This window comes from Zingiber officinale, chromosome 4B, assembly GCF_018446385.1.
Source record: "Zingiber officinale cultivar Zhangliang chromosome 4B, Zo_v1.1, whole genome shotgun sequence".
NCBI classification, from domain to species: Eukaryota; Viridiplantae; Streptophyta; class Magnoliopsida; order Zingiberales; family Zingiberaceae; genus Zingiber; species Zingiber officinale.
Window position 1 is genome coordinate 37,234,357 of NC_055993.1, and position 72,089 is coordinate 37,306,445.

General features: G+C 37.7%; 2 protein-coding genes across 4 annotated transcripts; one reads left to right on the forward strand and one right to left on the reverse strand.

Annotated features, from left to right (window-relative positions):
- Positions 1 to 15,395: 15,395 nt before the first annotated feature.
- On the forward strand, positions 15,396 to 16,073 carry LOC121977497. The gene is made up of 2 exons (XM_042530040.1): positions 15,396 to 15,593; positions 15,747 to 16,073. Exons 1-2 carry the CDS (start codon positions 15,434 to 15,436, stop codon positions 15,959 to 15,961), a joined length of 375 nt encoding a protein of 124 aa, XP_042385974.1. The 5' UTR covers positions 15,396 to 15,433; the 3' UTR covers positions 15,962 to 16,073.
- A 4,897-nt stretch (positions 16,074 to 20,970) lies between these two features.
- Positions 20,971 to 26,729, reverse strand: LOC121974966. 3 transcript variants are annotated; one of them, XM_042526270.1, is made up of 6 exons: positions 26,370 to 26,728; positions 25,524 to 25,808; positions 24,394 to 24,567; positions 24,203 to 24,318; positions 23,049 to 23,374; positions 20,971 to 22,068 (listed from the first exon to the last, which is right to left on the reverse strand). In XM_042526270.1, the coding sequence occupies exons 1-6, from the start codon at positions 26,517 to 26,519 to the stop codon at positions 21,209 to 21,211; spliced, it is 1,911 nt and encodes a 636-aa protein (XP_042382204.1). In that variant the 5' UTR covers positions 26,520 to 26,728; the 3' UTR covers positions 20,971 to 21,208. The 3 variants fall into 3 exon arrangements, with proteins under 3 accessions (XP_042382204.1, XP_042382205.1, XP_042382206.1); XM_042526271.1 differs by having other exon boundaries at positions 24,203 to 24,309; positions 26,370 to 26,727; XM_042526272.1 differs by lacking the exon at positions 25,524 to 25,808 and having other exon boundaries at positions 26,370 to 26,729.
- Between the last annotated feature and the right edge of the window lie 45,360 nt (positions 26,730 to 72,089).

The following is a 72,089-nucleotide window of genomic DNA, read 5'->3' on the forward strand; positions in this document are numbered from 1 at the left end:
ATAGAGCTGGGATAAGCGTTTGTCATTTATATGACCTAAGCGATAGTGCCAGAGATAGGTTTGGTTCATGTCATTTGACTTGAACCTCTTGGTACTTATGTTATATATAGGGTTCTCAAGGTCTAGAATATAGAGTCCATTCATCAGAGGTGCACTACAATAGAACATATCATTTAAATAAACTGAATAACATTTGTTCTTTATTATAAATGAGAAACCTTTCTTGCCCAAACAAGAAACTGAAATTATGTTCTCAGTCAAGGCAGGCACATAACAACATTCATCTAATTCTAGTACAAGCCCAGAGGGTAGAGATAGATAGTAAGTTCCTACAGCAACAGCAGCAACCCGTGCTCCATTGCCTACTCGTAGGTCTATCTCGCCCTTCGTCAATGCTCTGTTATTTCTCAGCGCTTGTACATTAGTACAAATGTGAGAAGAACATCCGGTATCTAATACCCACGATGAAGAAATAGAGAGGTTGGCTTCTATAACATATATACCTGAAGTAAAAATCTTATTTCTCTTCTTCATAAGATCTTCCAGGTATCCTGTGCAGTTCCTCTTCCAGTGCACTGCTTGTCCTTGATACAGTTGACGAAGATGTTCAACCATATTATAACCACCCATCAACTCGTGTTGCTTCTGAAGCTCAGAGTTCATGGTTGTGAGCATGAGACAAGACACATCTAATGCGTCATCTTGATGCTTCTTGTAAGCATCTCGGTCAGCTCGCGTGGCAGTGGTAGGAGGTGCCTCGGGAATGGGCTGTTCCAGAACGTACATTTTTCTTTCTTGAGTGAGAACTATTCTCAGATTTCTGTACCAGTCCAGGAAATTTGCTCCGTTGAGCTTGTCCTTCTCAAGGACGGAATGCAGGGAGAAAGAGTTCGTATTTGACGTCATGGTTATCTACAACAGAAAAATGCATAAAAATAAATAAATATCATATTCTATTAATCATTTAATTAGGCCTTTTAATTAAATGATGCTCCCACTAAATTCTATAATTCATGTAGGACAAGATCCACATCATACTACGCCTTGAGTTAGCTTTGGCTAAATCACCCAAGACTTAGTATGATCGGTAGGTAACTAATTACCAATTACATCTCTATACAACTCTTGTTTATAGGATCAAGATCTGCATTTATATTAAAACTTGAGTTAGTTTTGGCTAATACGCCCAAGAGTTAATATAAACGTGATTTTGACCTATCTACCAACCATTGGAAAATGCCTATAGTTAAACTCGATCCAATTGAGTTAACTAGTTACTCAATCTAATTGAGTTATACTCACCCATGCGTTGATAGGCGGGACCAAGATTGTCCCTCCGCACCTTACCAAGATAGTATGCGTTGCTCTGCTTTGGCAGATTCAACAACAACATGCGATCGAGGTAGTGATGGGTATCACAGCATGGTAGGCATTTCGAGTTGACGCGATTGAGATCTAATCTAATCGATGATGCGTATCATATACTCGATTTAGATCTAATCTAATCGTGAGGGCGCATCATGTACGCGATTTAGATCTAATCTAATCGTTAAGGCGCTAATTAATTATTATTCTAGCATGCATCACACATACACAAACAAGCAATTAATTAAATATTTTGTGATTAGTCATGGCCTTACTACGATCTTCTCAAGCCAATGAGAAGATCAGATGGTCAACCTAAGATCAACAACTTCTCAAGCTCCTTCCTTGACCACCTTGTGTTGCTCGCGCCCTCCTCGTAACTCTGTCTCGAGTGGATCTTCCACCGCTCCAATTTGTACATTACAAAGGTGAAACTCGAGTTACATTCGAGTCTAAACTATTTACAATAGAAATATAAAAATAGGAAAGGCACGACGCGGAGGTCGCGTATCATATACAACACGCACATCATAGAAAATGACACGCAGGCCATAATATGAATTACAACATAAATTTCCAATCTAATTGGGTCTTTTGGGACATGACCATCACAAAATAATACATAATTCTAAATTATGAAATTTTTATAAATTTCTGAAATTTTTCTTACAATTTTTACAATTTTATGAGTAAAAATTCCCGGCGGTCCCGTTTAGCGATTTTCGGGCGCAATCGTGGAACGAATCCCCTTGCGGGGTCAGGGGCAGCACCCCTACCCGCGATATAACCATCACGAGTGTTCCTAAGCGATCTTACAGTGCCATATTCCACTGTCCCAAAATGATTTGGGGCGAAACCTTGCGTTTCAGAAATATTTTCTCGGTAGTCGAAGCCTACAAGTGTCTAAACACTTGTGCTTCGCTTGTACGAGAAAAATACCCATAAAAATACCAAAAATCATAAATTCACAGAAAGTTACAGATCTATAATTTTCATAAAAATACAAATTAAAACTCATACTCGCTTGGCATGTGGCTCTGATACCACTGTTGGGTTTTTCGGACCACAAAACCGCTTTTTGTGTTGCAGAAACCCCGAATCCCATGCCACTGGATCTGTGCAAAGTTTAAAATTCATGTACGAGTTTCTCTACTTCTAGATCTACAATAGATCTACAAGATCAGAAGGTATACCTTTGAAGCGATGCACTTCACTTAATCCCGCTCGTCCAAATGATGCCGGATCTCGAGAATGTCAAAGTAGACACTCCTCTATGTGTATCCACATGAACAAGGAGATGGAGAAAAGACACTAGAGTGTGCTAGCACCCTTTGTGGCTCACGGCAATGGAGGAAGAGAGGGAGAGAAGAGAGCTTAAGGAAGAAGATGAGAGTTACACACAAAATGAAAAACTCCTCTCTTGAATGAATTGTGGTCGGCCACATTAAGAGGTTAATAACCTCCATGGAATACCAAGAGTCACAACTCTTGGTAACTCCCATGAGGTGGCATCCCACTTAAGCAACCATGATGATGTGGAGCATCATCATTGGTCCACTCTTTGCCAACTCACCAATGAGGTGGCAAATGGTCAAGTCAAACTTGCTCTTCATCTTCCTCTCAAGTCAAGTCAAACTTGACCACTTCTCTCCCATGGTTGATCAAATCTAACCATTGGTTCAAGTCAATTTTAATTTAATGAATCTCTATTCATTGAATTAAATTGACTCAATGAGTCTAAGTCTAAATTAGACTCATCTAACACATGAATCAAATTGGGTCCAACTCAATTAGCCTAATTTGGATTACTCTTAATCCAATTTGGTTCATCACATGGATCTAATCCTTTAGGTTCATCAAATGAACCTAATCTCCATCTAATTTCCCTTTGTGTGTGACCCTATAGGTTCTTATAACATTGGCAATGCTCCTAAACACATTTAGAAGCATAAGTAATGAGCGGTATCTAGCAACACATCATTACTACCCAAGTTATAAGAATGTTGAGATCCAACATCACCTTGTGACTACTAATTATGATTCTTCACAATATATGGCAAGTGTCCTTCTATCCTTGACATCTAGATAGATCAATGTGAGGCATAGACCGTGTCATCCTCTAATCAATCTAAATCTTGAATCCCAAGTAGACTCAATTAAATGAGCTCAACATCTCATATTGATTCATTTGGGCATGACCATGACTTAATGGTCTCACTCTATCAAGAATATCGATGTCTCTCCCGTCATATAGGAGGGATAGATCTCATCTACATCACTCACATCCCTCCGCATAATTTGTTACATACCCAGTAATCGCCTCTATAGTCCACCCAGTTACGGGTGACGTTTGACGAAGCCAAAGTATGTAACTCCTTATGTAGGGAACCATGGTGACTTCAGGTCCAAGAACTAATAGTCATACTAATAGCCACATGAGAAAGTATATGACACTCATATAACGATCCATGATACTTTCTCATGGCGGGTCATTCAGTATACATTCTCCAATGCATACCCATGTGTCAACTTGATATCTCTATATCCATGACTTGTGAGATCAAGTCATCGAGTTGACCTACATGCTAGTCTCGTCACATTAACATTGTCCCTGAATGCTAATACTTGACTAGGAATGATTAAGAGTAGTGTTCCCTATATCATCTCACTATCGATTCAACTAACCGATTGATATAGGTAAGAACCTTCTACTCAAGGACGCTATTATACTTAGTTATTTGGCACCAATACAAGTAAGCATAATAACCATAAACAAATGTCTTTATATATATAAGAATATGATACAACGAGTCCATACAACAATCATCAAATGATTGGCTCTAGGGCTCTAACTAACAGTTTAATATATATAACTGTGTGGTTGTATTTTTAGTGCAGTCGTGTGAGCTGTTTAATATATATAACTGCGTAGTTATGTATTTTCCAACCGTGTGAGCTGATGTATTTTGTTTGTGATGTATTCATATTTCAGATTGTCATCGATATAGTGGAGATGCTTTCGGATTTTCCTCTGGCAGGGACTCCTCTAGGGCGTGACAATACCTAAACAATATTAAAAATCAATGTGTAAGAAAATAAATAAATAATAAGAAGGGAAAAGATAAAAAGTTTAAAGGATAAAAAGAAAAAGAAAAACAAAAGAGAGCTAAAGAAAGATAAGAAAAAGATACATTTTGGATAGAAAAGAAGAGACTTTTACTTGAGGGTTTTCGTTGTCGTATGTAGTTTGGGAAGAACTTTGCGTCGTTGGCAATGCCAAATTGGTCCACTTCACTTCCCCTGCAGGTTTTGGACAATACAAGGACAATAAGCATTTGGAAAAGAACGCATCCAAATCGAAAAAGCTTAATTCGTAGTGTGAGGTAGACACAACTTTGTGAGGGATATCTATCCAGAGTATATCTAATTAGAAGTAAAAAAATGCTCACTAACATCCATTCAATCCATCAAAGAGGGAACAAAAGGAAGCCTTAATTAGAAATAAAGAAACACTCACTATAGTGATCAACTCTTGTTGCTCTCGAAACTAGCCATGAATAGCAAACGACTCTAGTTGCACTCATAACTAGTCATGAAAATTTTATGCTGCTACAATTCAAGTGTAGCACAAGGGATCCTGTTCATTTTTTTTTTTTTTTTTGCCAGGGAGGTTAATTCAATTAGGTCCTCCTTTATAATGACAAATGAGCATAAAATGACATCAAAATGGTAGATTGTGTTGGTGCAACCTTAGGTCAAGGTTGACCTGGGTGACCCGACTCGAGTTGACCTGACTCGAGGTATATTTTGATGTTTGACAAGAAAAGAGAAGTTGTATTTTGATGTTTGACAAGAATAGGAACTTGGGGGATTGTGGGTGCAACCTTTGGTCAAGGTTGATCTGGTTGACTCGACTTGAGTTGACCTGATTCGGGAAAAGTCCAAGTATGGAGACTTGGCACGGAAAAGTCCAAGCAGGGAGTTTGGCACGGGAAAAGTCCAAGCAGGGAGTTTGGCACGGGAAAAGTCCAAGTATGGAGACTTGGCACGGAAAAGTCCAAGCAGGGAGCTTGGCACGGGAAAAGTCCAAGCAGGGAGCTTGGCACGGGAAAAGTCCAAGTATGGAGACTTGGCACGGAAAAATCTAAGCAGGGAGCTTGGCACAGGAAAAGTCCAAGCAGGGAGCTTGGCACGGGGAAAAGTCCAAGTATGGAAGCTTGGCATGGGAGGTCGGAGAGGGCTCGGTAGCTCGTTCTCTGAACTGGATGGAGTCGGAGAGGGCTCGGTAGCTCGTTCTCCGGACTAGGTCAGAGAGGGCTCGATAACTCGTTCTCTGGACCGGACGAAGTTGGAGAGGGCTCGGTAGCTCGTTCTCCGGACTAGGTCAGAGAGGGCTCGGTAGCTCGTTCTCTGGACCGGACGAAGTTGGAGAGGGCTCGGTAGCTCGTTCTCTGAACTAGGTCAGAGAGGGCTCGGTAGCTCATTCTCTGGACCGGACGTGGAAGTGGAAGAGAGCTCGGTAACTCGTTCTCCGGACTAGGTCAGAGAGGGCTCGGTAGCTCGTTCTCTAGATCAAGAAGGCTTTAGGTTTAAGGCTGGGAAATTGGATCGGTCTGCTGACCGATCCAGTAACACTATGGGTATCTAGATCGGTCTGCTGACCGATCCAGTGAAACACTGGGTCATCTGATCGATCTGGTGACCGATCAATAACCACACAGAAACTTTCTGTGAGTTATCTGATCGGTCTGGTGACCGATCAGTAAGAAGGCTGATCGGTCCACAGACCGATCAGGGATCGCAACCAACTCTCTGTGAGAGTTGGGATCGGTCTGGGGACCGATCAGAGTAGGGCCTGATCGGTCCCCCGACCGATTAGATCTGCCCTAGACCGATTAGATTTCTGCTTCTTCTTTGTCTTCTTCGCAGGTTCATATAAGAGGGCCACTACAGGGAAGCAAACGATTACTCTTCCTCCTTGCGATCTGAGCTTTGCTGAGCTCTTCATCCCTGAAGCTTCGTGTGAGCTTCCCTCGGCTGAGTTTCCAACTGAACAGTTGCTGCTGTGCTGTGGTTGGCATCCGTGAAGTTGCTACTTCATCAACAGTCGACGAGAAGGCAAGCAAACTAGTGTTTTTACATTCATATTGTTCTTGGCTTCTCGCTGTATTTCGTGTACGCTGATCTTGTTGTTGCAAGAGAGATTGTGGCGAGGTTTCTCCACCCAGAAGGAGTTTTTATTAGCCGATTTTCCGGGGTCTCATCCACCGACGGATTGATAGGATTCGTCCACCTTACGGACACGCCGAGGAGTAGGAGTATCATCTCCGAACCTCGTTATATCGTCGCGTTTGAGGTTTGATATTCTCCCATTTCGTTTCTATCTTTTATTTCCGCTGCGCTAACTCAAATTGTAGGAAGAAACGAGAATTTGGGGTCGGCTATTCACACCCCCCTCTCTAGCCACTATCCGAAGGTCCTAACAAGTGGTATCAGAGCGAGGTCGCTCTTCGCCGGATTAACACCCGAGGGAGCACGAGCTAGAGAATGGATCAACTTGGAGAAGACGTCACGATTCCACCCTTCTACGATTGCGACGACTTCATGTTTTGGAAGGTAAGAATGAAGTATTTTCTTATGACTAACCTAGTAAATTGGAATTATGTACAAGTAGGTTTTATTCCTCCGGTGGATAAAAAAGGAGAACCTCTCGAAAAGAAGAAGTGGACAAAGGAACAAATCCACCAATCCATAATCAACGACGAGGTAACAAAAATCTTTGAATTTTCATTACCTAATGATATCTTGTGTAAGTAGGTAGATACAATAATGCCAAGGAGTTGTGGAACAACTTGGCTAAGTTCCATGAGGAGAGCTCCAATTCAAGTCATGAAGAGGAGTCAAGTGAGCCAAGTAGCTCACATCATGGAGGTATGGAATTAGAAGTTGAGGGCTACTCAACATCTAAGGAAGAAGAGGAGGAGAGGTCTTCTTTAAGACTGGAGCAAGAAGAAGAAGCCTCTACCTCCGGAAGGGATGAAGGAGAGAGCTTATATCCATCCTCAACCCTAGGTAACTCAAGCAACTTAATTTCAAGTAAATTACATATAATGTGCTTTGAGTGTAGGGAATATGGGCATTACAAAAGTAAATGTCCAAAGAGGATTAGGAAGACTCCACCGGCACCAAAAGTCAAGGAAGCCAGAGTCCCGATACGCAAAGGCAAGGAGCACGTGGTGTGCTTCCAATGCAAGCAAAGGGGACATTATAGGAGTCAATGTCCAAGGGGGAGGCAACCTCACAAGGACAAGAGACCAAGCACATCTATGGGGGGAGCTAAGGAAAACCCTAAGGTATCCTTTAAGGCACATTCTTGCAATTCTAATAAGACACATGCTAGTAATTTTATTGCAATTGTCAATAATGATAAGCATGAGAACCATAGAAACCGATACATGTGCTTAGGTGCCAAACATGTTAGCCTAGATAAGGACAATGCTAGAAATGCCAACCCTAGAGTTAACTCATCTAAGGTTAAGGAAAACCTAGATAGGAATCCCAAAACAACTAGACATATGCCTAGGAATACCTCAAAGAAAAATGGAAAATTAAAGCTTGAGATATTAAAGAAGGAAAATCAAGTCTTGAGGTCAAGACTTGACACTTTAGAAAAGACTCTTAAAAATTTGGAGAAGTCAACTCTAGGGTCTAAGGGTCAAAAATCAAAGCTCAAGGACATGAGAGGTTTGGGTCACAAACCTAAGTCTCAAGTGGTCAAGCCCGCTTATCATAATGTTCCATTCGATTATGGAACAAGACCTAGGGCTAAGAAGACCATCACCAAGGTCACAAGGGGAGTCACCCCTAGAGTTGATCTTGATGAGTCCCAAATGACCAAGGTTTTAAAGTCTAGGAGGGTCATTAGGAGGGTTGCGAGGGAAGTCATCCCTAGTGAATATTTAGTGAACCCAATGAGCTCAAATAGGTATTGGGTTCCTAGGAGCGTGATTCCTTTACGCTAGATGGTTTAGGGTGTGCCAACCTTAATTGGATAGGTAGTTAACCTACTCATGGCAAAAGGTGGCATTTTAGGAATTTTCAAGGTGTAATCAAGCCTTGAAAATGAAATTTAAAATTCTTCCTAAGGTGATTAGGATGTGCCAACCACATTTGAGGAGTTTTCTAGGCTCAATCTAATTGGCACATAGTGATCTAAAAATCTTTAGTATATGATGTTAGGTCTATTACACTTAGGAATATATAATTTATGGTAAAATGATCAAAATTATCAAAAAATGGCAACTAAGGCTAGAGTTAGGTATTTTCTATACCTTTATATGTTATTTGCCATACATTATTTGTCATATGCCATGTCATGACATCATATTTAACTTATTATGATTTGAAATGTCATGATAATACTTAGGTTAGTTATATGTCATACCTTATTTAAGTTTCATACTCGATGACATGACATCATGACATTGGCACATGTTTCCACTTATGATATTATTTTATGCCATGTCATCATCTCTTGCATTTATGATCAATTAATTTGATTTAAGGATAGAAACACAATTTGATATGGAGATCAAATTGTTGTTTAGAAAATGCATGAGAACTTAGCTTAAGATGACCTAAACCCATATCTCACATCAAAATTGACTTGGATGTGTTTGATACACCTTAGATGTGTGTGCGATATTAGGATGATGAGTTAGGATCAAGGTGCATAGTTCTTGTACCTAGATGAGCCTAATTCGAAATTGAGGATCATAGGGAAAACTTGTGTACAAGTCATGTACATTTAGTCCTAAGATTGTGGTCCTAAATTGAATGGTTTAAAATCATTTCAAAATTGATTTGAAAAACCTTGATGAAGCTTTTCTAGTGATAGCATTCATCATTGAGCAAGTTGATACAAAGATGGATTAACCTTGAGCTATTTTAAAGTCTTTCAAACTTTGTATCAAGATTAAAAAATAGGAGTTATTTTCATAGAAAACTATTTTTCCATGATAACATATGTTATGAGGAATGTATCCTCAAAATTTTACAATTTTTGGAATTTTCTGTAATTTTTTAGGGGTTTCTGAATTTCGGGAGAAAAATTAGAAATCCTTATCAAAGAGTTGTGGACCGATCAGAGAAGATCCTGATCGGTCCAGGGAAGTCTGGATCGGTCACTGGACCGATCCAGGGCAGTGTGGATCGGTCTGGTGACCGATCCAGTGGAGTCCTGATTGGTCTGGTGACCGATCAGAGCGTGCCAAAATGCTGATTTTTCGACTGTTGTCTGAAATTTCAGCTATGGAAGTTGGTGTTTTAGATTTCTAAATGGTTGAAACTCTCCAAGACATTGTTGGTGCAATGGTCAAGGAGGAGTTGACCTTTAGTGGGAGTTTTACCTATTGGTCAAGGGGGAGTTGACCTTTAGGGGGAGCTTTTACTCGTCAAGATTTCTGAGGATGAGTGATATGGGATTATCACTAAGTTGATTGTTGATTTTAGTATCAAGGGGGAAATTAAGGGTTTCAATGAAAGGTATGGGACTTTCATTAGGAAGAAACTCTTGACCTTGATTCACTCTTTTTGATGTGTGTCAAAAAGGGGGAGAATGTCCAGAGAATGTTCAAGGAAGAACATTGGAGTTTGGGGAGAATGTTCAGAGAATGTTCAAGGAAGAACATTGGAGAACTATTGGAAAACCTGAGTTAGGTTATCGGGTTAACCTAATTTGATTATGGTTTTTGTCAAACATCAAAAAGGGGAAGATTGTTGGTGCAACCTTATGTCAAGGTTGACCTGGGTGACCCGACTCGAGTTGACCTGACTCGAGGTATATTTTGATGTTTGATAAGAATAGAGAAGTTGTATTTTGATGTTTGACAAGAATAGGAACTTGGTGGATTGTGGGTGCAACCTTTGGTCAAGGTTGATCTGGTTGACCCGACTTGAGTTGACCTGATTCGGGAAAAGTCCAAGTATGAAGACTTGGCATGGAAAAGTCTAAGTAGGGAGCTTGGCACGGGAAAAGTCCAAGTATGGAGACTTGGCACGGAAAAGTCCAAGCAGGGAGCTTGGCACGGGAAAAGTCCAAGCAGGGAGCTTGGCACGGGAAAAGTCCAAGTATGGAGACTTGGCACGGAAAAGTCCAAGCAGGGAGCTTGGCACGGGAAAAGTCCAAACAGGGAGCTTGGCACGGGGAAAAGTCCAAGTATGGAAGCTTGGCATGGGAGGTCGGAGAGGGCTCGGTAGCTCGTTCTCTGAACTGGATGGAGTCGGAGAGGGCTCGGTAGCTCGTTCTCCGGACTAGGTCAGAGAGGGCTCGGTAGCTCGTTCTCTGGACCGGACGAAGTTGGAGAGGGCTCGGTAGCTCGTTCTCCGGACTAGGTCAGAGAGGGCTCGGTAGCTCGTTCTCTGGACCGGACGAAGTTGGAGAGGGCTCGGTAGCTCGTTCTCTGGACCGGACGTGGAAGTGGGAGAGGGCTCGGTAACTCGTTCTCCGGACTAGGTCAGAGAGGGCTCGGTAGCTCGTTCTCTAGATCAGGAAGGCTTTAGGTTTAAGGCTGGGAAATTTGATCGGTCTGCTGACCGATCCAGTAACACTATGGGTATCTGGATCGGTCTGCTGACCGATCCAGTGAAACACTGGGTCATCTGATCGATCTGGTGACCGATCAGTAACCACACAGAAACTTTCTGTGAGTTATCTGATCGGTCTGGTGACCGATCAGTAAGAAGGCTGATCGGTCCACAGACCGATCAGGGATCGCAACCAACTCTCTGTGAGAGTTGGGATTGGTCTGAGGACCGATCAGAGTAGGGACTAATCGATCCCCCGACCGATCAGATCTGCCCTGGACCGATTAGGGTGGAGCCTGATCGGTCCAGGTCTAGCCGTTGAGTCACAACGGTTAGATTTCTGCTTCTTCTTTGTCTTCTTCGCAGGTTCATATAAGAGGGCCACTACAAGGAAGCAAACGATTACTCTTCCTCCTTGCGATCTGAGCTTTGCTGAGCTCTTCATCCCTGAAGCTTCGTGTGAGCTTCCCTCGGCTGAGTTTCCAACTGAACAGTTGCTGCTGTGCTGTGGTTGGCATCCGTGAAGTTGCTGCTTCATCAACAGTCGACGAGAAGGCAAGCAAACTAGTTTTTTTACATTCATATTGTTCTTGGCTTCTCGCTGTATTTCTTGTACGCTGATCTTGTTGTTGCAAGAGAGATTGTGGCGAGGTTTCTCCACCCAGAAGGAGTTTTTATTAGCCGGTTTTTCGAGGTCTCATCCACCGACGGATTGATAGGATTCGTCCACCATACGGACACGCCGAGGAGTAGGAGTATCATCTCCGAACCTCATTATATCGTCGTATTTGAGGTTTGATATTCTCCCGTTTCGTTTCTATCTTTTATTTCCGATACGCTAACTCAAATTGTAGAAAGAAACGAGAATTTGGGGTCGGCTATTCACCCCCCCCCCCCCCCCCCCTCTCTAGCCGCTATCCGAAGGTCCTAACAGATTGGAGCCAAAGAGCTAAGCTTAAACAGATGAACAGGAAGAAAACAACTACTTACATCTTAAAAAGTCATCTTAGCATATCTCCTGCTTCAGTGAGTTCACAATCAAATTTTATGAGTCAACGTTCTTGTACTTGGGGCCAAACCAATCTAAAGGAATTGTTTTGGGCACAAAAAATTGACCAATTGTTGTTGGAAAATTTATCAATTTGTCTTTATTTTTGGTATATTTAGTATTTAATGCAATGAGCATTAGTGATCAGTCATGCAAAACCCAATTAAATTGTTAGATGTGGATTTGCTCGTTAGATCTCTCATGCTTTTCCTACGAAGAAGGTGCAGAATCCTTTTTTCCAGCTCACTTCTAGATGCAAAAAGATTAACTAATTTAATGATACAAACTAATTGAATCAAATTGGATGGAGTTTATAGGAATTAAGGAGCAGGAGTAGAGCAGCAGAAGAGAACAAGAAAAATTAGCTTTGCTTTTGTCTCCCTCTCACCTTTTTCCTTGTTTTTGTAATTGCACAAAACACAACAATTCAAAAGCAAGAGAACTAATGTCGCAAGCAAGAAGTCAAAATAGCGAAGTTGATCAGAAATAAAAACTACATAGATCAAATAGAAACTTACCAAAATGGAAGATTAATCGAAGAGGCTGGCAGGTTGCTATCGCCGGCCGTGTAGAAAACTAGAAACGACCACCCTTGAAGAGGAGAGTTCACGACTAAATTAGGGCAAGGATTGACACTTCACGATGGAGAAATTAGGAGAGGATCGACACAACAGCACTTCGGGACAGCGAAATTAGGGTGAGGATCGGGCGATCAGCATAGCGGCACTTCGGATAGCGAATTTAGGGGGAGGATCAGGCGATTAGCAGAGGGGCACTTCTCAAGTCGCGATGGCGAAAAATTAGGGAGAGGAATCGATGATGCAAGTTTCTTTAAAATTAAAATATACATATTAAATTACATGACACACTAATAATATTTGGGTCCCTCTTGGAACTAGGCTTGAGGCAAGCGTCTCCTGGGCCTCACTTCAGGTCCGGGCCTGGGCACCAGGAAGAAAAATCAAATGAAAAGGATAATTAAAATATTTATTTTTTAGTTATTGAAATAGATATCCACCACATCGTGGATACAAGGAAGAAAATTAAGATGATGTCTAAGGGTATATAAGTTGTGCTTGAAATTTATCCGATAGACGAATAAGGGAGGAAGGCTATGAATCTCCATGATTAATTAAGCGAAGTCTGGATACCTAAATTAACAAAAGGGAGAAAATAAAGATGTGATGTTCCTCCACTATACTCTTTTTTCTTACAATTTATGCCTCGGGGCTATGGTGTAGCGATAGGGCATTCCGGTTATTACCAAGACACGTGTGATTTGATCCCCAGGTATCATGAATTTATAAGAATTTATCCTCCAAATGGGGTGAGCAATTAAAGAATATTGGGCGTCTTGGCCGTCCACCGTGAGCATTTCCTGATTTATCCGAATGACCGATAGAAAATTTTTATGGGACAGAACTGATCACCCTAGCGCTAGCTAGGTTTATCATTTTTTTTCTTCTTATAATTTATACCCAATGTATGGTAGGACTGTTTTTGACTAACCTCTAGCCACACTTTATCATCTTCATCTCTATTAGCAAGTCATTATGTCGAACACGAATCATCAATAGCTCCTCTCCTAGAGTAGATTCAATAGCATTTTTAAGCCTCATCCAATCCTCGATTCTCTTCAATCGTCGCAAATAGATGCGACAATTTTTGATCCATCACATCCCTCTCTCACAATGTTTAAGCAATGGCAACTTACTCCAATATTCTAGGCAAACATTAACAGTGGCGTAGCCATGTGGGGACCGGGTGCAACATCCATTGATTTTTTTTAAAAAAATAAAATTATATATTTGGAAAGGCCTCACTGTCATTTTGACCAGCCAAATCACCACCATTAGTCATCAAAAAATTAAAATTGATCATATATTTAGAAAGTTTTCGACCTAAGCTATTCATTGGTATCACTTTTACTAGGAAATATTATGACTTGAAATGTTAAGTATTGAATTTTAAAAATAAAATATATAATAATAAACAGATGAACTAAATCTTAAAACATAAAGTGAGGGTACTAAATTAAAATTGGATTGTATTCGAACTAAATCTAACGGGCAGGCGCGAATATAAGGATTAGGTTTAAACTGGGATTAATTTGGAGTTGATTTGTTCAAGTTATCACCGAATCAAGTTTAAGGTTTAAACGAGTTCAATCGTTTAAAAATAAATTAGGATATTTTTTTTAGGAAATATTCTCTTTCATTTTTTTTTCTCTCTCTTTTCTCCCTACGAATGTTACAACCCCCACCATATCATACGCCGACATGCTTTCGCTCATCCCTTTATTTTATTTTTCCCTTCCTCTTCTTCCCTATTTTCTTCTTTTTCTTCTCTTCTTCTCCAATGGTAATAAATCTGTAATTTTTTTCCTCTCTTCTTCTCAACCACAAGAGCTCTTTTTATTACCCTTTCTCTTATCCAGCAAGCAAGAAATGCAACATCAACAGCAGTCATCTTCCCGCAACAAAAGTAGCCCTCGACCCTCACATCTTCTTCCTCTTCTCATATTTTCTAGGATTTTATTGGCACTACAAGAATAACCCTATTTACCATGTCTTGCTCTCTTTGTGTTGTTGTTGAGCTCATCGAAGCTAGTCAAGGTTGCTAATGAAGAATGTAAAACCCTCCTCTTTTGCTTTTTCCTCCCCATCTTCTCTTCTTTGCTTTTCTCAAAAGCAATGGTCTTGCTTTTATTTTTTCCAACGAATAGCTCTTTTTCCTCTTTGTCTAACAACAACAACAACATTTATTGAAAAAAGTTGTAAAGGATAAATTTCATTTTATTTGATTTGTAAAATCAAAACGGAAGTCTCATATGTATGCTAAATATTACAAGGAAATGAGATCATAAATAAATTTTTGATTTGAGTTATAGATAAGCTCTTGGGATCAATCTTTTTCAACTAGAATCAAGGACTAAGGTTGAAATTTTGAATTTAAATTCACTTCTTAAATTTGAAATTTAGGATTTTGAATTGTGAAAATAGAACTACATTAATGCTTGAAATTTTTTAAAATCATCCCTCTAGGTTAAAAATCCTGACTACGCCGACACTAAGCCTCTTGTCCTAAACTTTGCAACCTCATTAGGACTCAATCTTGCTCTCCTTAGCATTCCTTGCACGTACATCTTTATTTATTCTACCTTACTTGACAAGTTACAGTTTTACCAGTGAACCTTTTACTTATTCTTTCTCTCTGAGAGCTGATTAGGATGTGTGTGCATGGAATACTTTTGTCACTCTTTTTCTTGCTTTTGCTCTAGCTTTTTCCCCAATCCAGCTATTCCTTCTCTGACCCAGTGCATGTGCTGGTAGTATCGTTATTATTTATGGAACCAGCCTGGCCTAATATGTTTATGTATATATATTTGGCTGAAGAATAGAACTGATTATTGCTCTTCAGATCATCACTTCTTTCATGTTAACTCTTGGGATGAAGCCTAATTTCCTCATATTACTCCTCAACCTCATGTTTCTCCTTGTGAGCCAGAGTAGTGCGGCTAGTGATGACAGACACGGCAACTCAGCTCAAGTTCAACAGCCGCCTCAGTTCTCCTTCCATGGCAAGCCACTTCAAGGTAATAAAGTTACATTATAATTTGTTATGTTCAATTTATCAATGTTTTACAAAGTAGAGACTAATGATATAGTCGAACTCTATGTATATATAGCTGAATCTCAAATAGTTGCAACGGATCAGATTTAATGAATGATAATGATGGTGACTGTAGAACTAAATGGCATAGTCAAAGCGAGCAATGATAAGGAGAAGATGGACTTGGAAAGCCAGAAATGGGACAACTACTTGAGAAAAAGTAACTCTGGAACCGGAGGGTCGCAATCAATTCATCAACCTCATCCCACCAAGAGCAATGCAGTGATGTTCACCCCTTGCTCCTACGTCTTAAGATTTGGTTTTCTTTACCTTGCGTTCTTCCTCGCTTAAATTGGGATCGAGTGATGATGGAGTCAAAGGGATGCTTGTTGATGTCGAGGGAATAAACTTCTTTCTAAGAAATATTGGTGATTCTAAATTTGCAACGAACTTTCATGTTCATTCTAAATTTAGGACGAATTTTAAAATTTGTCCCAAATTATTTATTTACTTTTTAAAAAGTTATACTTCCTAAAATTGGAAGATAATTTTAGAGAGATCGAAATGATATGAAACAAGTTTCTATAGGTTCATATTGTTCTCCTGATCTTAATATGACCTCAAACATAATTTTCACTCAATATATTTACGTTTATAAATTTTTAAAACAAGAATTAAATATTTATTATTCATTCATGTTAACAAATTTATAAATGTCAGTATATTGGGTGGAAATTATAGTTGAGATTATTAATAAGATCAGGAAAATCATACAAACTCATAGGAGCTTATTTCATGTCATTCCTAACTCTCTAGGGTCATCTTTCAATTTTAGGAAGTATAACTTTTAAAAAGTAAATAAATAATTTGGGACAAATTTTGAAATTCGTCCCAAATTTAGAACGAACGTGGAAGTTCGTTGCAAATTTAGGACGAATTTCAAAGTTCATCCCTAAAATTTATTTTTTCAAAAATAAAAAAAAACATCCAGAATACGGAAAATGAGTTTAGAGAATTCGGAATGATATGAAACAAGTTTTTATGGGTTCATATCATTTTATTGATTTCATTAATCACCTCAAATATCTAATAAATTTTATTTATTATTAAAATAATTAGATCGACATTATAAATCGTATGACTTAGTGAAAAATAATTAGAGTTTCAAAATGTTAAAGTGATTTTGATATTCGAAAATCATAGATCTAAATATATTGGGTGAAAATAATGTTTGAGGCCATCATTGTGATAAGGAGATTGATAAAAACTCATAAAAACCTGTTTCATGTCATTCTAAGCTCTCTAGGCCTATCTTTCTCATTTTAGACGTTTTTTTTTTTTTTTTTTAAAAAAATAAATTTTTGGGACGAACTTTGAAATTAGTCGCAAATTTGCAACAAACTTCCATGTTCATCCTAAATTTGGGAAGAATTTCAAAGTTTGTCCCAAATTTGCGACGAACTTTCAGGTTCATCCCAAATTTGGTACGAATTTCAAAGTTCGTCCTAATTTTTTTTATTTTTTAAAAAGTTATACTTTCTAAAATCGGAAGATGTCCCTAGAGAGCTCGGAATGACATGAAATAAGTTTCTATGGGTTCGTATCATTCTCCTAATTTTACTAGTGGCCTCAAACATAATTTTCACCCAATATACTAATGTTTATAAATTTTTGAAACAATAATTAAATATTTATTACTCATTCATGTTAAAAAATTTATTAATGTCAGTATATTGGGTGAAAATTATGCTTGAGGCCATTAATAAGATCAGGAGAATGATACAAACTCATAAGAGCTTATTTCATGTCATTCCGAGCTCTCTAGGGCCATCTTCCAATTTTAGGAAATATAACTTTTTTAAAAATAAAAAAACATCGGGATGAATTTTAAATTTGTCTCAAATTTGGGACGAACTTAGAAGTTCGTCGCAAATTTGGGACGAATTTCAAAGTTCATCTCCAAAATTTATTTTTTCAAAAATAAAATACGTTCAAAATGTGGAAGTGGGTCTAGAGAGCTCCTGTGGTTTGTATTGTTCTACTGACCTTATTAATCACCTCACATATCTAGTAAAATTTCTTCATCGTTAAAATAATTAGATTGACTTTATAAATCATATGATTTAATAAAAAAGAGTTAGAGTTTGAAAATATTAAAATGATTTTGATATTCGAAAATCATAGATCTAAATATATTGGGCGACAGGAAGCAAATCAATGTTAATTCCCAAATTTAGATTACAAATCATACCTTGATGTCCCAAATTTAGATTACAAATCCCAAATTCATAAGAAGCGATAGTTTAGTTAATTCTCAAAAAACATGATAGGAGTATATAGCATCAATGTTTGTTTTTTTGAAACCAAGAACATTTTAGGTAATCGATATCAAAGGGCAGCTAATAATTAGTGGACTATATAGCATAGATTAATACTGGTTTTTGTATCGTAACCAAGTACATCTCATGCAGTAAATGAAATTAATAATTGACCCTTCCTTGGTGAGCTCATTCGGTACCAGAGATAGGTGGATTGTCATTACTAGTAGTTAGCTGGTTGATGCTAACCAACTTGATCTAGGATGATAGAAACAACTGCCATGCTAATACCATCAGTCTCTCAATTAGGACAGGTTTTCAATTATCTAGATGACCACATCAATAAAAACTAATTGGTTTAAAACAACTTTCATATTTATTTTACCTTGATACTTTCTATGTTATGACATGATGATACTTTGCATGTTATGACAAACAATCTTAGTTACAAGTTTCATTTCATGTACGTGTACTTTCATGCAAATAAGGATAAATGATATTTTTTTTACCATTTGCCTTTGATTTATGATAATTCAAATTTTATTTAATTTGTTATAAATGTAAGATATAGATATTATTAATATGTCACATACATTTTTTTTTAGTTATAAATGTTACTTATTGTTTATTTGTAATTTAATGTAGGAAAAGAAGCATGGAAGAAGGCGACCGAAGCTCCTGACATGACAATTTGTCTTTTTTTTTTTTTTGCTTTGGATGTCTTGTTAGATTTGTTGTTTGGATTATGACAGAACTTTCATACGTTGAACTTGTTGTTGGAATTTTATTTATTTGTATATGAAAATGATGTGTTTAGTTTTGGATGAAATGTTGGATGTGTATGTGTTGGATAGGTTTAATTGGATGTGTTGATGATGTTGTATGTTTGATATGTAGATAGGATAAAAGAAAAAAGAGAAAAGATTCTAGAATTTTTTTTTTCTGTTTTGGGATAAATTTTAAGAGGAAAACATTGAAAACATTTTTGTCACACAATTATCGTAAACTTGCGACGAATGCAAATCTGTTCCAAATTTACCACGAATTCATATTCGTCCCAAAATTTATTATAGATTTGGGATAAAAATTGGTTTTTCATCGCAAATCTAGGTAGATTTTCAGCTAATACAAATTCATCCCAAAATTTGTTGCGGATTTGGAACAAAAATTGATTTTTCATCGCAAATTTGTGAAGGGAATTTTTTTTTTGCCGAGTTTCTTAGCGGAAAAAGCAAGATTTTCTGTGACGAATCTGGATTTATTGTAAATTTACGACGAATCAAGATTCGTTGCAAATCTGTGATGGATGAAGATTTGTTGTAGATTTGTGACGAATGAAGATCCAATGCAGATTTGCAATAAAAATATGTTTTTGTTGCAAATCCTACGAAGAAATTAGGATTTTTTTAGCCGTGTTTTTTGCAATAATACAACGTTTTTTATGACGAATACAAATTCGTCGCAAATTTGTAGTAGATTTGCGATAAATGAAGATTCGTTGCAGATTTGTGATAAAAATATATTTTTGTCACAAATCTTACGAAGAAATTAGGATTTTTTTACCGTGTTTTTTTTTTGTAATTATGTAACGTTTTTGCGATGAAAAAAAATTCGTCACAAATCTACAATGAAAAAAATTCGTCGCAAATCTGCGACGAAAATATATGTTTGTCGCAGATTTAAGGTTATGAAACTTGCTATTCGTTACAGATTTGCAACGAAAATTAAAATTCATCGCAAATATTTGCGACAAAATCCATTTTTTTCATCGCAAAAATTAGCAACGCCATATTAGCGACTAAAATGTTTTCGTCCCAAAATTCATCATAAAATCTTTTACTGACGATTTTTTTTTTATAAATTTATCTTTAAATTCGTCCCAAAAATACAGTTTTCTTTAGGGAAAAAGATAGCATCTAATATTACTAAAGTACTGAGAAAACTATACAATGCCCCTAGAGTTTGACTTCTTTTTAAAAATACCCTCAAGGTTGTCCTATTAGAGAAATGAACATAAAACACCAGCAATGCTAAGCCGTTTTGGCGCATCGTACTGCTTGTCATTTGACGGATCCCTCTCGAGCTTAACACTTCCTCCGCTGCATTGTTTCGGTTGTTCGCATGCTCGTGTTCTTCGGTGGTGGCGACGATGGCTCTAGCTGCGATGAGTGGCAAGCAACTAACTGGTAGCTTTGGCATACTGAGTGAAGGTTGCTTGGGTTCGTAGAGCGCTTGAACTAAGATTGTGGCTTGACCTTGTGGAGTTAGATTCAATGATGGTTCAAAATTGACATTTCGATGATTCATGAAATATCGACTCTTAACCTTATCGGTCTCAGACTAATGCTATTGATTCAAGATGATTTAAAATTATTATTATTATTTTTAAAAAATTATTTAAAAATATAAATTTACATTTAAAACTTAATGGCCAGAACTGATCGTTCATCCGATTATGGACCTAGCTCAGGATCATATCTAGATATATATTACATAAATTATATCTTTTAATTAATGGTATATATATATATATTAAAAAAAATTTACTTTATATATTATTATTATTATTATTATTAAATAAATTATATTTCTTGATAAATTTATTGTTCAATACAGCGTACAAGTCAAATAGTTTTTATAAATTTAATATTAAATGAATAAAATAATTATTTTTAATAATGAAGAGAGTTAAATACAATTAATAAATTTACTGAGTTAAAGATAAAGTAATTATCCATCGAAGAATTGCAAAAATAAGATAAGCAAGTAAAATGTAAAATTAATTTTTAAAAAAAGATAAAATAATCTCACATAAAAAACTCCAAAACAAAAAAAAAAATTTGTAAATTGAAATTACATGTCCGAGACGGATCCGGTTCGAGTTCTACGTGGAGCTTTCAAATCCTTAAAGATTATCACTATACCAATATGTATATTATAGGTATAATGCCAACATTTTTAGTGTAGCAAAACTGACGCCCATGAATCTATCCAATTGAAGTATCACTCTCACCGGGCCATGATTTTTAGTGTAAAACAAAATGATCAAGCTGAATTTTGGCTATTTAAATAAGAGATCGTTTTCACCCAGCCTATTAACAAAGACCAAGATGAAGGAAGTAACATCACGAAAGCACAAAAATAAGGCAAAAACTACATTATTCAAACATATTTGCGAGACTTCGTCCTACCAAGTACCTGAAGCTCTGAATTTTACCTTGACTTTTACTATTTACATAAAGAGAAGATACAAACACCTAAGGCGAATCTGCACGCTTTGTTAGATTGAAGGAGACGAGGGATTACAATCTTCTTCTGCGATATCAAACAGGAACTGAGGCAGTGAGGCAATTCGTGGAAGATGCATCAGCAACTCCCCGAAAGAATCTCTTCTTGACATTCCTGTTGCATTCTTTGTACCCGTGTCTTCCTGGGCTAATGTGTGATCCAATGAATCATTATGCATGGCACTATCGCCGGCTGAAGTGGAAGCGCCCTTCATCTGTTGGTTCTGTACCACACCATCTTTCTGGAGCAGGGAGCAAAAGGAATTCACTTTCATCATGACAGAGTTTTCATTAGATGCAGGAGACGAGGGATTACAATCTTCTTCTGCGATATCGAACAAGAACTGACGTAGCGAGGCAATTCGCGGAAGATGCATCAGCAACTCCCCGAATGAATCTCTTCTCGGCATTCCTGTTGCATTCTTTGTGCCCATGTCTTCCTGAACTGACGTGTGCTCCAATGAATCATTATGCAAGACACCAGCACAGGCTGAAGTGGAAGCGCCCTTCATCTGTTGGCTCTGTACCACACCAACATCCTTCTGGAGCAGGGAGCAAAAGGAATTCACTTTCGTCATGACACAGTTTTCATCAGACGCAGGAACCTGGGAATCACTGAAGAGGTGCTGAACCAACTCTTCCAACATCACCTTGGCAGGCGCTGTAGCCCCCGATAAATGTGGATTGCCTGAAGTGATCTGCTCAGAGATGCATTGTTCCAGTTGACTTACAAAGTCACTAACAGACATTGAAGGCTTCAGTCCAGAAGCTTTCAACTGATCCCAGGAGTTTTGAAGATTAGTAACCTCAGAGCCAACTGCATTAACTCCTTTGAGAAATCCAGATTTTATCACTGAAACAAAATGTATAAATATTAACATGCAATGGAATTTGTTTCGCCAACAATATCATTGCATTTCAGATGATAAGGAATACTATTAGGAAATAACATAATCTTACAGAAAGTGAAGTACAAAACCACATTGAGTCATCCCTATCTATCCATCGAGATACAAACGATGTAGTAATAAATTATTGAAAGTTAAGTATATTAATATCTGTCCAAACAAGGTCCAGGTGCATAAATGTATAGAAAAGATGCATAGATGAGCCTAGGAATGCATGAAGTATCAAGAAACATGGGCAATTAAAAGTGTGTTGGTATGCAAGATTGAGAGGAACATGAAGTAGGAATAAAATGTGAAAAAAAAAACACTAGAAGCAAAATAAGACTAAGTGCAATGAAGAAGTATCAGACGGCACATCTAAAGTAATTGTAATAGTAATCACATGGCCTAGTAATTGCCCAAATTGTGTTAGGTCAAAACTTGGAAGAATTTTAAATTAATATTAAATTAAAGCTCACCTGACCCTTTCACTTGGATATAGCCAAAACAGCAATGAACTTCTAATACAGTCCAATAAAAAATGATAACACCGAAACAAGTTTCTATTTAGAAATGATATAAAAGATAAAAGAAACTAACTAATACAACAAGAAAAATTATCAACTATAGTTCTCTCAATGTGGAGATTTACCAACCATGAATTGAAGAAAATGTAATATGATTTTAAAAGCACACACACACACATTTATAGTCACTCAAAGTTTAATTTTTCCAAAAAAAAGAGTTTTAAGAGATGGAATTACAAATTTAAATAATTTCAATTGGGATATATAGAATATTACTTTGAAAATTGTCTAATCCTTGGAATAGCATATTTTCATTCAATTGACTGCAAGTTGTCAATTTTATTAGTAGAAAGTGCAGAACATTTACTCAGTGAAAAACTAGAAAATTGATGAACTAATAGACAAGATTTGAAGACTACCTGGATCTTGTGCATGAATATCACCCATGGAAACATCTGACAACCTAGCAACAGAATCTCTGATGTCATTCTTAAGAGAAGCTGACGTGCTAGTACAACTTGAAGATGATTCCTGAATTGCAGATCCATATGTGTCCTTCAACTTATCAAATTGATGGCACTTGTATTCTTCATGGTCCTCTAAAAAAGAACTTTTTGGTTCAAAGAATGGGCTTTTTAAACTAATTTCTGGTTCAGAACTTAGTGCACATAACCGTGGATCGCATTGGATAAGCTTCTCAAAATGTTTGCTTAATACACCTTGGGGACATTGCAGAAAGTGAATCCTGAAATACCAGTATATTAGAAAATTTCTACAGAATTTCAGATGACTTAAGGACATTCCTAAGGCACTTTTACAGATGAAGATAAAACCTAGTGATGTGCGTGACAAAAATAAAAAAAAACTAAGGCCAACTACTAACTTCTAGTAATTATCTCAAATGTAACTCTTCTGTACATTTACATTTTCCTCACATAAGCAGGTCAAAAATAATATCATGTCCATGCCTAAGCATACATGACTAGAGCAATTCCTTAGGATGCTTTGCAGAAGTAACCTAAGTAAATAAAGTGTAGCTTATCTACCACATGAAACATCTTCATATCACCTAGCAGGGTAGCAAATCCAAGAAAGATGCTCATGCCTCTCTCAGTTCAGCTAGAAAAAAGTATCTATTCGTATGCAGAGGGCTGTTGCGCAACATGGAGCTGAACCTGAAGCAAGCAGCATGGACAACAAAAAGAGAAAGAAGAAAATGGTCTAAACAAAAGGAGGCCACATGTGGTGGCAGTGGCGACCTTCCCTTAGGGGACTTGTAAAATCTGACCCTGAAAAATGGTTCTGGCTTTAAAACCATACTCTTAGTGACGCACAAAACCAATCTTCAAATGAAAAAGAAAAATAAACACAGCTGACTAAACAAAAGCAATATTATGATCTTAACAGGAAAAAAACATTGTGAATTAAAGTACATTTTTATACTGATTATAACTATAAACTCCTAGTGAATTAAGTTAACCAATATAGTGGCAACTCTGAGTGGATGTCAATTAACCAGCACACCAGTAACTCCCACTGGATGTCAATTAACCAACACAAGATTATCTTTTACCTGTGTATGCTAGCTTGCCCTTCAGTGAAGTCAGAAGCAGCCTGCCATAGAGTGTGCTTTCTAGGCTGTGGATTGGTCTCCCTAAAAAAAAGAGGTTGTCTAGCCAGCTGCAAAAACTTATAAAAGGGCCTTGATTAGTAAAGAATTCTGGGTAAATGCATTGCAATGTATGAAGATCAAATCAAAGTTACCACTATATCCAAAGTCCCTGGACCATCTTCTGGTGAATTTGCCTTAAGGGCTGTGATATCAGACCATTGGATCTCGATCTTGCTTTTGAGACCACCATCAAGAATCTCCCATACAAGCTTCCGCTTCGCAAAGTAGCACTTGGCAACTAAATCTCCTTCATACCTTGATACATACTGCGAAAGAAAGAAAGAAAACTAATCATTTGTAATCCAAACCATAGGGGAAACGCAACTTGTGCTCAGAAGCTAGCAAACTGGTCTTCTTTCCCTGAAGATATGGTAAATTAAAAGAATGGATATATAGAAAGACGAAAAGGTGGAGGGATGACCAAAGAAACATTATGTTTGTCTCCTCGATGAATGTGAATGAAGAGGATGAATCACTTTACTATATAATTAGCATTTGGTCTGATTTTGGATGGATAAGTTACAAAAAAATGAATGTTTAAATTTATCTTTTCAAATATTCATCTCCCCTCTTTTCTTGTCAAAAGAAACAAGAAATAGAGAATCCATTTCTTGACTTATCTCTAGCTCCCAATCCCTCCTCCTACTTATTCTTTCAAGGAAGAAGAACCTGTTGAAGGGACGATTCAACTAAGGATTAGTCTCCTTCAGTGATTACCATCATACGACAACTGGTCACACCCATTCAAGAATAGCTTGAACAAGGTGAAAGGCGTCAAAAAAACATAATCTACAGATTGAGCAAATTTTTCTTTGGAACCAGGTGAAATATGCCTTTATTTGACTCACATCTACCAGTTGCACTAGCAGAAGTAAAGCCCTTGAATCCATTTAATAGATCCACACTTAAATGCACTGACTCAGCTTTGCAATACTATTAATCATGGTATATTGTAGGAAAAAACTAGTGTACAGAAAACAAGTGCAAAATATTTTTGTTTAGGCTAGCATACTCAAAATAGTGAGAAGTACCAAAAACAATTTGATTTGATTAATATACCTACAAATTCATCTCGATAAAAACAAATTAACAAATGCAATAAATATTTAAATTAATGAAAGATTTGGACTTTTATGAAATTATGAAGAGAAATCAATTCATTCTTAAAAATATTTTCAGTGAATTTAAAGAGAAAAAAAAGATTTCAACAAAAACGAGTTACCTCCCAAGTCCCAATCCTTAAAAGGGAAGCTGGAAAGTTGGAGGCTTTCATCTTTTCATTGATAGTAAAAAATCCATCAGATTTTGTATCTTTCTTTTTGCTTTCATCCAAGCTCTCATTATTTGTCGTGCAAGATGAATTGGAAGAAGAAGTTGCTTGAGACAATCTCATTTGAATCAAATCCAGTAGTGACGGACTCTTTCTCAAACGAAGACCAAGTGGACTAGGTTCATTAAGTAAGCTATTCTGGATGACCTCAGTTGGTGGCATGCTACCCGTTCCCCACTGATATAACACAACATTTTAATGAGTTAATCTGCATGATAACTTAATTTTTTTTTTTCTCTATGTAAACAGCATCGCAACAAATCGCATCGAATTTCCAATTATAGGACACAATCTTAAATTGTTGAGGTAACCAATCTCATAAAAAGAAAATAAGAGAATGTGAAGCATCAAAAGCTGATGTTAAACATCAAGTACAAAAAGCATCCAAACAAACTAGGAATAAATATTTAACCTTTTCCTACTGGAATGGAATGTCAAAAAAAAAACAGTTAGGAGGTTATTATTCCCTAGGATCCGGGACAAAAAAAAAGTTTTTAGAAATCGGGCATCAAGATACATCTTTGTAAAAGCATATCCATCAAGTTTCCAAATAATATAAAAACATCATGACGAACCAGAAACACGAACTATCAAGCCAAATCACTTTATAAAAGTATTCAAGAATCATCCTCAGCCAGCCGCAGCTACGAAGAAAATGACAGAAACAATTTCGGCTCAATCCTTTTGAAAGAGAATTTTACCAAACTTGAGATTGACCTAATGCAGAAAAGGGGCAACCTTAGTTCGCTTGACGACCGGCCCTCGTTCGCCCTCAAACTGGTCCTCAATCTCCAACTTCACAGAACCCGACGCGTCCGCAACCAAAGGCCTCTTCACCGGCAGCTCGGACCCCCGCCGCAGCTTGCCGTAACCCGCCAACTGAACCATAAAGCCACACCACAATCAACGACGGCCGGGAACCCCAGAACAACGGACAGATGATCCACGCAACCACGTCGGCCCTGCACAGCTTCTCTTCGAATCCAGATCCAGAGAGCGCAATAACAAACAAGCAAAATCGAAAGGGAGAGAAGACGAATTCGGATTTGGCTGGGGAGGTGGAGGAGAGGAATTGTCAAGCTGGCTTCTTGTCAAAATTTGGGCGGAATAAATAAACGGGTAATTGCAAAAATTAGAGGATGGCGTGCGTCGCTCATGTCGTACGGCCACACACGTGCCTCGTGCAGCAGCCCACGTGGCATATCAAAGCTTCTTCCTGGTGTGTACAATTTTGCTGTTGACTCATGTTTCTTATAAATATCTACAAACAAACAAAATGTATATTGAATTAAACAATTCTCATAAAAAATAAATAATTAAATCTGTTATTAGATTTAATAAGAAAACAGTGAATAGCAAAGGGCTGCTTCGACTTTTGAGGTAGGAAAACGCATGGTCGTATCGGATATGTCGGGCTCGGCCACGTGCGGTGGCCGCCGGCACGTGCCGAAAGCGGGATGAAGACAAAAGCGCCGCGGTCGTGGGGCCCGGTTCGTGAATGTTCCTCCCCTTGTAACCACACTGGGACCCGCCGAGGTACGGTTGGGGTATGCCGTGATTGGTCCTCAAGATAGTGCGGCGGACAGTTGTGCTGCCGACCTGGATTCGCAGCTCAAAGTTGTGGATAAAGATTGGATAAGGCAACGAGTCCGATGCTCAATTTACAAAAGTAGCCCTTTTTTAATTGGGAACTTTTGATCAGCCATTAGAATTTCAAATTTGTCTTTTAAAAAAAAAAATAAAACGGAAAAGTAGTGAAATAAATAGTTATTATAGGGAAAAAGATATTAATATTTTATTAGACGCCAAGGAAACAATTAACACTAATGGCTTATTTGTGTTTATAATAATTGAATTAGAAAGAAAATTATTAATAAATTACTTATTTGTGTTGATTAAATAAGTTTTAGGAGATGCAATTTTTTTTAATAGAAGTTATTAATTTTAGAATAATGGATAGTTTTAATGTTTTGCTAATGACCAATCAAGATATTTGTGGTTGAATTAAGGAAAAGAGTTTAAAAAAAACTAATTGTGGGGGTAATCCACCCCTAGTCAAGATTAATTAAGTTGATTAAGCTCGAGTTGACTTGAGTTAAGGTTTCGATATTTGATTAATATATTAGGTGGTCAAGACGTTAAATAGATCAAAGTGTTGATTGCTACCCGGAATATCGTACTGATTCCTCTGTATACAAATTTTGTACAAGCCCCGAACCATTCCTAACAACCTATTGTGTTATTTATAAATTAAATTTAGAATCGCAAACAGAACTTAATATTATTGATTCCAAATTCAACTTATCCGTTCTTAGAGGTTTAGACTTGGATCGCAAACGATGCTTAACATTATTAATCCAAATCCACCCATGTTACAAAGTTGATTAAATATTTATTTCAGAAATCGGCTTTCAGGTTAAACATGGTGAGGCACTAGGCCTTCTTGGGTATGAGATCATCCACCACTTCCTAGTCAAAGTCTTTCAACGAAATTCAATATTTAATCTCCTTATAGTAACCCTAGGTTTAACCACTAAAAATAATTGTGTTAGAGTGTATACTAAAAGCCTAGCTTTTGTATAAACATTTATTTAGAAATAAAAGAATCATATTGGTCAATATTTACATTCATTTGTTAAATGTAATTGTTCAATTAATTTATATAGTAGATAACATAGTGTGTGGTGTCACACACAGAAGATCATGTTGTCAGTTCTTTATGAATTATAAACAGTTGCTCACAACTAAGATGGAAAGGAACAAACCATTGAAATAGTCGTAGTGTAATTAGGTATTAGTTTATCTTGACTAATAAATTACACTAGTACACTCTAAGTGTATTGAGTAGGGTCATTTAAGGTAAGTTCTTTTTATACTGACTTAATAATAGAACTAGACCTTAGTTATTATGGAAGTGTGTGCTCTTAATCCTAATATAATAACAAGCACATATATTTAGTATTTATTTCTTTGACTTATCAAAGGGTGAGATTTAGCTCGATAAATCAATAAGCCCAATAAGTTGGGAAATGATATTACTTATAGTGTGTGTTGTTGATTATAGAGGGAAACTATGTCCTAGTTATCTAGGTTGAGAATGCCCCCAAGAGGAGCTCATAAGGATTGTCATGTTAAACCTTGCAGGTGGACTTAGTCCGACATGACGATAAGGTTGAGTGGTACTACTCTTGGACTAAGATATTAATTAAGTGAGTTGTCAGTAACTCATTTAATTAGTGGAGATTCGACATCTTAAACACAGGGAGACTAACACACTCATAATAAGAAGGAGCCCAAAACATAATTTGGGATTGGTGCGGTAGTTCAATAATAATTCTTTAGTGGAATGAATTATTATTGATGAAATTAAGTTGTGTGTTCGGGACGAACAAGGGAAGCTTAATTTCATCGGAGACCAAAACCAATTCCTCCTCTCGGTCCCTATCGTAGCCTCTTGTATATAGAGATTTATACCCACCACATACCCACCTTCTTACCCACTCTTTAGTGGTCGGCCAAGCTAGCTTGGAATCCAAGCTAGGGCCGGCCAAGACCCAAAGGTTGAGCCAAGTTGGTGGCCAGCCAATGCTTGGAGTCCAAGCATGATGTGGCCGGCCACATCATATTAAAAAGGATTTTATTTATAAATTTTTTCTTATGTGGATTCTATGGTTTTAAAAGAGAGTTTAAAATTTAAATCTTTCCTTTTATAGCTTTCTACAAAAGATTAAGAAAAGATTTGAAATCTTTCCTTATTTGTAGATTGAAAGGTGGATTTTAATTTTAAGGAAACTTTCCTTTTTTAACTATGTTCATGAGAGAGTTTAAAAATTAAATATTCTCTTTTATAAGTTTCTACAAAAGATTAAGAAAAGATTTGATATCTTTCCTTATTTGTAGATTGAAAGAGATTTTAATTTTTAGAGATAACTTTCTTTTTATCCACATGTTTAAAAGAAAGTTTTAATTTATAAAATTTCCTTTTTATAATCCATCATGAAGGGAAAAATTATTGGAGAAATTTTTATAAATTTCCGGAGATAAATTAGGAAGTTTAATTTTTATTATAATTAAAACTCTCCTTGTTTATAGCTTAATAGGTGGCCGACCATTGTAATTGAAAAAAAGGAATTTAATTTTAATTAATTAAAATTTTCTTTTTCATGGCAAAATAATTAAGGAAGTTTTTATTTAAATTTCCTTATTTGCCAAGACCAAGGATTATAAAAGAGGGGGTAGAGGTGCCTTCATGGCTAGAGAACTTTATTTATTTTCTCCTCTCTTTTTCTCCTTGGGTGTGGCCTGCCCCTCCTCTTTCTCTCTTCTCTATCTTGTGGCCGAACCTCATCTCATCCTTGGAATCCTTGTGGTGGCCGGATCTTACTTGGAGAAGAAGGAGAGAAAAGGAGGCAATATTTCTAGCATCCCTTGGAGTTGGTGGTAGCCGAACCTCACATCTCTTGGAGTTTATGTGGTGGCCGAAACTTGCTTGGAGAAGAAGGGTTTGGGTGGTTCTCATCTCAGTAGATCGTTGCCCACACAACGTCCGGGATAAGAAGAGGAATACGATAGAAGATCAAGAGGTTATTTGCTTACAATGAAAGGTATAACTAGTAATTATTTTTCGCATCATACTAGTTTTCTTTGTATAGTTATTTTTGGAAATACCAAACACAAGAGGCATTAGATCTAGTTTTTTGAATTAGTTTTTTCAAGTTTGTGTTTTCTTTATTTTTCGAATTTATGATTCGATTGTTCTTTTTGGTTAACTTAGAGTTATTTAAGGAAATTAAATATTAGCTTTCCTTAAAAGGCTTTGTCTAGGCGGTGGTGGTTGCTCCCATATCCAAGAAGGTCATGTGCCTCGCCATGCAGTCCTAGAAGCCAATTTTGGAAATTAATATTTAATGGAATTAATAACATAGGTGGATTTGAATCAATAGTGTTAAGTTCCGCTTGCGATTCAAATCTAAACCATTAAGAACAGATAAGTTAAATTTGGAATTAATGATGTTATGTTCCGTCTGCGATTCCTAATTTAACTTCTAAAGAACATAATAGGTTATTTAAGGAAAGGTTTGACACTTGTACAAAAATTTTTGTACAGTGGAACCGGTACGTTTTCCTAGGTTTAGCCAACAATTGGTATCAGAGCTAGGGGTTGCCTCTGTATGTTTGGTTTTCAAATAGATTATGCACATGTCATACAGAATTTAGGCAGGATAATAGTAGGATATGCTAACTTTGTGATTGCAGGCTCCAACTATTATGACATATAGATATTGTGTGTGATTGGACCCTTAGACATGTCAAGGGCATTTTATTGTGTGTGCATAATTGTATGTATCAAATACAGCATGAGCTGTGTTATTTTTAGAATTTTATTTTTGTTCGATCTAGAATACATGTACATTCCTTTATGGAATATAGGATCGATATATGTAAAATTCTATATTTGTCGCGGATCGTATCCTTGCGAGGCGTGGTGCTATTGGAGGACCAGAGGCGCAGCGGAATAAGAAGCAAGATAGATGCGACAACTCGACCCGATGACGGTGGCTAAAGATGACAGCAGCTAGGGTTGGAGCACACAGAGGACAGTGATGAAAATGCCATAATAGTTGGAAAATTAATTTCCATATTTATTGCTTTTATTTACTGTGATGTGTGTGTGTATGTGATGTATGCTAGCATAGGTTAAAATTCCTCACCATAAATAACTAAGTGGGAGAGAGATTAATATATGAATCCCACGGTCTCCATTACTGGTTTGTAAGTGATGCAACAAGCTTGCGTGTTGGCTCTGAGTGCCTCCCTCCACAAAGGATGAGTTTGTTTGCGGATCACTAGATCAAACTTCCTTTATGGATGATTATAGGAAATTATTTAGGATGTGTGTGATCTTCTCCAACTGAAGGGGCACAATTCTATTTAATGGACTAAGTATCAAGTAATGGTATACACTTAGAAACACTTAATAGTATCCTCCCCAACGGAGTCACTGCTATTACTTGTGTGACCAAAGGGAAACCAACTATTAATTTGTCATAAAACTAGTGTGACAAGATAATAAAATTAATGGGTTAAAACCCCTCTTACAAATGATTGATTTTGTAAACATCCACACTAACATGACATACAAAATTAACGATGTTTAAGATAATTTTATATGTCATAAAGTTAGGTTGACAAGATAGTTAATGGGTAAAACCCTCCTCTTACAAATGTTGATTTTGTATACGCCCACACTAACGTGGCATGAAAAATTCACGGTGTTTTGAGGTGTTGATAAATTTAAATAGTATTGTTTGAGGAATCAATATTATTTTAAATTTAGAGTCTTGACCAAATATTTGATCAAAGACAGACCAACTATTAATTTTATTTGTCATAGGTTGGCAAGATAATAAAAATTAATGGATAAAATCTCCTTTTAGAATTTGTATACGTCCACACTATCATGGCATACAAAATTCACGGGGATTTTGAGATGTTGGTCTTGACCAAATATTTTTGTGATTCTTAGGTTTTCAAATGTTAGTCAATCCCCTAGTTGTTATACTATATAATAGACTTAGTTGTCCCAATTATTTTGATTGGAAATAAGACTTGGATATTAAGGTAGACTGTCCTCTTAGAACTAAGAACAATATAGGTGTATTTGATTCATTAGTTGTTGAAACATGTTTAGTGGTGTTAGCTACCGGTACTTGGTGAGTAGATACGGGAGCCACTGATCATGTATGCAATTCATTGCAGGGGCTCCAGGAAACCCGACAACTATATGAAGAGAAATCACCGTCTACATGGGCACTACTGCAAAAGTAGCAGCTGTTGCAGTGGGAGATGTTTATCCTATGATAGGAATAAAAATAAATTTTGAGAAATTGTCTATATATACCAAGTTTAGAAAGAACTCGATTTCGGTTTCTAAACTATCAAAGAATAGATATTCTATCTATTTTGATAACAAACTTGTTATCAAGAAAAATAGGAAAATTATCTGTTCTGGTACATTGGTTGACAATTTATAAATCCAATAACTCCCACGATGCAATAAATGGAAATTAATAACATATCTTCTAACTATTAAGAGAAAGCAACCTTCAGAAATGAAGCAATTATATCTTTGGCATCAAAGGCTAGGTTATTTTAACTTAAGTAGGATTCATTGGTAGCTAAAGAACTTTTGGGTTCATTGGTAATGGAAATATTTCCAACCTGCAAGTCTTACTTGGAAGGAAAAATAACCAAGAAGATTTTAAGTCTAAGGGGTATGAAGCCAAAGATATATTGGAATTGGTTCATTCTGATTTGTGTGGTCCTATGACTATCCAGACAAGAGGTAGTTTCGAATATTTCATCTATTTTATAGACAACTATTCGAGACACAGATAGATTTACTTGATGCACCGCAAGTCTAAGTGCTTTGATTAGTTCAAAGAGTACGAGGCTGATGTAGAGAAATGTCAAAGTAAAAATATCAAGACACTACAGGTGAGATCGTAGTAGCAAGTACCTCTTGGGAGAATTTAGGAGTCACTTATCAAAAGTAGGGATTCAATCCCAACTAACTGCACTTGGTACACCCTAACAAAATGGTGTAGTAGAAAGAAGGTATGAGGCTCTTATGGAATAATTAGATCGATGATGAGTTATTCAGAAAATTACCAAATTTGTTTTAAGGATATACACTAGAAACGGAAGTGAACATAGTACCTTCTAAGTCAGAACTCTCTACTCCCATAGAATTGCAATATGGGCGTAAGCCTAGTTTGAAGCATATTCGGATTTGGGTGGTCTAGCACATAAGAGACACTGATAAATTGGACAGGAGTTCACTTGTTTGTGAGATATCCTAGAGAAATGAAAGGAGGTTTATAGTCCTTAAAATCAGAAGGTCATTATTAGCACCAATTCTCGTTTTTAAGAGGACTATGAACCAAAGCCCATAAGTAAAATTATTCTTAAAAGAAATAGGACACGTCTAATCTAGTACCAACTGTACAAGATGTAATACCACAAGAAACTGCAACACGTGTCACAAATAAATACACAAATGCAGACAGTGTCTCGTCGTAGTAGGAGAGTTGTTAGGCAACCTGAAAGATTCATGTTTTAGGAGAGTCTTTGGACCAGAACCCTGGTGAACATGAACCTGATCCCCGGACATATGATAAAGCACTCCAAGATAAAGATATAGCATCTTGGTAAAGAGCAATAAATAAAGAATTAGAATATATGCATTCTAATAAAGTCTGGGAGCTTGAAAAATCACCAAATGGTGTAAAAGCCATTAGGTTTAAATAGGTTCACAATAGAAAAAGGAAGGATAGACGAGAAGGTGAAAACTTTCAAAGCAAGGCTTGTTGAAAAAAGGAAAAACTTTTATCGGTAGTCATACTTAAAGTCTATCCGGATTCCTTTATCTATTGTCTGCTCATATGGATTATGAGATTGACAAGTGGATGTCAAGACAGGTTTTCCTAACGGAAGTCTTGAAGAAAACATCCATATAAAGCAACTAGAAGGGTTCATTGCAAAGAGCAAAAGGCATCTTGTGTGCAAACTCAATCAGTCTATGGACTGATACAAAGCTTTAAGGTCTTGGAACATCTGGTTTAATGAAGTAATCCAGTCATATGGATTTATTCAGCGTCCGGATGAGTCTTGTGTATATAAGAAGTGTGATGGAAGCGTGGTGGTATTTCTTGTACCATATGTAGATAACATTTTTGGTAGTTGGAAACACAAAGTGTTGTCGGAAGTAGGGGTATGGTTGTCCAAACATTCCGATATGAAGGACTTGGGAGAATGCATATATTCTTGGGATCAAAGACATAAGGGATCGCAAGAAAAGAATGTTGTGCTTATCCCGAACTTCATACAATCCTTGCTCGTTTTAGCATGCAGAACTCCAAGAAAGGTTTCTTACCTTTTAGGCTTAGAGTAGCTTTATCTAAAGAGATGTCTCAGAAGACATCAAAGGAGATAGAGGAAATGAAGGCAGTTCCTTATGCTTCGGCTATCGGAAGCCTAATGTATGTTATGCACGAGATCAGAAATCTATTTTGCCGAGGGCATAGTTAGCAAATATCTAAGTAACCCTGGACAAGTACATTGGACTGTGGTAAAACATATATTAAAGTACCTTAGAGGCACTAGAGATTATATGCTAGCTTACAAGGCAGATAATTTGGTCCCTGTGGATTGCACGGATTTTGACTTCCAATCAGATAGGGACAATAGTAAGTCGACCTCGGGGTTTTGTGTTTACTTTAGGAGGTGAAGTCATAACTATGGAAGAGTGATAAGCAAAGGTGCTTTTTTGGACTCTACCATAAGAGGCTGAGTAAGTGGCAGCCTCTGAGGCAGTCATAGAAGCTGTATGGCTCAGATACTTCATGATGGACTTAGACATGTTTTCTGGTTTGCCCAAACATTATTACAATTTATTGTAATAATAGTGGTGCAGTAGCAAACTCGAAGAAACCATAAGTCCATAAGGCAAGTAAACACAATAGAGCGCAAGTACCACCCAATACGAGAAATCGTATAAACGAGGAGAAGTTGTTGCGGCCTAAATTGCATCAGGTGATGACTTATAGATTCTTTCACTAAGGTCCTTAAGGCAAGAGCTTTTGATGGGCATGTTGAAGGGTTGGGAATCAGATGTATGGCAGCATTTATGGCAGCATAGTCTTTTAGTATAAGTGGGAGATTGTTAGAGTGTATACTAAAAGCCTAGCTTTTGTATAAACATTTATTTAGAAATAAAAGAATCTCATTGGTCAATATTTACATTTATTTGTTAAATGTAATTGTTCAATTAATTTATATAGTAGATAACATGGTATGTGATGTCACACACAGAAGATCATGTTGTCGGTTCTTTATGAATTATAAACAGTTGCTCACGACTAAGATGGAAAGGAACAAACTATTGAAATAGTCATAGTGTAATTAGGTATTAGTTTATCTTGACTAATAAATTACACTCGTACACTCTAACTGTATTGAGTAGGACCATTTAAGGTAAGTTCTTTTTATATTGACTTAATAAAAGAACTAGACCTTAGTTATTATGGAAGTGTGTGCTCTTAATCCTAATATAATAACAAGCACATATATTTAGTATTTATTTCTTTGACTTATCAAAGGGTGAGATTTAGCTCGATAAATCAATAAGCCCGATAAGTTGGGAAATGATATTACTTATAGTGTGTGTTGTTGATTATAGAGGGAAACTGTGTCCTAGTTATCTAGGTTGAGAATGTCCCCAAGAGGAGCTCATAAGGATTGTCATGTTAAACCCTGCAGGTGGACTTAGTTCAACATGATGATAAGGTTGAGTGGTACTACTCTCGGACTAAGATATTAATTAAGTGAGTTGGGAAACTGTGTCCTAGTTATCTAGGTTGAGAATGTCCCCAAGAGGAGCTCATAAGAATTGTCATGTTAAATCCTGCAGGTGGACTTAGTTCAACATGACAATAAGGTTGAGTGGTACTACTCTCGGACTAAGATATTAATTAAGTGAGTTGTCAGTAACTCATTTAATTAGTGGACATTTGACATCTTAAACACAGGGAGACTAACACACTCATAATAAGAAGGAGCCCAAAACGTAATTTGGGATTGGTGCGGTAGTTCAATAATAATTCTTTAGTGGAATGAATTATTATTGATGAAATTAAGTTGTGTGTTCGGGGCGAACATGGGAAGCTTAATTTCATCAGGAGACCAAAACCAATTCCTCCTCTCGTAGCCTCATGTATATAGAGATTTATACCCACCACATACCCACCTTCTTACCCACTCTTTAGTGGCCGGCCAAGCTAGGGTCGGCCAAGACCCAAAGGTTGAGCCAAGTTGGTGGCCGGCCAATGCTTGGAGTTTTAATATGATGTGGCCGGCCACATCATATTAAAAAGGATTTTATTTATAAATTTTTTTCTTATGTGGATTCCATGATTTGAAAAGAGAGTTTAAAATTTAAATCTTTCCTTTTATAACTTTCTACAAAAGATTAAGAAAAGATTTGAAATCTTTCCTTATTTGTAGATTGAAAGGTGGATTTTAATTTTAAGGAAACTTTCCTTTTTTAACTATGTTCATGAGAGAGTTTAAAAATTAAATATTCTCTTTTATAAGTTTCTACAAAAGATTAAGAAAAGATTTGATATCTTTCCTTATTTGTAAATTGAAAGAGATTTTAATTTTTAGAGATAACTTTCTTTTTATCCACATGTTTAAAAGAAAGTTTTAATTTATAAAATTTCCTTTTTATAATCCATCATGAAGGGAAAAATTATTGGAGACATTTTTATAAATTTCCGGAGATAAATTAGGAAATCTTAATTCTTATTATAATTAAAACTCTCCTTGTTTATAGCTTAATAGGTGGCCGACCATTGTAATTAAAAAAAGGAATTTAATTTTAATTAATTAAAATTTTATTTTTCATGGCAAAAGAATGAAGAAAGTTTTTATTTAAATTTTCTTATTTGCCAAGACCAAGGATTATAAAAGAGGGGGTAGAGGTGCCTTCATGGCTAGAGAACTTTATTTATTTTCTCCTCTCTTTTTCTCCTTGGGTGTGGCCTGCCCCTCCTCTTTCTCTCTTCTCTATCTTGTGGCCGAACCTCATCTCATCCTTGGAATCCTTGTGGTGGCCGGATCTTACTTGGAGAAGAAGGAGAGAAAAGGAGGCAATATTTCTAGCATCCCTTGGAGTTGGTGGTAGCCGAACCTCACATCTCTTGGAGTTTATGTGGTGGCCGAAACTTGCTTAGAGAAGAAGGGTTTGGGTGGTTTTCATCTCGGTATATCGTTGCCCACACAACGTCCGGGATAAGAAGAGGAATACGGTAGAAGATCAAGAGGTTATTTGCTTACAAAGAAAGGTAGAACTAGTAATTGTTTTCCGCATCATACTAGTTTTCTTTATATAGTTATTTTTAGAAATACCAAACACATGAGGCATTAGATCTAGTTTTTTGAATTAGTTTTTTCGAGTTTGTGTTTTCTTTATTTTTCGAATTTGTGATTCGATTGTTCTTTTTGGTTAACCTAGAGTTATTTAAGGAAATTAAATATTAGCTTTCCTTAAAAGGCTTTGTCTAGGCGGTGGTGGTTGCTCCCATATCCAAGAAGGCCATGTGCCTCACCATGCAGTCCTGGAAGCTAATTTTGGAAATTAATATTTAATGGAATTAATAACATAGGTGGATTTGAATCAATAGTGTTAAGTTTCGCTTGCAATTCAAATCTAAACCATTAAGAACAAATAAGTTAAATTTAGAATTAATGATGTTAAGTTCCGTCTGCGATTCCTAATTTAACTTTTAAAGAACACAATAGGTTATTTAAGGAAAGGTTCGACACTTGTACAAAAATTTTTGTACAGTCGAACCGGTACGTTTTCCTAGGTCTAACCAACAAATTGAATCACAAGATCGAAAAAACAAAAGAAACACAAAATCGAATCGTAAATTCGAAACTTAGAATCGTTAGCCTCTTGTGTTTGGTATTTCAAAATCCATACAAAGAAAACTACTATAATGCGGAATAAGACAACTAGTTATATCTTTCTTTGTAGCTAGAGACCTCTTGATTTTCTGTCGTATTCCTCTTCTTATCTCGGACGTCGTGTGGGCGACGATCTACCAAGATGAGAATCCACCCAAGCCTCCTTCTTCTCCTTGCAAGTTTCAGTCTCCAACTATTCTTCAAGGGAAGCTTTCTTTCTCTTCTTCTTCTCCACAAGCAACCAGCCACCAAGATGAAACAAGACCTCTAAGTGCTGCCGACCTCAACAAAAGGAGAAGAGAGAAAGAAGAGAGGAGAGGGCCGACCACCAAGGAATTAGAAGAGAGAAATAATAGATGTGTCATTCAAGGGGCAACCCCTCCCTCTCTTTTATAATCCTTGGTCATGACAAATAAGGAAAGTTTTGAACATAATTAAAACTTCCTTATTTTCTTTGCCAATAGCTAATAAGAAAATTTTAATTAAAATTTCCTCTTAATCCATCTTATTGCCGACCCCTACATGTCCTCTAAATAAGGAAAATTCTAAACACAAAATTAAAACTTCCTTATTTGTTTCCAGAAATTTTTATTTTTTAATTCCCTTCATGGTTGGTTATAAAAGAAAATTTTTATAAATTAAAATCTCTCTTTTAAAACATGTGGATGGTTAAAAAAAAGAAAAGTTTTCTCCAAAATTAAAATTTTCCTTTTCAACTACAAATAAGGAAAGATATCAAATCTTTCTTTTAATCTTTTGTAGAAAGCTATAAGAGGAAAGATTTAAATTCTAAACTCTCTTTTAAAACCATGACTTCCATATAAGAAAACATTTTAAAAAATTAAAATCCCCTTTTAATTTATTGTGGCCGACCACCTAAGCTTGGGCTCTAAGCTACGGCCGACCACCACTTGAACCCATCTAGCCTTGGTTTGGCCGGCCCTAGCTTGGGCTCCAAGCTTGGCTTGGTCGCCCACCTTAAGGTGGGTAAGAAGTTGGATTTAGGTGTATATAAGACTTTATAAATAACAGGCTATGACAGGGACCGAGAGGAGGAATTGGTTTTGGTCTCCCGATGAACTTGAGCTTCCCGTGTTCGCCCTGAACACCCAACTCGAGTTCATTAATAATAACTCATTCCACTAAAGAGTTATTATTAAACTACCACACTAATCCCATATTACTATATGAGCTCCTTCTTATCATGAGTGTGTTAATCTCCCTGTGTTTAAGATATCATATACCCAATAATTAAATGAGTTACTGACAACTCACTTAATTAGTATCTAACTCCAAGAGTAGTACCACTCAACCTTATTGTCATGTTGGACTAAGTCCACCTGCAAGATTTACATGACAATCCTTATGAGCTCCTCTTGGGGACATCATCGACCTAGATTGCTAGGGCACAGTTTCCTTCTATAATTAACAACACACACTATAAATAATATTATTTCCCAACTTATCGGGCCTATTGATTTATATAACTAAATCTCATCCACTGATAAATTAAAGAAATAAATACTAAATATATGTATTTGTTATTATATCGAGATTAAGAGCACACACTTCCATAATAACAGAGGTCTTGTTTTTTTATTCAGTCAGTATAAAAAGAAACTATCTCAAATGGTTCTACTCAATACACTCAGAGTGTACTTGTGTAATTTTATAGTCAAGATAAACTAATTCCAAATTATACTACGACTATTCCAATGGTTTGTTCCTTTCCATTTTAGTCGTGAGCTACTATTTATAACTTATAAGAAACTGATAATATGATCTTCTGTGTGTGACACCACACACCATGTTATCTACAATATAAATTAATTGAACAACTACACTTAGCATATAAATGTAGACATTTGACCAATGTGATTCTTTATTTCAAAATAAATATTTACAAAAAGTTAGGCTTTTAGTATACACTCTAACACAAAGTTGATAGGATACTTATCAATAAGTTAAGTTAGTTGAACGAAAAGTCAAGTAGGTCAAAATTGATTGGAAACTATGAAAAGTTTAAGTGGATCATGGTCGACCGGATACTTGGTAGTCAAAATTTCAACATGGAGTTGGCATGAGATAGAAAGTCTAAATGGGTCACGGTTGACCAGACACTTGATGATCGAAAGTTCAATAGGTAGTTGGCAAGAAAAAAGTCCAAATGAATCATAGTTATGCTAACTCTTAGTAGTTGGAAGTCTAACATGGAGTTGGCACAAAATGAAAAGTCCAAGTCGGTCACGATTGACCAGACACTTAGTGATCAGAAGCCCAACAGATATTACGTAAGAGAAAAGTATAAGTGGGTCACTATCGACCGAACATTTGGTGGTCGGAAATCCAACAGGGAGGTGGCTTAAGACATAACGCTCGACAGGTCACAGGACACTTGGTGATCAGAAGTCCAACAAGTAGTTGGCAAGAAAAAATTCTAAGTGAGTTATGATTGACCAGACACTTGGCGGTAGAAAGTCCAACATGGAGATGACATGAGACAGAAAGTTTAAGTAGACCACGGTTGATCGGACGCTTGGTGATCAGAAGTCCAACGAGTAGTTGGTAAGAGAAATGTCCAAATGGATCACAGTTGACCGGACACTTGGTGATTAGAAATCCAACAAGGAGTTAGTTTGACGAGTGAAGTCCTAGCAAGTCAAGTTAACTAGATGCTAGGCAATAATGAAGTCCTGGCAAGTTAAGATTGATCGGATACTAAGAAACAAGGAAGTCTTGATAAAACAAACTTTTGAATGTCATAACTTTTAACTTGGATATTAGAATAAGATGATCTACTGTGTGAAATAGAGATCGTTCATAGATCTATAGATCTATATTTTTACTCAATATCAGTCGATTGATTATGAGTATTAGTTGACTGATTTCGATTAAAACTGAATATAAGCAAATTGATTTGATTATTCAATTCAACTGATAATATCAATCGACTAATGGTTGATATCAGTCAATTAATGGCTTTAGAATTGAATAGAAGTGAGTCAGATTTATTTGATTCGATTTAACTGATGACATCAATCAAATGATGATTCACATCCGTTGACTGATGCTGATTAGAATTGAACAGAAGCAAGTCATATTCGCTTAATTGATTTGACTAACTCCATCAGTCAAAAGATGGTTTACATTAGTATGTTTGAATTATTGATAAAATTAAATAGCTTTCAAAAAGTTCAAAGAGCGTTCAATGACAAGAACGATGTCAAAGACCATATCAATTGCTGATGGGTAAGATCAATCAACTGATAGGCAGAAATCAGCTATGAACTAAATACTTTAAAAGAGAGGTTTTGAAGAAAATTTTCAAATTGGTTCTTAGATATTCTAAGGTGAAGTGCTAATGCATTTTCAGATAAACAAGAGGTATTTCCAAGTAAAAAAAATATCCAAAACAAGTTTCTTATTGTGATGTCATTTTTGATTTCATTTGTCTTTATTGTAAGTAAAAAATTTTCAAATTTTCGATTCTTGTAAGAACATGTTGTAAGAGGTCTCTCCACCTTTAAAAGATTTTTGAAAAGGAGAAGTTTAGAGTGGAGTGAGGTCACTAGGAATAAACCTTGAATAAGTCACCAAAAAGGCAGATATCAAGTAAATCCATGAATTGTGCATATAGTGTCAGTATTGATTTAAGTTTCCACTATGTATTCAAATGATAAGCACAAGATCATGACAAGAAGTGATCGGACGGGTCCTAACATTGTTCACTTAGTTCTTAGCATATGATGGATGTAGTTTGAGAAAGGATTAAAAAATAATTAAGAGTTAACTATGATGAAAAAAATATAAGCCAATTAAGTTAATTAATAAAAACTAATTGGAATACATTAAATGTCAATTTATTCAACAAAAATTTGAGAGAGCGATAACAAAGTTAAGCGTTAATTTGTGTAATAAAATTTGAGAGGTCATATATATATTTATATGACTTGGGCTGGAATTTGAACCCTAGACTTTTGATTTAAGATTGGTTTAAGTAACCATTAGGTGGTGGTAAAGCATCACATTGGGAAATAGGAAACAATTCATTATATGTTGACTTGTGTGAAGAGATGCTTCAACTTCCACTTAATATAAAAGGGGAAGGGAAGAGAAGAAAACCTAACTTCTCCTTTCTCTTCTCCTCTCTAGCCGAAACCTTCTCCTCTTTTCCTCTTTTTGATTTTCGGCCAAGAACCCAGGGTTCCAAGGTGCTAAGTTCTTAAAGGGGAGAATCTAGGAGAAGAGATTTCACAAGGATTAAGACATGCGGGAAGGGTGTCTTGGAGATTAAGGTGTACAAGTGAGGATTTGTCCCTCCTTCACCCAATAATAGTAAGATATAGCGAAAGGAGGTAAGTACTACTCACCTGCAGTATAAGTTGTTTCGATAATGCATGTGGTGTTATGTTTTTATGCATGTAAGGAAGATACATGTTGGGTTATGTTTAATGCATGGTAAGGAAGATGCATGTTATGATTGTAGGATGCCCTCTTAAGTTTTAGGATTAAGAGCATGTTTAGAGTGTCTTGAATTGCTTACCATTTAGTTTTTGGGGCTAAGAAGTGTATTCAAGTGCCCTAAAGTGCTTCCCTATAAGTGTGAGGGGATAAAGCGCACATAAGGTGTTTGTTTAAATGACCAATAAGTGCAAGTACAAGAAAACGATATTTAAAAGGAAGTATTTTACATTAAAATGATATGTACTGGACACAAGGTCCATGGGTGGGCTCCTAGATCACCCCTAGGCTCCTAGATCACCTAGTAGTACCTTGATAGGTTTGGGATTAGCTACCTCGGATCTTAATAAGGATGCGCGCAAAGTGGTACAATGCCGAGCCTAAGCAAGTTATTATTATTATTTTCACTAGTTATGTAATATAAAGTTTTCAAACTTCGTTGTTGTCTTAGTGGAAGTTTTCCTAAGGTTGAGAATCTGAGTCATAAAGTGCAGCATTGATGAACTCTATAATATGCCAAGATTCCTGTTTTCATTACATTACTAGCATGTTTTTAAGTTGATGTTTTGCATGATAAACCTGTTTAAAAATACATGTCATGAACATATTTCTGAATTATACGTTTTAGCGTGAATTTCTATCAAGTGCATGTTTGTGTTTTCCCGAAGCAGTTTGAAAAGCATGTTTCCATTGTTTGTGTTTTCATAAGCAGTATTTGAAAAGCCTATTCTTATTTTAATGTTTGTTTTGTGAGTAGATGGTACTTACTAAGCACTCACTTATAGATTTACATTTCTTTATACTGCAGATAAAGGAAAAGGAAAGCTCGAGTAGGAGGAAGCAGCAGGAGCAGTGGTTTGTGTGTGTATATGACGGAACAGTGGAAGGAGATCGGGAACTTGTTATTGTATGGAACATGTCAGAACTTAGTGTTAAAGTAATTTCTTCTTTTCGCTCTATATGAAATACCATCACTATTTGCCTAGGATGAAGTTGTTAGTTTGACAACATAAGAGTGCGAAGAGGGGAGCTCTAGGGTCTCCCAAAACGGGGAGAACAAACCCTTTTGTAGAGGGGGGGGGGGGGGGGGGTGTGACCCCCACACAACCCGTGTCACGGCCGTGTGGATTTACATTACCCCCTACTTCCTGCTCTCGGCCAAGGTGACACGACCGTGTGGATTCACACGATCATGCATCTCTTCCTCTCGGCCAAGGGGACACAACAGTGTGAATCCACATGGCCATGCACCACTTCCTCTCGGCCAAGGGGACACGGCCATGTGGATTCACACGGCCGTGCTCCTCTTCCTCTCGGTCAAGGGGACACGACCGTGTGAAGTCACACAACTGTGCATCTCTGCTTGGCTCTAGATCATGTCCAATTAGTCGAAACAAGTTAGAGTAAATCTATGGACTGAGCAGTACATAATGTGTAAGAATGCCAAAATTTAGATATACAGAAAGGGTAACGTTTGTCCTATATGAGGTAAGGGTAGAAGGCCGGGTGTTACAGTTTGGTATCAGAGCAAGTTTCACCCTTTCGCCACACACACATCAAGCATTAATCCTGCAGCTTCCAAGTAAGAAAGTATTTTCTCACAACTTTTATACATTTTATTCCTGTTATGATTAGTAAGAACTGTTTGTTAAGGTTAATCATGCTTATACTTGAAAGTATTGAGGGCAGCAAGTAAGAATGATGAGGGACTAACATATGTCTCATTGGTTGATTATGAATATGTAGATGACCAGAGGACGACTGGCTAGATAGCCGAGAGTTAATGAACCTCAATCAGAGACAAATGAGTCTATACCACCGGCCAATCTTTTAGAAGTAGTAACTCAGCTGCAGAGATAATTGGCAGAACAACAGCAGGTTATAGCCACCCTGACTGATAACTAGTGAGCTCCTCTCGTAGTCCCACCGGAAGCTAATGTGGTGGCACCAATTGCGACCGAGGTCCTGTAAAATATCGAAAAATAGAGAATAATGATAAGGGAATTTTTAAAAATTTGTTTGGAATTTTTCGGAACTCGTATGACTTAGGTTACGGGGATAAAAATGGGGGCCAGGAAAATACCTATTTAGGCTACCCATTTATGCGAGGAAAAGTTGAATTTATTTATTGATTTTTCCTTTTTGTTTTCTTTTTCTTTATTTTCTTTTTCTCCTCCTCTCTCGTCGCTGTGCCCCAACCCCCCACCCCCCCCCCCCCCCCCCGGGCGCCTTCTCTTCTCCTTCTGTGCCCTAACCAGTGACGGTTTCATCCCCTCAAGATTTAAGTCGTGGCCAAGGGTTTGCATCTCCTTCTCCTTCCTCCCTCACTCTCCTGCGACACTGAGGCCACCAATGCCGTCTCCTCCTCTCTGCGTGCCGCCACCCTTCCCCTCTTCGGATCTGCGCTCCGACGCCGATCACTGGCCACAGGAACTCCAGCGCCGCACCGTGCCCTAGCTTTCATTGCCGAGCCGAGGTTGCGTCACTGCGTCCCATAGGAACCCTAGCGCCGATCGCCGAGCAGAGCCCCTTCCCTCTGCCCTAGCGACGATAGCCGGCCGCAACCCACAGTGCGCCCTCCGACCATCGCCGACCATCTATTTTCTCTTCCATTACTGTGCCCGTGCCCTAGTTTTGGGTTCACAGCCGCCGTCGCACACCTGCATCATTACTGTCACCGACCACCAGGTTCTGCCAAGCCCTAGTGCTTCCTCTGGGTGCCACTGCCTCTGTGCCACTCTTCCCTTCACGAGCTGATCTGTGGCCAAGCGAAAGAGTGGCCAATCTAGCTTCAAGACCAACGCTGGATCTCAGCCTCGGCCTGGTGTGAAGTTGCCGACAGTTAGTATGGTGATCAGACCACAAGGTGAGCCTTAATTTGGTCTTGCATGGTTGAGGATGTACTCATTGTGAATTAGACATTTGGTTTGTTCTAGGTGCTGATTTGGAAGGGTTGACCTGTTAGGCAACGACTCCACCTCGCTCCGGTTAGGATTATTGGCAGCAACTTCGCCTAGGACTAATTACTGTGCTCCAATAGCAGATCTTCTCCGGCTGTGATTTGAGGTAAAAATGTAGGATCTTCATACATTTTATAGGAATTGGGATACATATTGTAGTTAGATGATCATGTTGATTAGGGTTTTCCCTAATTAGGTGTGAGTATTTTATTTAGCTGTTTAATTCATATGAGTTGTAGCTAAATAAAAATGTATATATATTGGTGACACAGGACCTTGACGCGAGACAAGCTTCTCGACGTCGGATTTGGACCAGTTTGACCTTTCTATTTGAGGTGGGTACCTTGACTTATCTTTGATAATGTCATGTTGATATGTTTAGTAGGTTATAACCTATAGTAATGATTATGTTCGTCTTTGCTTCGGTTGGTCACTACCCGATGTCTGTTACATGCTTGTTTTATTTACTTATTATGTACTTCATATTAGTACCTACCTGATTACACATGCTTATAGGGGTAGTGACACAACCATGTATTTATTATGTTCAGGATTTAGGTTTTTATACCTTATCTGATCTGTGTATCTTTGATTTGGTTTATTGTCCTATGGTACACATTTTATATATATATGGATATTGCTATGTTGTTCAGGATTTTTGCCATGCTTAGTGTCATGCATCATCTCGCATGATTGCATGCTGTGTGATAGTCTGCTCCATTATTGGTGAGCACATCGCCAGTTACATAGATCTGCACACACCACCACTCATGGGTTAGTGGTATATCATGCAGGTGTGTGGCAGTTCTGCTGTTAGGCTTCGCTGGTCCAATGACTCAGCGTGGTAGCCGGTAGACAGTTCTGCTCTGTTAGGCTCCGCTGGTTTAGTGTAACAACGTGGTAGCCGGCAGACGGTTGGACTTTGTTAGGCTCCGTTGGTCCGCTTATGGGTAGTGCGACGCAGCGTGGTAGCTGATAGAGATTCCTCCCCGTCATCGTGTACCGGGAGATGAGAGTATTGTGCTCCCCCACTTATGATTTGGGGTAGGAGGACAGGTGTACTCCGACATCATACCGTCCACTCGGTCACTCATCAGGAGCAGTGATGGCAGAATGCACGGTTGTCACAGCCCTACCCACTCGGTCTCACCATCGTGTGTGAGATGGCTGACTGGCGTCAGGGGTGACCATGTCATTGGCATCATACACATTGATGTATTTATTTCTTGTGTTTGCTGCACTTATTTGTTGCATTTTGGTGGATGCATTTGTTTGACATGCATACAGGATTTATGATACTCTTGGTCTGACGACCTGACTATTTCTGATAGGAGGCCCTGGTGAGTACAATTTTCTTTAGCCTTTTCTACTGTGTATTTCCAGCTTTTGTCTAGGAGACTGTACTCCATAGTTATTACTATTTGTTATAGTTTACTATACATGTCAACTAGGTATCTGCTGAGTTGTTGACCTCACCCCCGTGGACACTATCTTTTTCAGGTACCAGGTTATTTATGGAGTCACTTGGAGTATCCTGTCTGCTGGTCCCCATGTCACATTAGAAGACCTATCTCCGCTTTTGTTTATTTTTATTTTGGTATATGAATTTTATGTATTTAGCTATGTGCTTCGATTTTATTTCTGGAGTGTTGTTTTGTTGTGTGATGTAAGCTTAGCCGGCTATCAGTCTTCGTTTTCAGTTTGTATGTGTTGTCCATTGTATTTCCGCTGTGTTTGGTTTTGGTACAGCCGAGTGGGCTGTTAGATTTACATATAACTGCGTGGTTGTGTATTTTATTGTAGCAACCGAGTAGGCTGCATATAAACTGCATGGTTGTGTGTATATTCCAGCTGCTTGTGGCTGAGGTATATTGTGTCTGTAGAAATGGTTCAGATTGTCACCCGTACAGGGGAGGTGCTGCCGAAATTTCTTCAGACAGGGACTCCCCCGGGGCGTGACAATTTATTTGGTATCAGAGCCAAGTTGGCGATACTTGTTTGTATATCGTGTTACAGATTTCGAGATTTATCTGATACCAATTTATTTGGTATCAAAGCCAAGTTTACGAGTCTTATTTCATGTGTTTCGGATTTCGTGATTTAGTCTGCTCGATGTGATTTTTCAGGTTTTGGGACCTTGCAGCAGCAGGACGTCTCCAAGCTATAGGAGGTATGTTGGTATATTGTTATCATATACTTCTGTTAGTGTATGCACTGTTGACTATGATAGTTATGACATGTATTAGCACTTTGTATTTAGTATCTGCCTGGTTGTTGTAGCACATATTACATGTGATGGGTTAACTACTGATCATGGTCGACCCTAATATAGATCAAGGACTATAGTCTCTGGTGATTTTTCATATCATACCACAAGTAGTTTAGCTTATGTTACTACTAGTTGGTTAGGAGATGGAGGCACATATCAGCCTTTGCTATTATTAGCTGGATAGTGGATAGTATCTATATATTCATGTTGACTTAGCCAGTAGAATACCATGTTATCTTAGTTAATTTTGTCAGTAGATAATTGATTTACTCTTGTTAGATCGGTCAGTAGAAGTCTGATTTACACTTGTTGATTTGGGTAATCGTGGATTGATTTACCTTAGTTGCTTGTGGAGGATTATGTATTCTTGATTAGTTAGTAGATGACCAATTTAGTTTTGTTGATCCGATAAGTAGGGGATTGTAATACTCTATTTTTAGAGGTTCGAATCTTTGGGTTATTTGTGCTTAGTTAGGTATCTAGAGCACATTTGAATATATGTTTTGTACTGACGTGGAAAAGACTGAATATAGCTATTTACCATTGTCGGTTTGGTCAATCTATAGAGGATCGATGTATCCTATTCCATGGGTACTTTAATTTTAGACTTTATGTACCTAGTTGGATAACTTAGAAGGTAGCATAGGGAATGTCAGGTTGATTGGGTTAAATATGCTGATTATTCCTATCTCTGTTGCGTGTACATATGATTGTTATGTGTTGTAGGAGTTCTATGATAGACTGTCCATTTGTAAGTAGTATTTGTATACATGTTCCGATATGGTTATTGTAGGTTCCTTGTGGATTATAGCTATGTAGTTTGGTGTACATGTCTGATTGTATTATTGAAGGTATCATGTCGATTAAATCTGTGTTATGTTATGTGTACATATGTTTGGTGTATTATGGGAGGTATCTTGTTGATTATATTTGTGTTGTGGGTACACATACCTATTATGATTTGTTGAAAGTATTACATTAATTTTACTCTTGACATATGTGTATATATGTTAGGTGAATGTAGTTTGAGGTGTATTGTCGATTATACCTACGTTGATTTATGCACACGGGTTCGGTATGTATTGTTAGAGGTATCACGCTGATTTATACCTGTGATATGAGTGTGTTGGGTGTGTACTAATTGGAGGATTATGTCGATTATACTTATGTGGTGTGTGCACGTGTGCCAGGTGTATTGTTGGTGGCATCATGATGATTCTACTTATGTTGAATGTAGAATGTGGAGTGTCTACATTATGTCATTTGTTGTATTACCCTCTCAACTAATTCTCCTATTAGTGGGTGACCCACTACGATGTTGATAGAGTTGACGATGGATTTGATTTGCTTATTGGGTTGTGATACCCTTGGTTGCTCACAGTGATAAGTGGTAGAGTGATTTCGTGCAGTCACTAGTTAGATAGTTAGATGTCTTGGTCACTTATGGGATGTTGTGGTGGAGCGTTGCTCCCACCTATTTTAGATTGTTTGTGGTGGAGCGTTGCTCCCCCATATTATGGATTGTTTGTGGTGGAGCGTTGCTCCCACATGTTATGGATTGTTTGTGGTGGAGCGTGGCTCCCATATATTTTGGATTGTGTGTGGTGGAGCGTTGCTCCCACATATTTTGGATTGTTGTGTTGGAGTGCTGCTCCCATATAGGTTGCCTTGTTGGTGGTAGAGCGTTGCTCCCACATATATAGTATTTCTTGTGATGGAGCGTTGCTCTCACATGAGATGATCTATTCTTTGGTGATTTATAGTTAGTGATTAGATTTCAGACTTGTTATCGGGGATCACTACAAAAAAAACTACAAACGACAACGGATATTATCCATTGTTGTAGGTGAAAAAACCGTTGTAACTGAGGGTGTTGTAGAATGTATGACCCTACGACAACGGTTTCGAATCCGTTGTCTTTGTAGACATTTGACAACGATTTTTATCCGTTGTTGTATATATGCTCAAAATATGGCTACGAAGGATACGACAACGTTTTAAAACCGTTGTGGTAGATAACTTCAACAACAGAAATAAACCGTTGTGGTAGACTTTTTTACAACAGATATAAACTATTGTGTTAGATAATATTTGACACGTTTTGTTTTTTTTTACAACAGTTTTAATATATTTTACAACGGATAAAACCGTTGTCTTTTATCACTTTTTACAAAAAAAATTCGTTGTGGTTTACCTAGTTTTTACAACATTTTTAACTGTTGTCTTTAATGTTCATTAATATCAAACAATCAATCTTATTTTACTATAAGCAAACCACCAATACAAAACTAAATATTTACTACATTAAATCCAAAATAAACATCCATATATAATTCATCTTGTAGCCACATATACAAAAATATACAAAATGAGTTGTTACTCATCAAAATGCACATGTTTTCCATTACTGTTCTCCATATACATTAAATCACATGTTTTCCATTTGTTGTTCTCCATATGACTTTTAATTTACAAATTAGCAAGACAAGCTACATCCTAACAAAGCTCACTTCTTGCATCAAAAAAACTCAAGCCTCACGAATTGCCGACCTGCAAGAGAAAAATTTAACAAAACTTATCAAATTCCAGAATTTCAGATTATAGTATACATGACAACATGAATTCCTGGAAAACAAACAATACAAGATAGAACAGATATTAGGTGTTGTTTCATGCTACACAAGTCAAACAAAATGATACAAATCAGTGTGTATCAAGAAACAGTCGGTAACATCCATTCACGCAGGACAAAATTACATTATACTCAACAGAAAAGAAGGAATGATCTTTTCTTCCTTGAGAATTATACCTCCTTGTCACTCGTTTGACCAAACTAACATGCAATATATAGAGCGAACTATTAAGAAATCAAACTACAGTATATAGATGTTTTCTATAAAACGTTAAAGATGTAAACTCATCCTTACCACCTTGCATACATGGAGACTGTGAGATAGGAGGAAACACAGGATTGAGTCATGGAATATAGATGAAAACCATAAGGAGAGAACAAACAAGAAATTTGTAGAGCAACTCATAAGATACAAAAGGTCATCATCTAACAATTCATAAAAAGATAACTTCCACATTGTCAGTCCTTGCATAATTCAAAAATAACTAAATAAGCTACTTACACAACCCAACTATTATTAATTTTGGACCATAAAGAAACATACCAAGAAACATTGTTCGACGCATGTTTGACAACCATTTTTTTAGGAAAAGGAAGTAGAAGTCCTGACCATAGATAACACATGGTTGCCAAACAAAATTATAAGGACACCACGACTTTACCTATAACTAAATTCACAAATGTTTAATCAGCAAGATAACACATGGATATATATTTGGTATTGACATATCAAAGCAAAAGATGAGAACAAAGAGAGGCAATAAATAAGGGAAATGTCAGCTAATTCTGCTCATGGTAGAAATGCAAGAATGAAGTATTGAGAAAAGGAGATAGCTAGCTGTGAACAAACAAATTATTGACACTAAGGAATCAAAATCAATACGTCATGGAGTCACAAACAAAGTGTTAAACCATCTTTTAAAGTCTAGTAATTTATACCTAGTAATGAATATAGTCTGTACACAATCCACCCATTCAGACCACAACATCACTGAATCTGCCCATAAATCACATGTTTTCCATTAATGTTCTCCATATGTAGGTACTGCATGAACTGTAACCAGAGAATAAATATTTCGCATAGCTCTAATATCTTGACATGAGAGAAGGATTTCCATAATTTCAGGACAACACTCAATGTCTGCAAAACAGAAGAGAAAAAATTTATTCAATATAAACTTATGCAATACAAACTTATAGTCTCTAAGAAATAAAACTTATGCAATACAAATTCTTGTTGTGGCATTACTTAATTAGTCACAGTTAAGTTGTAGAATTATTCATGTTCTAGATAAGAATGATGAGGAACCTTTCTCTTCAAATAAGCAAGGTCACTATTATAGGCTTCCAATGTAGCACCTTCATCTCCTTGTATCATATCAGGATGAGCCTCTAAAATGGAAAATGTATTTTGGAATAACATTCATGGTAAATATGAATAACTAAATAGCATTTGGATTGAGATTGTTCTAAATTGACTTGGATACCCAGCAAAAGTGATACCAAAATAATCTCCATACTTAGCTCGAATATGCTGCACCTGTAAGCCTATTGCAAAATACATCCATTAACATAATAAAAAAAATGTCTAAAATAAGATAAAATTTCAAGTACAAATACTTAATCGCTAAAAAAACAAGACTATTACTTTCATTGGTCATGGAGACCATAGCCCACATATTTAGTTATGTATATTTCAAAAGGACAATTTACAAAATTAGTATATCTTGATGTTTAGTGTTCAGTCAGTGAAGATAAAAGATAAAGAGGATTCTCAACAAAGGCCACTCGCGAGCTATTAAAACCCCCATAAATGAAGCCAAAAGACTTTAAAATGTATGAAAGAAGTATACCAGATCAAGGGCTCATGCAAATCCACCAGCCACTTAAACAAACTTATCTTGACCATGAGGAGGATCCCCCTTGAGTGCCAGGACATTTTGAATACCATTGGCCTTGATGGTATTCATAGCATGGTCGATCTTCTCCACAGGCATATTCGTGCATGTTAAGTGCATAATAGTTTCCATGCAGACCTGCAAAAGGAAGTCAGGAACTCACGAACAGCAAGCAAAATTGTGGTCTCAAAATATGCCTTCGAGCTTGTGGATTTAGAACTATTGGGCCATAAATTTTGTATAAGTAAATTCACGAAAATGTTCTTCCTTCGAATAAATTCACCACGAGAAATATGAAATCCCACGAAGTTAATCATTACAATGGGAAATTCAAAGTCCAGGACTGCAAGCCATCACGGTTCAAAAAGGGAAAAGTAGATGTAATATGACAATAAATTCAACCATCAGTAGTCCAGAAAACAGTAAAGATTCAAGACAAAAGAGCTACTAACGAAATGACCTTGATGTTGAGCTACAAAGGAACTAGTTTACCTTTAATGCTATCACAATAATCACATCCAGAGAGAATACACAAATCAATGAGCTGATCCATAGTGAGTCTTAGCTCTTCAAGAACCTGAAAAATAAGAATGAGAATAAATACAGTAATTTAATTAGCAATAAGCAGAATAAATATACCTTTGAAACTTCAAATTTCATCACATAGTTTTTTTTGGAACTAGGATCCATTAAATGATGGAGAAACCTTGGTGCCCCAAAAGTTAAAGTATCCATATATGTCTTCTGAGGCAACCGCAAACACCTAGAGATTGCTAACAAACAAATATGTTTAGGAAATTAAAGTTAAAAAAATAAAATAGATTGTGTTACATTGCATCATTTTACCTTGTCACTTTTGCAAAGAGCTGCGCATTGAGCTTCTTCTTCATAGGGTGCCTTTAGATCAGAAAGATGAGTTTAGCTTCTAAAATAAGAGATACAATACTTGTATATTAAGAAATTGCATGCAGCTTTAGGAAATGTTTCCAAGAGAAAGTAAAACTGTATCATTGTTAGTTCAAATTTTTGTAGCAAGGATAAAGAATTCAATAAGTGAAAGTGGACTAGTTTACCTCAATAGTAGGCACACCTATTAGTCTTAAGAGACGTTTACAATCTTCATTATGTTGTTTGGTTACCTGTGAAAAAACTCTACAGTCAGCTACTGGAATCAAATTCTTCAAGAAAGTAATTTGAAAGTTCAAAATATATTTAAAGAAACTTTATTTAAGGAACTGGTACTGCCGACTTGTTTTGAGTATCTGATATCAGCAGCTAACAATAGCAATAAAAGAAACAATCATAAATCTACCTAGACAAGATAACATGTTATTACGATATTAATAGACATCAACTTATGCCCTTGAGAAACATAGGATCACATTATTACCTTAAAGAAAATCCAATTAGATGCACATCTTATTAAAATTTTAGTTTTTTAAAATTCAGGAGAGTTGGTTAATGATATACAGGACCATGATTAATGAATTAAAATCAGAACTTCTTATCTTAATACTGACTAAACAACAAAAGGAGTATAGAAGAGGTCACATGCTAATTTTATGGTGGAAAGCAGATCAAACTTGGATCATTTGTCATCTTTTCATAATCTTCCTAATGTAAGACTGACTTCGACATCAAAGATTCTGTTGCCTTCTCCAGGCATGGAAAAATTAGCCTATTTTGACTAAAACTTGTTGACTCTCTTTGTTAGAAAATGGGCAGTCTTCTTGGAGCATATAATGTAGAAATATACATCTCTGACTCTACTGTAGTTCTATAGACATGAACAAAAACAACAATAAACAAGGATGCCATGGCTAAAATCCTGTGCCTTTGCAGTCTGCTATAGACCCTGCAGAAGAAGTTTGCTTACATGTGAAACAAACGTATGTTTTCATATTCTTCTCCGATCTATGAATTCTTCTTATACATCAAGGAATAACCAAAGCCTATAGCGGCAGCAAAAGCTGCTAAATTGAACTAAAAAAAAGAAGAAATGGCGATTTTTTTCAAAAGGAAAAGAAAAGAAAGTACTAATTTGGAAAACTCCATCGGCATAAAAAAAGCAACTTCTCCAAGGATATCTACAAGAAAGGATGTGCACAATTTCGGCAAAATCCAACAATTCTCGCCCGCAATTTCCACCAAATTCCAACCACGGGAAGCAAAGTGCCAGGAAAAATCAAAATTTTACCTGACCTCGATAGGCGACGCCACCGCAAGATTAGGGCCATCATCCGTCGAAGCAATCGGTGCTCCATCACGGATCGATCCTAGGCCAGAGTTTTCCCAAAATGATTCGGAGTGACACAATGAAGCGAGTTGGGAGAGAGAGCAGGAAAGGAGGAGGAGGAGGAGAAGGACAAAGGGAAGGCACCAAGGCCAATCAAGATCGATTGGTCCACCATTTATTTCTTCTCCACCAGAGAGAGGGATCAAACAAGAGAGAGGATGAGGATCTTCTTTGCTTTAACCGCCAGCCAACCCACGTTCTACTTATTTACAAGCTCATAAACAAGCGGAGGGCGCCGACCTGGAGGAGCACAGGCTGAGGCTTCCCGCCGCTGTCCTCTTCGCCTCTTCCCAGCGGCGCGAAGAGCTTGTGCGTGCTGCTATATAGGGAAACAGGTTCAAAGAACCCTCTTCCAAGGCTAGACGGCAAAGCGGCGGCTTGCGCCCTAGAGAAGGCGATGAAGACTGCGTCGTCGCTCTTGTCGATGACGAAGCTAGCACTACCTGCATTGGCACGCAGGCAGCGGGTCCAGGCTTGCTCCAGAAGAGGGGAAGATGCAAGGAGCACACAAAGGACATGGCCTGTCTCGAACCTTTAGGAGGCAAAGGTAGACAAATCAAGAGTGAGGGTGAGAGAGAGAGAGAGGAGAGCACACCGTCGTGGAGGAAGATCCAGCGGTCAGTAGGATGGCATGAAGAGATTGTATGGGGAGAGGGAAAGAAAAATGGCTTAGGGTTCAGGAACGCGAAGGGGAAAACACAGCGCCGAAAAATATTCAGAGAGAGGGAAAACAAAACTGCGCGCGAGGCGGAAAAAAAGACCAAAGTCAAATACAACGATTTTATCAAAACTATTGTCGTAGCCACTAAAAAAGTGCTTAAAGACAACGGATTTAGAAAACCGTTGTAAAAAGTGTTGTTGATTCAAAAATAAATCACTCAATGACAACAGTTTTTCCAAAACCGTTGTCTTTTATATTTAATGGGAGTTCAAAGACAAGGGTTTTGGCAAAAATCATTGTCTTTGAGCAAATACGCAACGCTTTCTCTTAAAATCGTTGTCGTAGGGGTGTTGTCATTTACAGTTTTTGTTGTAGTGGATCTTTGGTTGAGAATGTTTGTTGTACAGACATTATGAGTTTTTGGTAATGTCATTTGGGCTTATCGATGTTCCAGTGGTATTTATGGTTTTGATGAACCACATCTTTATGGCATATCTAGATCAGTTCGTTGTCATTTTCATCGACGATATATTGATCTACTCATGTTCTGAGGAGGAACATGCACAACATCTTCGCATAGTCTTGGAGACTCTTCGATGACATCAGCTATACGCGAAGTTCGGTAAGTGTGTTTTCTGACTATCTTCAGTCAGTTTTCTGGGTCATGTGATCTCTAGCCGAGGTATTTCGGTAGACCCTCAGAAGATCGAGGCTGTCACCAGTTGGGAGCAGCCGAAATCAGTGCAGAAGATCCGCAGTTCTTGGGACTGGCAGGATATTACAGACCTTTTGTTGAGAGTTTCTTCCGTCTAGCTATGCCACTGACACGCCTGACCAGAAAAGGCGTGAAGTTCACTTGGTCAGAAGCCTGTGAGACCAGCTTTCAGGAGCTGAAGCGGAGGTTAGAATCGACACCAGTTTTGGTTTTGCCTTCTGGAGAGGATGGATTCGTGCTCTACAATGACGGATCTCTTCAGGGTTTGGGTGTTGTTCTGATGCAGCACGGCAGGGTAGTCTCTTATGCTTCTCGTCAGTTGAAGGAGCATGAGAAGAACTACCCAGTACATGATCTGGGCTAGCCGCCATCATCTTTGCTTTGAAGATTTGACGACATTATCTGTACGACATTACCTTTGAGGTTCTCACGGATCATAGAGTCTCAAATATATTTTTCACCCAGAAGAAATTTAATCTCCGACAGAGGAGATGGATGGAGTTCCTGAAGGATTATGATTGTACCATTAGCTACCATCCGGGAAAAGCTAATGTGGTTGCCGATGCACTCAGCTAGAAGTCCAGAGGGACTTTGGCTTGCCACCGAGTTTTAGTCACAGACTTAGTTAAGGGTTTCTCCGAGTTAGGCCTTCAGGAACAGGGACAGACAGAGCAGGGTATTCTGGTTACCATGGTTGCTCAGTCGTCGATCAGGACGAGGATCCGAGAGGCCCAGGCTGGTGATAAGCATTTGCAGTTCATTGGCAGCCAGATAGCTTCCGGAAAACAGACCGAGTTCACACGAGATGAAGAGGGTATTGTATGCTCCCGAGGCAGATTATGCGTACCTCGGTCTCACCGGGTCTTGCAGGAGCTACTTCAGGAGGCTCATCGCTCTCGATTTGTGATCCACTCCGGCGGTACTCGTATGTACCGAGATTTGAGGCATTCTTATTGGTAGAATGACATGAAGAAAGACATCGCGGAATTCGTAGCTAGATGTCTTGTCTGTTAGCAGGTGAAGGCTGAGCACCAGAGACCTGTCGGATTTCTACAGAGGATTCCTATTCCTGAGTGGAAATGGGAACATATCACTATGGGCTTTATGGTGGGTTTGCTGAGGACACGACGAGGCCATGACGCGATTTGGGTAATCGTTGATCGATTAACCAAATCGGCGCACTTCTTAGCGATCCGAAAAAATTATTCTCTGAATCGATTGGCAGATCTGTATTGCCGGGAGATCATCAGATTACATGGTGTCCCTTTTACTATTATTTCGGATAGAGACCCCTGGTTCACATCTCGTTTCTGGCAGAGTCTGCAGTAGGCCTTGGGCACTCAACTCTGTTTCAGTATAGCTTTCCATCCGCAGACAGATGGATAGTCAGAGCAGATCATTCAGACTCTAGAGGACTTGCTGAGGTCATGTGTATTCGATTTTAGAGGCAGTTGGGAGGACCATTTGCCATTAGTAGAGTTCACCTACAACAACAGCTTTCATTCGACTATCCAGATGACACCGTTTGAAGCGTTGTATAGTAGGTCTTGTCGGACAACCACCCTCTGGGATGAGATGGGGAAGTCCCAATTGTTGGGACCTCATAGAGCTCAGCATGAGGTAGAGTTGGTCCGTACTATTAGACGGAGGATGTTAGAGGCACAGGACCTAGTTTTGGGTTCACAGCACCCCTGCATCCTTACTGTCGCCGACCACCAGGTTCTGCCGAGCCCTAGTGCTTCCTCTGCGTTCCACTGCCTCTGTGCCACTCTTCCCTTCATGGGCTGATCTGTGGCCAAGCGAAAGAGTCACCAATCTAGCTTCAAGACCAGCGCTGGATCTCAGCCTCGGTCTGGTGTGAAGTTGACGACAGTTAGTATGGTGATCAAACCACAAGGTGAGCCTTAATTTGGTCTTGCATGGTTGAGGATGTACTCATTGTGAATTAGACATTTGGTTTGTTCTAGGTGCTGATTTGGAAGGGTTGACCTATTAGACAACGACTCCACCTCGCTTCGGTTAGGATTATTGGCAGCAACTTCGCCTAGGACTAACTACTGTGCTCCAATAGCGGATCTTCTCCGGCTGTGATTTGAGGTAGAAATGTAGGATCTTCATACATTTTATAGGAATTGGGATACGTATTGTAGTTAGATGATCATGTTGATAAGGGTTTTCCCTAATTAGGTGTGAGTATTTTATTTAGCTGTTTAATTCATATGAGTTATAGCTAAATAAAAATGTATATATATTGGTGACACAGGACCTTAACGCGAGATGAGCATCTCGACGTCGGATTTGGACCGGTTTGACCTTTCTATTTAAGGCGGGTATCTTGACTTATCTTTGATAATGTCATGTTGATATGTTTAGTAGGTTATAACCTTTAGTAATGATTATGTTCGTCTTTGCTTCGGTTGGTCACTACCCGATGCCTGTTACATGCTTGTTTTGTTTACTTATTATGTACTTCATGTTAGTACCTACCTGATTATACATTCTTATAGGGGTAGTGACACAACCATGTGTTTATTATGTTCAGGATTTAGATTTTTATACCTTATCTGATCTGTGTACCTTTGATTTGGTTCATTGTCCTATGGTACACATTTTATATATATATGGATATTGTTATGTTGTTCAGGATTTTTGCCATGCTTAGTGTCATGCATCATCTCGCATGATTACATGCTGTGCGATAGTCTGCTCCATTATTGTTGAGCACATCACCAGTTACAAAGATCTGCACACACCACCACTCATGGGTTAGTGATATATCAGGCAGGTATGTGGTAGTTCTGCTGTTAGGCTCCGCTGGTCCGGTGACTTAGCGTGGTAGCCGACAGACAGTTCTGCTCTGTTAGGCTTCGCTGGTTTAGTGTAGCAGTGTGGTAGCCGATAGATGGTTGGAATTTGTTAGGCTTCATTGGTCTGCTCATGGGTAGTGCGACACAGTGTGGTAGCCGGCAGAGATTCCTCCCCGTCATCGTGTACTAGGAGATGAGAGCATTGTGCTCCCCCACTTATGATTTGGGGTAGGAGGACAGGTGTACTCCGACAGCATACCGTCCACTCGGTCACTCATCAGGAGCAGTGATGGCAGAGTACACGGTTGTCACAGCCCTACCCACTCGGTCTCACCATCGTGTGTGAGATGACTGACTGGCGTCAGGGGTGATCATGTCATTGGCATCATACGCATTGATGCTTTTATTACTTGTGTTTGCTGCACTTATTTGCTGCATTTTGGTAGATGCATTTGTTTGACATGTAGACAGGATTTATGATACTCTCGGTCTGACGACCTGACTATTCTGATAGGAGGCCTGGTGAGTACAGTTTTCTTTAGCCTTTTCTACTGTGTATTTCCAGCTTTTGTCCAGGAGACTGTACTCCATAGTTATTACTATTTATTATAGTTTACTATACATGTCAACTAGGTATCTGCTGAGTTGTTGAACTCACCCCCGAGGACACTATCTTTTTCAGGTACCAGGTTGTTTATGGAATCACTTGGAGTATCCTGCCTGCTGGTCCCTATGTGACATCAGAAGACCTATCTCCGCTTTTGTTTATTTTTATTTTGGTATATGAATTTTGTGTATTTAGCTATGTGCTTCGATTTTGTTTCTGGAGTGTTGTTTTGTTGTGTGATGTAAGCCTAGCCGGCTAGCAGTCTTCGTTTTTAGTTTGTATGTGTTGTCCATTGTATTTCCGCTATGTTTGGTTTTGGTACAGCCGAGTGAGCTGTTAGATTTATATATAACTGCATGGTTGTGTATTTTATTGTATCAGCCGAGTAGGCTGCATATAAACTGCGTGGTTGTGTGTATATTCCAGCCGCTTGTGGCTGAGGTATATTGTGTCTGTAGAAATGGTTCAGATTATCACCCGTATAGGGGAGGTGCTGCCGAAATTTCTTCGGACAGGGACTCCCCCGGGGCGTGACAATTTATTCTCACTTGGCTACCAGGATTCATAAACTCTAGTACTTAGCCTGGAGGTCTAGAGTTCGAATCCTGGGGAAGGCAAAAATCCACTGGCCAGGGGTGGGAAGACCTTGTGAGTAATGGCACGGCCGAGGGTTATCGGTCGACGACATAAGGGGTCGCCAGTTGGGCCGCCCAAGGGACCGCCAAGGGGTCGCCAAATGGGTCGCCAGTTAGGCCGCCCAAGGGGCCGAGGGGCCGGGTCATTACAGGTCCCATCAGTTACACCGGTAACCCCTACAAGGGTAGTGAGGCAGGAAGCATACCTTATCCAGTGGCAGAAACTAAAACCAGAAAACTTCTCTAGCACCAACGAATCGTGGGATGCTCAAGCATGGCTTAAAAACCTAGAGAGTATAATGGAGTTGCTGGACTGGCCAGAGGTAGAAAAGATAAAGTGCGCTTCCTTCTGCCTCACTAAAGATGCAAGAATGTGGTGGGAACGGGTCAAGGCGAAAAGAATAGTAAATTAAATGACCTTGTCTGACTTCGAGACTGAGTTCTTCGAAGAGTTCTTTCATATACAGGTCATGAACAAACATTACGACGAATTCACGGAATTCCGACAAGGAAGTTTATCAGTTGACAAAGCTGTGAAGAAATTCAATAGGCTGACTCGCCTATTCCCTGAGATGGTCAGCACAGAACAAGAACGGGTAAGACTAATTCTCAAGATGCTGAGGCCAGAAATAGCTTTGAATGTAGCTGGCAGAATTAATAGACCGCAGACTACAGAAGAGCTGATTAGTAGTGCCCTGATCACGAAACATTACCTGAACAGTATCAAGCAGCAGAAGCCAGTACTGATTGAGAATAAAAGTCAAGGGAGTTCTGGCACTCAAAAACCCCTGAGCCATGGTTCAACCTGGAAGGGGAGCTCCAAGAGAAAGCAGTGGAGCAATAAAAAGGGAGGATCCGTAAGCAAGCAGCCTAAGTATGCTACGTGTCCCACGTGTGGAAAGATGAATTCTGGAATGTGTCGCAAGGGTATTAGTGGTTGTTATACGTGTGGTCAAGAGGGGCATATAGCCAAGTATTGCCCGACCAAGATCCACCTACCTCCAGCACAACCTGTTCAGTATAGAGACAAGCAGGCACAGTTACACCAGATGTAGGCCGCGTTGGAGGGTCCTTATATTAACCAAGGCAGACTGGAGGCTCCACCAAGTTCTACAAATGCTCGAGTTTTCTCCCTTACCAGAGAGGAGGTAGCAAATGCATCCACTGTTGTCACAGGTCAAATACGCATTTTTAGCCTTTATGCAACTATGTTATTTGATACTAGGGCAACCCATTCGTTTGTCTCCATAGCAATTGCTGAAAGAATAGGTATACCCCCGGAGGTCCTACGCGGATAATTCTTGACAACGCTATCCTCGGGAGAGATAATGACATCTATGCACTGGCTACGTGCTGTACCAGTCAAAATTTCAGACAGAGAACTGTACAGTAACCTGATAATGTTGAACATGTCTGATTATGATGTTATTTTTGGGATGGACTTTCTGAGCAAGTATGGTGCTTCCATCGAGTGCCGTAAGTGAAGAGTCCTATTCTAACCCAAGGCAGAGCCTAAGTTTGAGTTTATCGGAGAATCAAAGAAGAGAATCCATAAATTCTTATCGGCCATAAAAGCTCAGAAAATGTTAGCTGATGGATGTGTTGGGTTTCTAGCTCATGAGGTTAATACCCAGCAAAAGAGAGACCAAAAGCTAGAGGAGGTTAGAGTCATATGTGACTACCCGAAAGTGTTTCCTGATGAGTTGCCAGGCTTGGCTCCGGATAGGGAAATTGAATTTGAGATTGAACTCATCCCAGGTACCCATCCAATCTCAAAGGCACCCTACCGCATGACTCCGACAGAATTGAAAGAACTTCAGGAGCAGCTACAGGAGCTACTCGACAAGGGTTTTATTCACCCTAGTCACTCACCATGGGGAGCTCCGGTGTTATTCGTAAAGAAGAAGGACGGGTCCATGAGAATGTGTGTGGACTACCGAACGCTGAACAAAGTAACAATCAAGAATAGGCATCCCCTGCCGAGAATTAATGATCTATTTGATCAGTTAAAGGGAGCCACAGTCTTTTCCAAGATAGACTTGCGGTTCGAATATCATCAAGTGAAAGTGAAAGCGGATGATGTACCGAAGATGACATTCCGAACGAGGTATGGGCACTGCGAGTTTGTAGTTATGCCTTTTGGAGTGATGAACACTCCTGCTACATTTATGGATTTGATGAATAGAGTATTCAAAGCATATTTGGACAAGTTCGTAATCGTCTTCATAGACAATATCCTTATATACTCTAGAACTCAGGAAGAACATACTGAACATCTGAGGATAGTACTACAGATTCTTCAGCAGAGCCAGTTGTACGCAAAGTTCTCTAAGTGCGAGTTCTGGCTCGATCAAGTGTCCTTCCTATGCCACATTATTTCCAAAGATAGGGTTATGGTGGACCCGACAAAAATAGAAGCTGTGAGTAACTGGAATAGACCCAAGAATGTCAGTGAAATCAAGAGTTTCCTTGGGTTAGCAGGTTACTACCGGAAATTTGTAGAGGACTTCTCAAGGGTCGCCTTCCCACTGACAGTACTTACTAGAAAAAATCAAAAATTTGAGTGGACAAAGGATTGTGAGAGGAGTTTCACTGAGCTGAAAAGGAGACTGACCCGTGATCTAATCTTGACTCTTCCAGAAAATAGTGAAAGCTTCGATATTTATAGTGATGCTTCTAAGGTGGGGCTCGGGGCTGTACTGATGTAGAATGGCAAAGTTATTACCTATTCCTCGAGACAACTCAAGGATTATAAGAAGAACTACTCGACTCATGACCTTGAGCTAGCAGCAGTAGTCTTCGCTCTCAAAATCTGGAGGCATTACTTGTACGGAGCTCAGTGAATGATTTACACGGATCACTAGAGTCTAAAGTATTTCTTCACTCAGAAAGACCTGAACATGAGACAGTGGAGATGGCTGGAGCTGGTCAAAGACTATAACTGTGAAATCCTCTACCATCCAGGGAAAGTGAACAAAGTGGCAGATGCACTAAGTAGGAAATCTTTGCAACGTTATTGTCTATATCTGCTATATCCCATCCCCTACAAAAAGAAATAGTAATTTTAGGCTTGAAATTATTACTGGGTAGCTCTCCACTTTGACACTAGTGTCAACCCTATTAGAGTGTATACTAAAAGTCTATTTTTTGTAAACATTTATTTTTAAAATAAAAGAATCACATTGGTCAAATGTCTATATTTATTTGTTAAATATAGTTGTTCAATTAATTTATAAAATAAAAAACATGGTGTGTGGTGTCACACACAAAAGATCATGTTATCAGCTCTTTATAAATTACAAACAATTGCTCACGACTAAGATGGAAAGGAAAAACCATTGGTAAAGTCGTAGTGTAATTAAGTATTAGTTTATCTTAACTAATAAATTATACTAGAACACTCTAAGTGTATTGAGTAGGACCATTTTAGGTAAGTTCTTTTTATACTGACTTAATAAAAAAACTAGACCTTAGTTATTATGGAAGTGTGTACTCTTAATCCTAATATAATAACAAGCATATATATTTAGTATCTATTTCTTTAACTTATCAAAGGGTGAGATTTAGTTTGATAAATTAATAGTCACGATAAGTTGAGAAATGATATTACTTATAGTGTGTGTTGTTGATTATAGAAGGAAACTGTGTCCTAGTAATCTAGGTTGAAAATGTCCCCATGAGGAGCTCATAAGTATTGTCATGTTAAACCCTACAGGTGGACTTAATCCGACATGACAATGAGGTTGAGTGGTACTACTCTTGGACTTAGATATTAATTAAGTGAGTTGTCAGTAACTTACTTAATTAGTGGACATTCGTTATCTTAAACATAGGGAGACTAACACACTCATGATAAGAAGGAACCCATAAATATAATTTGGGATTGGTGCGATAGTGCAACAATAACTCTCTAGTGGAATAAGTTATTGTTGATGAACTTGAGTTGTGTGTTCGGGGCGAACACGGGATACTCAAGCTCATCAGAATGCCAAAACTAATTTCTCCTCTAGGTCCCTGTCGTAGCCTCATTAGTGCCTCAAGTCCATCCAAATAAAAGCCTTTTTTTGTGTCCAAGAAGGAGGTCGACCCATTGCTTAGTGACCAAGCAATGGTCGGCCACCATCTCCTTAAGAGGGTCGACCCTCTTGCTTAGTGATCAAGCAAGTAGGGGTCGGCTATAATTAATTCAAATAAGAGGAGTGTTTTGAATTTTTAAAATCTTCTCTTTGTAGAAAACTATAAGTTTTAAAAGAGAGATTTTAATTTTTAAAACTTTCCATATTTGAATTAGGCCACATGGTTTAATAGAGAGTTTTAAAACTTTTAAAACTTTCCTTTTTTAACCATCTTCATGGTTTTAGAAAAAAGGAAGAGAAGTTTTAAAATTAAAATATTCTATTTTTGTAAGCATGTTAAAAAAGAAAATTTTTGAAGAGAAGTTTTAAATTTTAAAATATGGTTTTAATTTTTAAAACTTTCCTTTTTTAACATCCACTTTAGAAAGAGAGCTTGTAAAATTTTATAAGAGATTTTCTTCTTTTATAAAATTTTATAAAAAATATTTTTCTTCCTCTTTAAGGGGTCGGCCACCCTTGCTTGGTGCCCAAGCAAGGGGCCGGCCAAATAAAATCAAACCAATCAATGATTGGTGATTGATTCAATCAAGAGGAAAGAAAAGGAAAAATAAAAAGGGAAAAGGAAAAACAAGAGGAAGATTTTAATTTTTATAAAAATTCATCCCTTATTTGCCTTGGGCAAGTAATATCAAAGAAGGGGTGAGGAGGCCTCATGAAAAAATAACTCTTATTCTCTTGCTTGGTGATCCTCAAGTGGTCGGTCCTCTCTCTCCCTATCTTCTCCCTTTGCTCTCTTTTTCTCTTTAGTGGTGGTGGCCGAATACTAGAAGGAGGAGAAGCTCTTTTGGGTGGTGTTTATCTTGGAGGATCGTCGCCCACACGACGTCCAAGGCGATGTGAGGAATACGACAGAAGATCTTGAGGTTATTAGCTTGCAAAGAAAAGGTATAACTAATAATTTTCTTCTGCATCATGCTAGTTATTTTTTTTTGTTAGAATTCCAAATACAAGAGGCATTTGATTCTAGTTTTTCGGATTTGCTATTCGAATTTATGTTTTTGTTTTTCGAATTTGTGATTCGATTATTCCTTTTGGTTAAACTTAGAGTTATATAAGGAAATAAAATATTAGCTTTCCTTAAAAGGCTTTGTCTAAGAAGTGGTGGTTGCTCCCATATCCAAGAAGGCCTTGTGCCTCGCCATGTTTAACCTGGAAGCCAATTTTGGAAATTAATATTTAATTAAATTTATAACATAGGTGGATTTGGATTAATAGTGTTAAGTTCCGCTTGCGATCCAAGTCTAAACCATTAATAAAAGATAAGTTAAATTTGGAATCAATAATGTTAAGTTCCGTTTGTGATTCCTAATTTAACTTCTAAAGAACACAATAGGTTATTAAGGAAAGGTTCGACACTTGTATAAAATTTTTGTACAGTTGAACTGGTACGATCTTCCTAGGACTAACCAACAATTGGTATCAGAGCTAGAGTTTGTCTTTGTGTGTTTTGGTTTTCAAATTAATTATGCACATGTCATATATAATTTAGGCAGGATAATATTAGGATGTGCTAACTTTATGGTTATAGGCTCCAACTATTATGGCATATAGATATTGTGTGTGATTGGACCCTTGGACATGTCAAGGGCATTATTTTGTGTGTGCATGATTGTATGTATTAAATACAGCAGGAGCTGTATTAGTTTTAGAATTTTACTTTTTTGTTCGATCTAGAATATATGTACATTCCTTTATGGAATATAGGATCGATATATGTAAAATTCTATTTTTTTCGCGGATCGTATCTTTGCGAGGCGTGGTGCTATTGGAGGACCAGAGGTGCAGCAGAATAAGAAGCAAGATAGATGCGACAACTTGACCCGATGGCGGTGGCTAAAGATGGCAGTAACTAGGGTTAGAGCATACTGAAGACAGTGATGGAAAAAGCCATAATAGTTGGAAAATTAATTTTCAAATTTATTGCTTTTATTTACTGTGATGTATATGTGCATGTGATGTATTCTAGCATAGGTTAAAATTCCTCACCTTAAATAACTAAGTGGGAGAGGGATTTTTTAAAATAAATTCCACAGTCTCCATTACTGGTTTGTAAGTGATGCAAACAAACTTGCGCGTTGGCTCTGAGTGCCTTCCTCCATATCAGATGAGTTTGTTTGCGGATCACTAGATCAAACTTCCATTTTGGATGACTATAGGAAATTAATTAAGAGCATGTGATCTTCCCCATCGGAAGGGGCACAATCTTATTAATGGACTAAGTGTCAATAATGGTATACACTTAGGCATGTCTAATAGTATCCTCCCCATCGGAGTCACTGCTATTATTTGTGTGACCGAAGGAAAACCAACTATTAATTTTATTTGTCATAAAGTTAGGTTGACAAGAATAAAATTAATAGGTAAAACCTCTTCTTACAAATGTTTGATTTTGTATACGTCCACACTATCGTGACATGCAAAATTTACGGTGATTTGAGGTGTTGGTTAATTTAAAATAGTATTGTTTGAGGAATCAATATTATTCTAAATTTAGAGTCTTGACCAAAGTTTATTTTTGTGATTCTTAGGATGACTTTCAACCCACTAGCCATTATTCTGAAAGAGAATAGATTTACTGGTCCAAACTATATAGATTGGAAAAGAAACTTGGATATTGTCTTAACTGCTGAAAGCTATAAGTTTGTACTGTCAGAGGTATGCCCAGATACACATAATGGTGACTCTACCCCAGAGGAGATTGAGTATCATAAGAAATGGATAAAAGCAGATGAGATAGCGCGGTGTTACATTTTGACTTCAATGTCAAATGTATTGCAACATCAGCATCAAGATTTACCAACTGCTTATGATATAATGAACAATCTCAAAGAATTCTTTGGGCACTAGAGTCGGACTGCAAGGCAAGAGGCAATGAGAAAGTTAATGACAGTCACCATGTCGGAGGGGACACCTGTAAGGGATCATATCCTCAAAATGGTGGCTTATCTGAATGAAATACAAGTGCTTGGAGGTGAAATCTGTAGGATCGAAAAGAATTTAGATATCTCCACAATGACATGATATTGTCCATGTAACGCCCGCCCTCCCTGCTACTCAAAGGGACGGGGCTACTTACTTACTTAACTATTCCAAGATACATGCATATTTAAAATTTCTTTCTTATAACATAAAGCAGCAGAAATGTCATAAAGTTATACTGGAATGTAACATAAATACAATGGTTCATGTCAAACATAACAAAACATTATAGCAGGTTTTATTTGTCTCAGCCGAGCCACAGCCACACACACACCTCCTTGCCTCTCCTGCAGCTCCCTTAGGTCATCCATCCCTTGCCTTTATCTATGGTACAAGGAAGTAAGCTATGAGCACATGAGCTCAGTAAGATTCTTTCCTACTCACAAAAACCGTATCTCAAGCATAATCATATAAGCATATCATCATTGAAAACATAATCATCTATCAATATGAAATGTGAGCATAATTTCTGATTATGACATATCCTTATAAACCATGTTTCTAACATATCATAAATAAAGGAATCATGTGAGAAGAGTCATGAGAAGCATAACATATCATCAGATTACATGAAACATAGAAGAACCATATCATATATGAATGAGTGCATTATGCAAAATGTCCTTTTAAAATATATGCCATGTCGAGTGCAAGATGTTTTTAAACATACCTTTTAATACTTGAACATAATATCATCATCATGAGGGCCCGGCTTGTACCACATACATACATAAATGCGCGCAATCCCTAGGACATGGTAGCTAGCCCCGAACCTACTAGAGATCTAGACCCGTTCATAGTCCGTCGGTCTAGGGGCGCTTATGGAGCCCACCCTTGGTACAAGTCATACAAAGTAAAGTACATGTCATGCATATCATATCATCATAACTGTCATATCATATCATCATAGATGTCATGCTCTTGTCTTAACATGAAGAGTGCTCTTAATCCCAACTTAAGGGAAGCAACTCTTTGCCATTTTCTTATCATATCATAAGGCATACATTCTTGGCACATGACCATCATATAAAACCATTATCATGCTTGGTTCATAAGCTTACATAAATGAGCATGCAACATATTTGAAATCATACATGCTTGAGTACATAGTCATCATAAGAATCATATCATGCATAATTCATAACATACATAATCAATATGTTACTGGTCTTATCATAAAGCATGCATACTTAAACATAAAACATATCATAAGGGTCATCATCATGCATAACTCATGAGCATCCTTAATTAAGTACATAACTTATCGTAGGCAACCATAATCATACATGGAAAACATTTACTAGCATCTCCTAGTTCATATTCTAGTATGTGAGACACCTAGCAAAGTCATGATTGGGTCTCTAACCCTAGTTTTATATGGTGGCCGAAAGTTACCATGCTTAGTTTTAGGTTACAACAACATATAAGCATGTGAACCTTAAATTAATTTCATATCATAAACTATAAAGAATATCATGAGCATAGGTAGTAGGTTCTAAGCTTCCTAGGCCTTTTAACTTGGTTGTGGCCGAACCTTTAAGTGCATGAAACTAAGTTCTATATGAGCATAAAACAACAACTACTTTCATGTCATATCATAAAGAAAATTCATGGCTTGCTAAGTTTAAGTTTAAACTTTCTTGAATCCTAGGTTATAGAGTTCATAACAAAAGATAACTTCTAAGCAACATACACATGAATACTTAGCAAATTTCATAACATATCATAAGAAGTCTATGAACATATTAAATTAGGTTTTGAGTCTCATGAACCCTAAAACCTCATTATAGCCGAAACATCATATAACAAGAAGTAAACTTCTAAGCAACATATGAACATAAATACTTAGCCAATTTGATAACATATCATAAAGAAGTCCTATGAGCATGCTAGATTAGGTTTTGAGTTGTATGAAACCCTAAAACCTTATCATGGCCGAAACTTCATACGTCAAGAATATAAACTTCTAAGCAACATGTAACATGAACACCTAGCTAATTCCATCATATATCATAAAGAAGTCTATGAGCATACTAACTTGAGTTTGGAGCTTCATGAACCCTAAGAATTCATCATGGCCGAAACTTCATCAAGTAGGAAATGAACTTCTAAGCAACATATAAGCATGAGTTTCTAGCACATTTTACAACATATCATAAAATGTCTATGAGCATACTAATTTAGGTTTTTGAGCTTCTTGAACCCTAAAAATTTATCATGGCCGAAACATCATACAACAAGAAGTAGACTTCTAAGCAACCTTTGAACATGAATACCTAGCCAATTTGATAACATATCACAAGGAAGCATATGAACATGCTAAATTAGGTTTGGAGCTTTATGAAACCCTAAAACTCTATCATGGCCGAAACTTCATAAACTAAGAAGTAAACTTATAAGCAACATGTAAACATAAATCTCTAACTAATTTCATAACATATCATATGGAGATCTATGAGCATACTAATTTAGGTTTTGGAGCTTCATGAACCCTAAAATTTCCATTGTGGCCGAAACTTTCTCAAGCAAGAGTTAAACTTTTAAACAACATATAAACATGAATCCCTAGCTAAATTCATAACACATCATAAATAAATCCATGAGCATGTTAAATTAAGTTTTAAGCTTCATGAACCCTACAATTTCATCATGGCCGAAACTTATAAAAGAAAAGAGAGGGTCAATAAACATATTCATAAGAAGATCAAGCTTAAAACATCATACACATAATTTTTTCTAACTAAATTCATATCATAACCTACTAAGATTCATGAGCATGGTTTCTTCTCTTTTTATTTTTAATTTCAAGAGTTCAAATCTTTCAAAATACCGTAAGCGACTTGTACCACAGGTGAGGGAATACTTACATCCTTGTGGTTGATTTCCTTAGAGAGTAATCTTGTTTGTGGAGCCTTTCTAAAGAGGAGTCCTCCTTTGTTTTTGGATTTCGGCAATGGAGGTGGGGAGAGGGCTTGGTCACGGTGAGGAGAAGGAGGGAGGAGGAAGAGGAGAAAATGAAATCTCTTCTTTAATTTCCTCTTTTATTCTTCATGAGAGGAGGAAGGGAAAATGCACTTTTCCTTCTCCTTTCTTTTACTCCTCCTTAATGAAAAGAGGAAGCAAGAATCCTCTTTTCTTTTGAGAGGAAGAAGGCAACTCTAACTTCTCCTTCTAAATGAAAAGGAGTTCTTTTCTTACTCTTAACTATATTATCACTTCTCTCTTTAACAATATCTTCTCTTGGTCTATTGGTTAACACATACATGTATCTAGTAAGAGATCCAAGGTTCAAACCTTGGTCATCTCTTTTTGGTTCTAATATTATTATTTTTGCAAATTCACACATAAGACTTATTTTTATTCATGATAAAAAAAAATATCTAAAATCTTGCTAAGTACTCCAAGATATAGATGTAGTATCTTGGCAAAATGCAATGAATTCTGAAATAGAGTCTATGTATTCTAATAAGGCCTGGGAGCTTGTAGAACCACCTGATGGTGTAAAAGCCGTTGGATGCAAGTGGATCTATAAAAGAAAAAGAGGGACAGACGGGAAGGTAGAAACCTTCAAAGTAAGGCTTGTTGCGAAAGGGTATACTCAAAAAGAGGGAATCGATTATGCGGAGACTTTTTCGCCGGTAGCTATGCTAAAGTCTATCCGGATACTCTTATCCATTGCTGCTCATATGGATTATAAGAGTTGGCAAATGAATGTCAAGACAGCTTTCCTTAACAGAAGTCTTGAAGAAAATATTCATATGAAGCAACCAGAGGGATTCATTGAAAAAGGCAAAGAGCATCTAGTGTACAAGCTTCAAGATCTTGGAACATCCGGTTTAATGAAGTAATCCAGTCATATGGATTTATTCAGTGTCCAGATGAGTGTGACAGAAACGTGGTGGTATTTCTTGTACTATACGTAGATGATATTTTGTTAATTGGCAATAATGTCAAGGTATTATCAGACGTAAGGGTATGGTTGTCTAAACAATTTGATATAAAGGACTTAGAAGAATGTGCACACATTCTTGGGATCAAAGTAAGGGATCGCAAGAAAAGAATGTTGTGCTTATCTCAAGCTTCATATATAGATACAATCCTTGCTCGTTTTAGCATGCAGAACTCCAAGAAAGGTTTCTTACCTTTTAGGCATGGAGTAGCCTTATCTAAAGAAATGTCTCCGAAGACACCAAAGGAGATAGAGGATATGAAGGCAGTTCCTTATGCTTCGGGTGTAGGAAGCCTTATGTATGCAATGTTGTGTACGAGACCTGATACCTATTTTGCCGTGGGCATGGTTAACAGATATCAGAGTAATCCTGGACAAGGACATTGGACTACTGTAAAGCATATATTGAAGTACCTGAGAAGGATTAGAGATTATATGCTAGTTTACCAAGCAAATGATTTGCTCCCTGTGGGTTACACGGATTCGGATTTCTAATCAGATAGGGACAACAGTAAGTCTACATTAGGCTATGTGTTTACTTTAGGAGGTGGAGCCATTGCATGGAGGAGTGTTAAGCAGAAATACGTTTCAGACTCAACCATGGAAGCTGAGTATGTGGCAGCCTCTGAGGCAGCCAAAGAAGCTGTATGGCTCAGGAACTTTCCAATGGACTTAGATGTGATTCTTGGTTTGCCCAAAATCATCACAATTTATTGTGATAATAGCGGTGCAGTTGCAAACTCGAAGGAACCACGAGCCCATAAGGCTAGTAAACATATAGAGCGCAAGTACCACCTGATACGAGACATCGTCAAGCGAGGAGAAGTTGTCGTCGCCAAGACTGCATCAGCAGATAACCTGGCAGATCCTTTCACTAAGGTCCTTCCAGCGAAAGCTTTTGATCTACATGTGGAGGGGATGA

What these genes read in the sequence shown, in the direction of transcription:
- LOC121974966 (XM_042526270.1), bottom strand. Translation starts at nt 26,519, where the DNA reads ATGGTTCAGTTGGCGGGTTACGGCAAGCTGCGGCGGGGGTCCGAGCTG. An exon ending in CGGTCGTCAAGCGAACTAAG is followed by an intron (nt 25,809 to 26,369) that starts GTTGCCCCTTTT and finishes GTGTTATATCAG; the next exon opens with TGGGGAACGGGTAGCATGCC. An exon ending in TATTCATGCACAAGATCCAG is followed by an intron (nt 22,069 to 23,048) that starts GTAGTCTTCAAA and finishes ATTTTGTTTCAG; the next exon opens with TGATAAAATCTGGATTTCTC.
- LOC121977497 (XM_042530040.1), top strand. Translation starts at nt 15,434, where the DNA reads ATGTTAACTCTTGGGATGAAGCCTAATTTCCTCATATTACTCCTCAAC. An exon ending in CCATGGCAAGCCACTTCAAG is followed by an intron (nt 15,594 to 15,746) that starts GTAATAAAGTTA and finishes TGGTGACTGTAG; the next exon opens with AACTAAATGGCATAGTCAAA.